General features: G+C 47.2%; 2 protein-coding genes across 2 annotated transcripts; one reads left to right on the top strand and one right to left on the bottom strand.

The window, feature by feature from the left end:
* The first annotated feature begins 8,317 nt into the window (after positions 1-8,317).
* Positions 8,318-21,054, top strand: Psmc1 (proteasome 26S subunit, ATPase 1). Its single transcript, XM_051196455.1, has 11 exons — positions 8,318-8,391; positions 10,006-10,059; positions 10,761-10,857; positions 12,072-12,196; positions 12,820-13,005; positions 13,183-13,311; positions 14,089-14,185; positions 16,443-16,632; positions 17,300-17,451; positions 18,305-18,459; positions 20,741-21,054. Exons 1-11 carry the CDS (start codon positions 8,389-8,391, stop codon positions 20,873-20,875), a joined length of 1,323 nt encoding a protein of 440 aa, XP_051052412.1. The 5' UTR covers positions 8,318-8,388; the 3' UTR covers positions 20,876-21,054.
* Positions 21,055-22,834: 1,780 nt separating this feature from the next.
* Positions 22,835-54,941, bottom strand: Nrde2 (NRDE-2, necessary for RNA interference, domain containing). The gene is made up of 14 exons (XM_051196456.1): positions 54,727-54,941; positions 49,843-49,951; positions 48,673-48,906; positions 44,707-44,850; positions 40,162-40,612; positions 38,240-38,645; positions 36,333-36,466; positions 35,596-35,716; positions 33,428-33,603; positions 31,005-31,391; positions 29,227-30,152; positions 28,222-28,360; positions 23,572-23,643; positions 22,835-23,147 (listed from the first exon to the last, which is right to left on the bottom strand). The coding sequence occupies exons 1-14, from the start codon at positions 54,788-54,790 to the stop codon at positions 23,022-23,024; spliced, it is 3,489 nt and encodes a 1,162-aa protein (XP_051052413.1). The 5' UTR covers positions 54,791-54,941; the 3' UTR covers positions 22,835-23,021.
* Between the last annotated feature and the right edge of the window lie 16,396 nt (positions 54,942-71,337).

The raw sequence follows: 71,337 nt of genomic DNA on the forward strand, positions 1-71,337 counted from the left end.
TGGAATAACTAGGACCAAGGGTGTGTTCCCAGGAGCTCTGCCACTCAGCACTGTGCCCAGAGGCTGGCCGAAGTAGACGCTCAATGAACACTGAGGGGTGGGCGAGTGGACGCAGGGGTGGGCGAGTGGACGCTGAGGGGTGGGCGAGTGGACGCAGGGGTGGGAGTGGACGCAGGGGTGGATGAGTGGACGCAGGGGTGGGAGTGGACGCAGGGGTGGGCGAGTGAACGCAGGGGTGGGCGAGTGGACGCAGGGGTGGGAGTGGACGCAGGGGTGGGCGAGTGGACGCAGGGGTGGGAGTGGACGCAGGGGTGGGCGAGTGGACACCAGCTCAGTACAGTTCAGGGAGAGCTCTAACCTGACATGGCTTTGCACTCCAGCCTCAGCTTTTCTACACACACACACACACACACACACACACACACACACACCCACCCACCCTTGAGCCACATCCTTTCCCATCCAGCATTTCCGGCCATCTCCAGTATTCAGAATGGTCAAATGTTTTGGAGACTCTTTAAGAAGTCCATTCTACTACAAAATACCTCCCCAGTCAGGCCGGAGCCCTGGCTCTAGACCCCAGTGTGAGGAGATGGAACCTCCCCTCCCACCTGCCCCGCCCCTGCAGCTGCCCCGCCCCTGCAGCTGCCCCGCCCCTGCAGCTGCCCCGCCCCTGCAGCTGCCCCGCCCCTGCAGCTGCCCCGCCCCTGCAGCTGCCCCGCCCCTGCAGCTTCTGATACCCCAATGTCTGAGTGGAGCCGCAGATACAGGAGGGTGTCAGGAGAGAGGCAGAGGACCTTTGAACACCTGCGTGCTGTTCTGGGAGGGTCACCCATGACTGTCTTGAGAACAAGACCAGCCCTCCTGCTGACCACACTCCAGAGAGGAGACATTTCCTTAGGAACAAAGTCTTGGGGGGGGGGAATGTCCCCTTATTATCTTGGCTGATTTCAGTGGCCAAAGCGCCTGCTTCCCACAGAATTACATTAGGTTCTGTGTGTAGAGTCCACTGGGGATGTCCACATGGCCCATCTCTGACGTTATGATATGTGAGTGACCTTTCATGACCCCTACCAGTCCCTCCCCCTGCCTCTCAGCCCTCTCCCTGCCAGGGTTACAACAAAGTCTCTTGGTTGGGATCCATTGAAATCTCCAGCAGCTGCTTTGGGGGGTTTCCATTTGTGCATGACGAGTGACAGGTGCGCAGGAAGGCAGCAGCTGCCATCTCCCCCCACTGTCACCATGAGCTGTCACAGATGGTCAGGACAGTGAGAGCCAGGGAGCAGGCTCCCTGTCCCTGTGAGTGCCTAACGTGAGTTCCCACCAGCACCTCTCATGAACTGTCCTGTGGCGCCCACCGGTCTGTAATATGAATCTGTATCAGGGAACATGGCACCAGCCCCTTTCTTAAGGGAACCCCAATATCTAAGGGTGAGTCTCTTTGAGTCTCACTCATGGAACAACAGATAGGGCAAGGAATCCAGAACTTCCTATTCTGTGTGTGCCCTCCTCTTTCCATGCGTGCGTGCGTGCGTGCGTGCGTGCGTGCGAGATGTATGGCATATGAGCACATGTGTAAGGGTGTGCACACCTGTGTGTATGTGGACAAAGGTGGGGAGAACATTAGGCATCCTACCATTCTCCACCTCATTCCTTTGAGGCAGGGTCTCTCACTGCACCTGGAGCTAGACCAGTACCCAGCAAGCCCCAGTCACCCTCCTGTCTCCACCCAGCACCCACAGATTCCTCTCGGCTGTGAATGTTCCACAATATTAAATAAACACAGGCTTGATGCCTTAGGCCCCACCCCAACCAGCAGAGCATCACTTTGTGGAGTGTTTCTTTACTGATGGGAGGTCACCTGAGAGGTGGTGACATTGTTTGATTCTCCCGTGCCTACAGCAGTGCCTGGCATGGAGGAGGCTTCCAACACACGCTCATTAAATGCCCATCTTTTTAAAAGTCCAAGAGAGAGCCTCAAAAGAATGCTGATGCATTGGGGGTACCCAAGCATCGCAACGGAATGCGTACCCAAGCATCACAACGGAAGGCGCATGCCAGAATAAGCCCTGTGCCTGCCTGGGTTGACAGGTGTTGGCGGCTGCCCATGTATGAGTATTGCTTGAATGTGGCTGCATGCATAGAATTCCTCCATGCAGGCTTGTGGCTCTGACAGAGTTCCTTGCCATGGTGACTATCTGTCAGGACACAAATGCCCCTCTATTTACCTTCCTTTTGCTAAAGGTGACACAAAGATTCAGTTTAGGTTTTGACAACTTTTCATACAATGAGACACTACTGTCAAGAAATTGTTTTCAAAATATAGCCAATAACAAAGAGGAACTATTTATCATTTGATACTTCAGTCAGAAGCAGAAGTCGGCTGGGGAGATGGCTCAGTGGGTAAAGTGCTTGCCGCACAAGCTTGAGGACCTGAGTTTGAACTCTGGCATCCATGTGAAAAGTCCGGACATGGCAGTGACACCTGTAATCCCAGTGCTGGGGGTTCGGGAACAGGAGGATCCCTGTGGCTTCCTAAGCAGCCGGTCCAGCTCAGCCAGTGGGCTAGTTCCAAGGCCAGGGAACCCTGTCTCCAAAACACAAGGTAGAAAGCAACTGAGAAAAACACAAAACATGTTGGCCCCTGACCTACCAAACACACCAGAGAGAGAGATGGGTGTGTTAGTGTATGCCTGCGCTTCTACACTGAGGCAGCTAGATTGTGAGTGTAAGGCTACCCTGGACTGTATAAGGTGGTCTGTGTCAAAACAGAAAAACAGAGGGAGGGTTGTGCTACTATATAGTGTGGCTGCAATAATTGTTTAGTATACAGCTAAAAGGAGAATACGTAAAGGAACACACCAAACCAACACGGGTGATTGCAGGGTGGTACAATGGCTTACATTCCCTCATTTACACATTTAAATTTTCTTTAGTGGACCTGTGTAGCCGCCGGTGTAAAAACAAAAGTTTGGGGTTTGTTTGTTTGTTTGTTTTGGCAAGCAGAGTGGAGAGAATAGAAGTCTACTGTCTCTTCTAAGGGGTCTCCTACCTTATTAGAGTCCATGGGGATCGTTGAACTTTCTACATGGAGCAAGACACACCATCTACAAAGAGCAAAAAAAGGCCACACCACATGCCTGAGTTGGGGATTCCAGAGACAATGAGAATAAGGAGATAGAATTGGGGTAGTTTGACCTGTCCAGCATTAGTCGTCCCAGCCAGGAAGAGCCTGGACCAGGACTGAAGGGGGAGGAAGGGGAAGGAAAGGGGCAGATTCCAGAAGCAGAGTCCAAACACAGGGTCTGAGCATGAGAGAGGGCAAATACCAGGTGTCCTAGTTAGGGTTTCTATTGCTGTGAAGAGATACCATGACCACAATAACTTACAAAGGAAAACATTTAATTCAGGCTGGCTTACAGTTTCAGAGGTTTAGTCCATTATCGTCGTGGCAAGAAGCATGGCAGCGTGCAGGCAGACATGGTGCTGGAGAAGGAGCTGAGAGGTCTACATCTCTATCTGCAGGCATTAGGAAGTGAACTGTGTGCCACACTGGGAGTAGCTTGAGCATATAAGACCTCAAAGCTAGCCTTCACAGAGACACATCTCTAAAAGGCCACACCTATTCTAACAAGACCACACCTCCTAATAGTGTCACGTCCTATAGGCTAAGCACTCAAACACAGGAGTCAATGGGGCCATTCCTATTCACATCACCTCAAGAGGCCTCTGGACTAAAGGGCTTGGAGCCACAGGGAGAAAGAGCTGCTCCTAGGAGGCCTGACAGCCTGACAGCAGAGAAGACTCCAGAAACTCCCCTTCCCTTTTTTTGACAGGATTTTCTTTGTGGAGGTCCTGGCTGTCCTCCAACTAACTAAACCTGAAACTAGTAGACTTGGCTAGCCTCAAACTCAGAGATCCACTGTCTCCCTCCCAAGAGCTGGGATTAAGAGCTGGAATCAAAAGCATTACAAAGCTGAGATAGTATTTGGTTGCAGCGCGCCCTCTGCTGATACGTATCTGAACTGCAGGCAACTGTCAGACACCAGGAAAATGAATTCTTCCCTCACAGAACATGTATGGACAACAGTATATAGCCATGGCTCTGAAGCTGGAGTTTACTTAGAATACCAGATTAACATCTCAGGCAATTTCATCCAAAATACATCTAAATGAGTGCCTATAATAAAAATAGCAAAATGCTTCAGTTCCAAACATATAAAGTGAATACTAAAATTGTCCCAGACCCCTTTCCAATACTGTGTCTCATGTCTGCGATCCCAGCCCTCTTATTGCGAGATAGGAGGTTTAAGCAGAAGAGCCCTCCGTAAGCATGCAGGCTTCCTGGGCTGGAGTGTGCTATGCTGCGGCAGGAAACAAGAGACGCTGCCTCGACAAGGTGGAAAGAAAGAACCAAGTCCCAAAAAGCAGTCCTCGGACCTCCACGGGCGTGCTGTGGCATGTGCACACCTGCAGACACACAGCGACACAAACTTTAAATTGTTAAATCAAGGGCCATACAGTATATGATGTTAAAGTACATGTGTACAGTGTGTGACGTTTAAAGGCATGCATGAGCATCTGTTTCCTTCACTGTTAGCTATTTCTATGTGGTTAATGGTTGAGACCCTTTCGACTAGCTTTCTGAAATACACGGTGAGGTAGGATGCTTTCATTTCCTGTATGAGACTCTGGGGTTGAGACGCAAATGAAGGAAAAGTAAAACATTGCAGTGGTTTCCTGTTAGTTCAAGTCAGAGCCCCCCCCCCCCCGCCATGGCTGCACACTCTTCATCCTGTTTGATTTTCCCTGTTGCATTTATTAGCATATGGCATGCTGTATATTTTGTTTGTTTGCATCTTATAAAACCCATTAGGGAAAATATTTTTTTCTTCCTGCTCATCACAGTATTCCCACACCAGCCCCCAGGGAAGCCCGGAGCATGGAGAGTGTCCGCAAAGTAGCTATTGCATGGGTACCATGGTGAGACTAGGAGATCTGAGCTATGACATTCACAGAAGAGATAGTACACTGGCTGGGGGGCAGAGGGAAAGCCACACATGACCACTGAGGTGCCCAGACACGGGGAGGGGCTTGGTTTCAGAGTGGTTACATTAGTTACAGAGTGGTTACATTCTCATCGGAACCACCACATGCAACTATTCATAACCCCCACTCTCTCCCCTTCCCCCCTCCCCCACCCTCTCCCCTAACTTCTAAAGCTTGCAGCTTCCCCTTGCCTAGATCAGTACCCACACCACCTCTCTTAAGAGGATCCAAGAAATAGGGGGGAAAAATAGAACAGAAAACCCCACAAAGGTTACGTTTACTACATAACAAATAAACAAAATCAAGCGCGTCAGCAAAGTCTTGCTTGTTTTTCAAGGCTTTCTCTGTACAGCCTTGGCTGTGCTGGAACTCTCTGTGGAGACCAGGCTTGACCTGGAACTCACAGAGATCCACTTGCCTCTGCCTCTCAAGTGCTGGGATTCAAGGCGTGCACCACCACCATCCAGCTAACAAAGCCCTTAATGCTTAGGGAGGCTGGAAGTTGTGAGTTGGAAAGATGGGGAACTGCAGAGATGACTGTGTGGAGACGGGGAAGAGGCAAGCAGAGAGCTGTGTGACTGAGCCATTTCTGCCTGTGGATGTCCTGCAGAAGGCAAGTCGGTGACCTGCCTATCCTTTGAGTGTGCTGGCTTCTTAGGACCCCTCCTGTCCTTTCGGTTAGGTTAGGGTTACATTCCTGGGTAATCTAGGCAGTGCTTTGCCCCAGTGTTGCTCAGTCTTGCTGTACACATTTAATACAGACCAGAGCTCCTTAACCCTTTCCACTTGTAGCCTTTTTATCCCTCTAAGACAGGGCCTATGTAGCCCCAGCTAGCCTGGAACTTACTATGTAGACCAGCCTGGCCTCCAACTCACAGAGATCTGTCTGCCTAGTTTTAAAAGTTCTAGTTTATTTATTCATTTTTCCCCCCAGTGGGGTTCAGACTGGCGTCCGACTCACAATCCTCTGGCCTCTATCATTCAAGTGCTTTGATTATAGTTGCATGCCGTCACCCCTGGCTGTTAACTCACATAACAACTTTAGTCATCAAAGTGAGGGGGTGCAAGGGGGGGACTCCACATTCCTTTCCTGTGGACATCATTGTTTTCTAAATGCAACCAACAAGATTATGTATGTGATGCATGCATGCATGCATACATACATACCTACATATTTGTGGGGTAATCTGGCTTAGGTCCCTTTGTTCTACCTGGATAGAAATCATACATAGATAAGGAGAAACACTTTGCTTGCTGGCTTCTGGCAGCTCTTTCTTCCCTTGGTCCTCCGCAGTGGACAGCAGCCCAGCAGATATGTGGTGGCAGCGGCAGATGCTGCCCTCTAGTGTTCTGGTGCTGCTACAGTCTTGGATAGTGGGACCCTTGGCTCTACCAGTCACAGATGGCTCTTGTGTCCTAGGGCATCAGGAACACCTTTGGGTGCAGCTAGCATGGCAACTTCCAGGTGAGCCTCCGTACTGGGATGCCTCAGCAGCTGGAAGCATCCCTTGGTAGTATAGCTCCATTGTAGACCCCAGAAGTCAGGGTCCCTCAGTGCTTAGGACAGCCACTCTTTAGCCTGGGGTATCTGAGACCCTTGGCCCTGAACAACTGACAGCTGTCTGGGAGTCTCTAGCAGCCAGTTCCTGTAGCATCTCTCCACTGTCCCTGCAAGCCTTTTCCAGCCTCAGCTCTGCACTCCTTGCCAGCTCTTGCTCATATCACATGCTCTCCGGTCTCTGGCTGCTGACAAACTATTCGGCTGCCACCTACCAATTGCTCAGCTATCGATGACACGATCTAAGCTGTTGCCATCACCACAGCTCTCCTTTTCTCTGCTGCTCTGTTCTTTGTGTTACCAGTTCATGCCTCCAGTCCCTCATTTAACTTCCTGCCTTTAGCACTAAAACAGTCAAGGAAAGACCACGCAAGGGAAGACTTTGGTTAAGCCTAATGTTACAACATCCGGTGGGCAGCGCAGAGGAGTGTCTACGAGTCAACTTGATGAGCAGGCTTGGCACATAGAAGCTGGCAGCGAAGGAGATTAGGCTAATCAGAGTACACCCCGTGTGCTGAAGGCTTGTGTTTACACTTAGCCTCTTTAACGTCCCTCAGCTAGACCATGGGGGGGGGGAATGAGCCCCCTCTGGCCTAGACAGAAATGATTGCAGGGTCATGTGGAGTTCACTGAGATAAAAGCCAAAAAAAAAAAAAAAAAAAGCCCAGTACAAAGTGTCTGAAACAACCAAGGCAACCGGCTGTGGTGTGGTTTTCTCAGGGTGTCTGCGGAGTATTCAAAATACTCAGTGATGCTGGCTGCTGAGGGAGTAACAGCCCAGGGCACCCAGGCGGAGTCCAATAGCTGCCAGCCAGATTTCCTCTCCCCCAGCTCTCTCTTCATTTAGCAAAAAGAACACAAGGGGTATGCACACTGAGAACGTGAAGAACTTTTCACTCATTGTTACTAACGATAATAAAACACTAGTTAACGATAATGTTTAGCACCTGGCCAGGATCCCGAGGCTTGGGTGACCCTCCTCAGTCTCACTTGGACTCTGTCCATTTTCAGCATCCCCTCTGTCTTTTTAAAATTTCTAATTATTTTATTTATGTGTGCATGTGTGTGTTTACATCCCACGTACTTGCAGGGGCCCTCGGTGCCTGAAGATGGTGAGGGATCCCCTGGAATTGGAGTTACAGGAAGCTGTGAGCCACCCCATTATGAGTGTTGGGACTGAACTTGTAAGAACAGCGGTTTTCTTTCTGTTTTTCCTTCCCCCTCTTAGTTTTTGTTTGTTTGTTTTTGTTTTATTTTTTGAGTCGGGGTTTCTGTGTATAACGGTCCTGGCTGTCTTGGAACTCACTTTGTAGACCAGGCTGGACTCCAACTCACTGACATCCTCCTGCCTTTACCTCCCAAGTGCTGGGATTAAAGGCATGTGCCCGGCCTCCACATCAACTTTTCAGTCCCAAGTACCATTCCAATTCTTGGTGCAAATACTTCTTTCCGGTTATCATTTTTGCATAATTTAATTTTTTTTAATTTTCAAAATTGCCCTAGTTTTTGACAACCAAGACCATCGTCTTAAGTTCCTAACAACATCCAGACGGCAGCTATTTAGAATTCCGTCGAGTAAACTATTTTTTAAGTTCAGCGCACGAGTGCTTAACCAATCCCTGGGCAAAACAACTGGGAGGAACCCTTCGCGCTCAACTTCGCCTGGGCGGGAATTGGGCCTCGCAGGCTCCCTTAGCTTTTCCTTAGTCACTTCCGCTCCTGACGGGGTCGTTTTTGGTGGATGCACTTCCGGCGGTGGCTGCGCGAACGAGTAGGGGAAGATGGTGAGTGAGTGACTAAGGGTTTCGGCCGGTGGGCGCGGGCGCGGGAGGCAGGAGGACGAGGCGACGCGGCCCGGGCCTGGGCTCCTCGGCGGACGCAGGGGCGGGGACGCGGGGAGGAGCGGGCCGTGCTGCTCGGCGGGCGGGCGGGACGGAAGGCGGAGCGCGGGGACGGACGCGCTGTGAGCCGGTCGAGTAGAGGCTGAAGGGGCAGAGCCGAGCAGGGCAGCCCGGCCGAGCCACGGACTCGGGCCGCCGGTGGCTCGGGGCGCCCCCGTTTGCTTTGTCCGGCCGGAGTCCGCTCTAGGCGCCGAGGGGGACGGGGCGGGCAGGGCCGGGCCAGCCATCGTTCTGTGGCTGTGTGGTAAGAAAGTGGGTGTTTTTGTTAGGGTGTCAGCTAGGGAGCCCCGAGCGTGCGAAACCTGAGTGGTGGCCTAAATTGAGTTAAGGGAGGAGGAGTAATCCGTGCTCATAAGTGAGGGAAGCAGGGGCCGGTCAGAGGGATCAGAAAATGCAAAGGACCTGAGCCAGCCCCGAGGTCAGCCTGAGCTGCAAGGCCAGTGCGTCTGAGTGGATGAGGGCCAGAACCCGCAAAGGTCCTGGAAAGTTTTCCGAACGTGCGCCGGACATTTCTTCATAGTTGTCCTTATTTCTTAAGGACAGGCCCGAAGATGATTATTAATGTCCCCGTTTGGGTGAGGAGACTGAAAGGCTTTAAATGGCCATTTGGTGGGACACAGATCCTTCCTTTTCTAGAGCAGGGTTTGCAAAAGAGAAAACCGGAGTGTGAATTCTGCCTTTGTGTGTAACAAGCTTTGACACTAAGCAAAGCCACTAAACCTCTCTGGACCTTGGTCTCCTTATATGTAAATGGGGGGGGGGAGGATCAAATGGCTCCAAGGTTAAGAGTAATTGGTGCACTTCCAGAGGACCCCAGCACCCTGTCAGGAAGCTCTCAACAGCCAGTAGTAAGTAACAACAGCTCCAGGAAGTCTAACACCCTTCTGGTATCCTGGGGCTCCGCTTCCCCCACGCCCACCCCACACACATACTTTCAAGAAAATAAATCTCTTTTTAAAATCAAATGAGGTAACATTCCAAGAATGCTTCATACACTGTTCAACATATTTTAAGAGCTTTATAAAAGGTGTAGGACTGTCCAGAGCAGCTAAGGGGTGGGGGACTGACGGCTCAGCTGATTGTTTTAGGGGGTTATAGCTCTCTTGGGAGGCTGAGGGCCAAATGAGAAGGCATGGACTAGAAGAGACCTGGGAGTTGGGGGGGGGGCAGGTGTGTGAAGAATACAATGAGATTGGATTTGGACCAACACAGTGAAGCCGCAGGGACTGTTACAATCCTGACCCAGTAGTCTATCGTAGGACTTACTCCATAGAAGTGCTAAGGGTGTATTCGCTGTATTCATTTCCAGCAATAGCTGGGAAGGCGCTGGAATCATCCACTTAAGGACACCAGAGCTCAGTGGAGGAGCCTGACTTCCCACAGTCAAGTGGTCTATGGTGGTGGGACCAGAATTCAGATTCCACAGGCCACGTCCTCAGGCTTGTCAACAATGGCTGTGTTCTAAATCGATGTCTTTTCTTTTTTCTTTTTCAACAGGGTCAAAGTCAGAGTGGTGGCCATGGTCCTGGGGGTGGCAAGAAGGATGACAAGGTATGTACATGATCTGACCAGGCTGTGGAAACCACCGTTAGGGCTCAGTGAGTTCTTTGTGGAGCCACAAGCTTTACAAAGTGATGTGGTAGTAATTTCCGAAAGCCGGGTAACAGGGGGATCACCTCTTGGCTGTTTTTGAGAAGCGTACTGGCCTGATTAATGATTTTGAAAGTGTGCGCTGTGGAAGTTTTAGGGTAAATTGCCCGAGTGTGCATCTCACTGAGGTGTGAGAAGGAAGTGCCCACCGTACTCAGACTTTTGGCAAGGAGCTCAGTTCCGACCTCTGTCTACTCCCTGAAAGGGTCTGAATCATGGAGCTCAGTTCCGACCTCTGTCTACTTCCTGAAAGAGTCTGAATCATGGCCATTTCTCTAAAGAGATTACGTTTACTCGATGCAGTTAAATCTTAGAGTGCAGGGATGTGTGATCTGTTTCTAAAAGACAGTTCCTTTACAGACTCAACAGGTTGTATTTATATAGGTAACGGTAATCAAAAAGAGGCCATGAGTGTAAGGTAGGGGGGAAATTATGTACTATATTTTAATTTTTTAAATTGATTTTAAAAAGACAGTTATTTTAAATATCCTGAAAGATGACATTTGTACCCCCTAGAACTAGATGTCGTCAATACAAAAATAAATGTGCATTTTTGTGATTTCCATGTGACTTCTTTTTCCTACTCTTCTTGAAAACTCAAGGACAAGAAAAAGAAATACGAACCTCCTGTCCCAACTAGAGTGGGGAAAAAGAAGAAGAAAACAAAGGGACCAGACGCTGCCAGCAAACTGCCCCTGGGTAATGCGCCTGCTCCTCAGCTGTCTTCCTCGCGCCCAGGAAACCACTCTGCATGTAGCATAGCCTGTAAAAGGGAGGCAGGGTACCCGGGAGGCTGAAACCTCAGCGCCCATTCTACTCAGCCCCTGCCGAGCCTTCCCTGGGTTCATGTAGAAGTTATATTTTATCTCAGAGTGCAGTATTACATGAGTGTGTCTCATGCTAAGAGATCCCATCCACAGCACACTGTGGTGCATGCCTTAACCCCAGCACTCAGGAGGCAGAGATCACTGAGTTCCAGACCCACCGGGGCTACATACAGAAACCTTTTCTAAAAGAGAAAAAAAAACAAAAAACAAAAAAAAACAAATCTCATTCATTGTCTTTAAATAGTCACTTATTGCTTCGTAAATGTTTTATCATTTTACAGGGTGCACACACACATGTTGCAGTGTGCATGTAAAGGTCGGAGGAAACCTTTGGGGAGTTGGTTCTCTCCTGTCACTTTTCTGGGGATGGAACTTCGGTCATTGGGCTTGCACAGCAGGTGCCTTTACCTATAGCGCCTTTGTCCTGATGGCCCTGTATGTTGTGAGATGTGCTGTCCTTGGGTTCATGGCCCTCTTGCCTTAGCTTCCCAAGTGCTGGGATTAAGTGTGCCCCATAATGGCAGTGCAGTTTAAACTGTAAACTGAAGTGTTACTGTATTAAAATGTGGGTTGTGTGAACTTGTTTCCTTTTTATTAGGTTGGGGTTTTTTTTTTTGTTTGTTTGTTTTTTTGGTTTGTTTTTTGTTTTCTTTTTTTATGAGTTAGTTTATGTGTATGAGTGTTTTGCCTGCCTGTATATGTGTGCACCACCTGTGTGCCAAGCACATTTTTGAGCTGCCGTGTGGGCACTAAGAACTGAGCCCAGGTTCTCTGCTCACTGCTGAGCCATCTCCTCAGCTCCTTTATCACAGTGTGTGTGCACGTGTGTGCTTGCATGCACACCCAGATGAGTTGTGACCATGTGGAGGTCAAAGCACTGCTTACAGGACTCAGTTCTGTCTTTCCACCGTGTGGGTCTGAGGGATAGAACTAAGGTCTTCAGGCTTGGCAGCAAGCCCTTTAACCACTGAGCCGTGTTGCCAGCTCCGAACTTAGTTTCTTGGTGGCTTTCTGATGAGTAGAAAGTAAAACTTTATAGTAAATTTCTAGGTTCCAAGTATAGCATGCCTTATCTTTTCATTGCAGTGACACCTCACACTCAGTGCCGCCTGAAGTTACTAAAGTTAGAGAGGATAAAAGACTATCTTCTCATGGAGGAAGAGTTCATTAGAAACCAGGAGCAGATGAAACCGTTGGAAGAAAAGCAAGAGGTGAGTGCAGAACCTTCTGCAGCTGCCTTCTTTACTAAGAGAATGTGCAGTAGAGCTAAAACTGTCAGCAGGTGGGGGTCGAGTGCTGAATCTGTGCAGCCCTCTTACTGACTAGCACACCTGTGACCTATCGTGGCTAAATAAGAATCCGGGAAAACGAATAGACTGTTGGATGTTTACTCAGGGAGAAATCACTTACACCAGAGACAGATGACTGTCAGCAGGTTCCCATCCCGAGGATGCCTCCGGATGCTCTCTGACTGGCCAGCAAGAGAAGAGAGTGCTGGGGTCCAGGACCCCAGACCTAGTTCCCCTAGGTCACACCCACACCTGTCACCACGCCCCAAAAGGCGTGGTGGTCAGTGCAGCAGGTGCCGGTGGGCTGGATATCTCACTGCAGTAACCCCTGACAGCAAGACAGGAGGCAGAGACTAGAGAGCCACCGGAAGCCCTCTGGGCAGCCATGTGCACACAAGGCAGGTCCCCTGGTCTCTGCATGCTCAGATGCGCACAGGGAAAACGAATGGATGAAAAAGGAAGCATTCACTGCTTTCTAATTGGCAGATAGACGCATCATCTGCCTTCAAGGCTAATGTGCTTTTCTTACCTGACTTATTATTTAGGAGGAAAGATCGAAAGTGGATGATCTCAGGGGGACCCCCATGTCTGTAGGAACCTTGGAAGAGATCATTGATGATAATCACGCCATTGTGTCCACATCTGTGGGCTCAGAACACTACGTCAGCATCCTTTCATTTGTGGACAAGGATCTTCTGGAGCCAGGCTGTTCCGTCCTGCTCAACCACAAGGTGAGTTGCTGGTCTTTAAGGAAACCCTCGGGAATACCTCCTTAGACCTGGCTGTTTGTCCCAGAAGTGAATCACCAAAGCACTCACAGGGCTGGGGAAAGAGATACTGTAATTGGTACTTCGTGTCGTAAACAGTGAAGGGACCTCACAGTCATGTTAAGGCTTGATCCTTTATAGGTGCATGCGGTGATCGGGGTGCTAATGGATGACACAGACCCCCTGGTCACAGTGATGAAGGTGGAGAAGGCCCCCCAGGAGACCTATGCGGATATTGGGGGACTGGACAACCAAATCCAGGAAATTAAGGTATGGAAGGGACCAGCTATGGGTTCCAGACTTGGTTTCTTGTTGCTGTCCTGTTTAGGATGCTTTGGAGTTATTTTGCAAATTTGTTTTTCATTATTGATTAATTCCAGTTGTGGTCCTTTATGTGTTCTTCACTGTTAGGAACCGGAAGTGACTGTTAACTGTGTGATAGTTCTGCAACAGTTTAACACTGTGTGTACTTAAACTTGAGTGAGTTTTATGTGAGGACATGATTGATGTTTTAGCTGTGCTTACTCGAGCTGCTGTATGGAGGTGTCTGTGTCCTTACACAGGCTCACACAAGTGCTGGGGAGAGGTAGTTATTCACTGACTATGGGCCAGATCTCGGCTTGCTTTCCCATAGAGAAGTCAGTCAGGGATACCACAGATCTCCACTGTTGACCTCTCTCTCAGACAGCTGGACTAGGCACATTGTAATACCCTGTGCTGTCAAGGTGTCTTCCTGGGTTCTGGATGTAGTGTAATCAAAAAGGGTGAGTCTTAACTCTCTTGAGTCTTACTTTGCTCCAGAATGTCTTAAAGGCTGACTTCTGGAAAAGAAAAGGGAAAGAGCACAGCTTAGAAAGGGAGGCCATAGGACTCCAGTGAGACGTGTGTCCTCCTGAGCATGCGCTGGTCTGCGTGGAAGCTCAGTGTATCTCCTTTAGGAGAGTGTGGGTTCTATTTATTTTTGTGGAAAGCAGGATATTTTCATGTCAAATAATGCTAATAACTTCAGTTAGACTTTCATTTTTACCGAATGCTGCTTCTCTGTAGGAATCTGTGGAGCTTCCTCTTACCCATCCTGAGTATTATGAAGAGATGGGGATAAAGCCCCCTAAGGGGGTCATTCTCTATGGTCCACCAGGAACAGGTATGCCATGTGGGACACTGTAGACACACTATTCTATCTCTGCTGCACTGGAGATAGAAGACACCACAGTTCTTAGCTTAACTCTGGGGCTGGGTGGGAGGAAGAAGTGAAACACATTGCTTAGCATGCACAAAAGCCACGGGGTTCAGTAGGCAAATCATACCCCCACTCACACACAGCCTTGGTTAACCGTGTTGGTCCCAGCCTCAAAGGCATGCACACATTCATCTGGAACATGGCCAAGCACCAGACCTGTAGTGGAGGTAGCATTCAAAGTTATTCCCAGGTGTTTGGATCAGCTCTGTTTACTGGTGTAGTAGTACTAACTAAACATTTGCTGGATGATGATAAAAATACATACACATTTAATTCATTACCAGTCGCTGCCCTGAGCTATAGAGACCAATAGTTAGCAGTTTAGAGCAAGAGTGGTCATTTGTTGAGGGAACTGGTATTGCGTTCTAACTGACCTGTGTTGAGAGCTACCACAGGACTGAGATTTACTTTCCCCCAGAAGCCTGAAGCTGCAGAGCATTGAGCTGGTGCGGGGCTGGAGCTGCAGCCCTGATTCCCCAGCATGTAATGAATGAGATGTGGACACTGCAGTGCTGGGTGGGGTGGCAGGGCTTGTGCAGTGATTTTGGTGTAGTGATCCCTGTAACACGGCAGCTTTCCTTGGCTGCTCCTGGACAGTAAGATCTCATCCTGTTAAAGGGCCCAGTCTGTCTTACCCACTTGGTCTCCCAGGAGTAGTCTTGCCTCCTAAGGTTTCTCACCTTCCGTTCTTCCCATGACCAAGGAGAGCATCATTACCACATGTTGTCACAAAGCGTGGCCCTGGGTCCTTTTCCAGCTGCCTGAAGGTACCAGTTCTGCCTCTGCATCCTGACCTGACACCCAGCCCTCCTCACTCATTTTCAAAGGGGCCACGGTCTTAACAACTCAAAGTCTTGAGTTGAGCACTTTGGTGATTGGTCTATGGAGCTGGGACCAGCATCTGTATTGCTTAGAACTCCCAAAGTGAATCCAGTTTACACAGTCAACCAAGGTTGAAAACTTGTTTATGGGGTGTGTGTGTGTGTGTGTGAGTGTGTGTGTGTGTTGGAAGAAAACTACTAGGAACTCGAGTGACATTGTGACATTAGAAACACTATTTGAGATCCATGAGAGGACCTGCCTCCCCTTAGGAAGGACATACCACAGACTTGAGAAGTCTCGTGAGCTTCCCCAGCTCTCATCTGGGGGTTCCATCTACTGGTCCTGCATCCAGTATTTTGGCCACTCCAAGCCCACCCAGTACCGCCTTGCTGGGGCCCTGTGGCCTATGCTGGAGGCTGCTTTGTACCCTGGGTCAGGACTAGGATTCCCAGACAGTGTTTTATCACTGGTGGTTCCATTGGAGTTTATTTGGTCTTCTAATCCTGGGTTGGATGGTCAAGATTGTTTACTCATTCATGAGTTTTGACATAGGGCCTCATTAAGGCCAAGCTGGCTTTGAATTCACTGTATAGCTCAGGATGACCTTCAACTTCTAATCCTCTCGCCTCTACCTTCCATATGCCAGATTCTGTACACACCACCGTGTCTGGTTACATTACATTTGTATGTAACTTAGAAAGGACCCAGGAAAAGGCTCCGTTTCAGGAAAAAAACAACAAAACCAGATAGTTGTATTGCTAGTACAGAGCAGTTCTTTCTATAATTATTGTAATTATTTGGAGCAGTGGCTCTCAACCTTCCAAATGCTGCAACCCTTTAATACAGTTCCTCATGTCATGGCAACCCCCAACCATAAAATTATTTCTTTCCTACTTCATATCTGTAATTTTGCTACTGTTGTAAATTATAATGGAAACATTGATATGCAGGATATCCGGTGTGTGTGACCTGTCTCAACCTACAGGCTGAGAACCAGGCACAGAAAATGGCTGAGTGATAAAGGTACCTGCTTCACCAGCCTGGCAGCCTGAGTTTGCTGGTCAGAACCCATGTGAAGGTGGAAGGGAAGCAAGGGTCTCTGGGAAGTCGTCCCTCTCCTCTACATGTGCTCCATGGTACACGCCCCATGTACACACACAACAGTTTTTATTAATGAGGAAAGGGTATTTGCTGACATTGCTATAACTTCAGGAAGAATTCAAAGCAGTCAAAGTTAACACCAGACAGCTGCTGGGCTGGTATATGTCCATCCATTAGGGTGGAGCTTCTTAACGACGTTACATGGTTTCCTTTGTCTTGCTCTTTTTACCCAAAATAGGTAAAACGTTATTGGCCAAAGCAGTAGCAAACCAAACTTCAGCCACTTTCTTGAGAGTGGTTGGCTCAGAGCTTATTCAGAAGTACCTAGGTGACGGACCCAAACTCGTTCGGGAGCTGTTCCGAGTTGCTGAAGAACACGCTCCATCCATTGTGTTTATTGATGAAATTGATGCCATTGGGACCAAAAGGTAGGCTTGTCCTGAACTGTTGTGTGAGATAAACGATGGTAGGCTCTCCCTGTGTAGCAAGTCCTTGCTTTCTGACCTCCATGGGCCTTAAACACCCACCCAGGTGATGTCTGAACACCATCTGTATCATAGCACTCGCATGGAACCAGTATCATCCGGACTCCAGAGACTCGTTGCAATGATGATAGTCTCTGCCCTCCAGTTAGTACGTTAGGCCAGCAGGCACCAAACAGGGAGACAGGAAAAATGATGGAGCTTGAGGCACAGAGATACGTGATCTGTAATCTTTGAAAAATATTCTCTCACAGTTGGGTGGTTTTAAAAGGCAAAAGCTTGATTTCCCTGTTCTGGAGCCATGGCGTCTTAAGATCAGGGCACTGGCATCAGGGTTGCTTCTGACCAGGGTCTTGCTTGTTCTCAGTCCTACACCCAGCAGAACAGAGAAAGGGAGCCTGTGCCAGCTCCCACCCGCCAGCCCTTTTAGAAGGCATTAATCACTCATCCATCACAGTGGCCATTGTTAGATGGAAACTTTGGGAGACACTGTTTTGCCAGAGTGATAGGGAGTGGCCTTCGGGACAAGAAAAGAACGTTGAGTTCCATGCTGCATGTTTGCTGTACCTGTCCTTCTAACAGAATAGCTGCGTCATTTCTTCTTTTTCCAAAGATATGATTCAAACTCTGGAGGTGAGAGAGAAATTCAGCGGACAATGTTGGAACTGTTGAACCAGTTGGATGGATTTGATTCGAGGGGAGATGTAAAAGTTATCATGGCCACAAACCGAATAGAAACTTTGGATCCAGCACTTATCAGACCAGGTCAAATTTGCTTGTTTCCTTGTGGAAAATTAATGGGTTTCTGATTGAAATGTGCTTTGGGGAGGTGTTATACAATGGTACAGAATGTCAAATACTGTTGTGCAGCATAATTTACCAAAAACACATCTCATTGATTGGAGAGATGGCCTAGTCAGAAAAGTGCCTGTCTGTCAGCAGGAGGGCCTGAATTGGGTCTGCGGAACCCACATATAAAAGGTGGGTGTGATGGTGTGCAGCTGTGATCCCCGCACTGCGGAGGTAGAGACAGATAGTAGGGTGCACTGGCTGGCCGGCCTGCCTAGTAAGCTGTCCTTGGCAAGCTCCAGGTCAGTGAAACACTGGACTGGTCTCAGAAAACAAGGTGGTAGGTGCCTGTAGTTGACCTCACCACATGTACAAGCATGACTTCAAGTCTGTCTCCTTGAGATCTGGCTAAGAGAGTGAGGCTCTGCAGCTTGGCCCTTGGCATTCTTGGTTTGCACTGCGATCCTTTCCTCCGCATACTCAGAATTTCTAGCCTTGAGCACTTGAGAGTCACAGGCCATGATTCGTCTTTTACATTCAGGTAGCACTGGAAGCCATAATTTGCTGCTGCCTTCTGTCATGTTTCTAACGTAGGTCACTGATGCCATCCAAGATGTCCCTGCGTTTATTCCTGAAGTTATCAAATCGGGGGCTTTAAGGGAGTGGAATCAGATGTAGATGTTCACAAAGCACAGAAGTGAATGTTCACTTTTTAGGGTTTGGGTGTCATTCCTGCATTCTTGTTTGACACCTGTGGGGGTGGGCTAAGGCTCTAAATCGGAGCCAAGTCTGAGTCTGGATGGAAGTGACGGAAGCTTTGTCCCTGCAGGCCGCATTGACAGAAAGATTGAGTTCCCCCTGCCTGATGAAAAGACCAAGAAGCGTATCTTCCAGATTCACACAAGCAGGATGACCCTGGCTGACGACGTGACCTTGGATGACTTGATCATGGCCAAGGACGACCTCTCTGGGGCTGACATCAAGGTGAGTAACTGGGGGCTTGTCTCTGGGAATCTGGCCTGTTAGGAAAGACTTCAAACTCTAGAGGTGGCGTCCATACACTTGGCCTTTGTGGATTTAATATTACATCCAAATAGAAGGTTTGCTTTTTTCTAAAGCATTTAATACATCGATCTGTTAAGTAAATGACCCTACCCCTGTGACCATACAAGGATCAGTCACTAACATTAAGTTTATCCATCCACTGTACCAGGCCTGAGTGCCCTGCTCAGGGAAGAGTCTGCTAGGAGGGTCCCTCACACTGCAGTCTGCGGGGAGAGGCCACCCCAGAGCTGCGGAGGGTCCCCCACACTGCAGTCTGGGGAGAGGTCACCCCAGAGCTGCGGAGGGTCCCCCACACTGCAGTCTGCGGGGAGAGGTCACCCCAGAGCTGCGGAGGGTCCCCCACACTGCAGCCTGTGGGGAGAGGTCACCCCAGAGCTGCGGAGGGTCCCCCACACTGCAGTCTGCGGGGAGAGGTCACCCCAGAGCTGCGGAGGGCCCCCCACACTGCAGTCTGCGGGGAGAGGTCACCCCAGAGCTGCGGAGGGTCCCCCACACTGCAGTCTGCGGGGAGAGGTCACCCCAGAGCTGCGGAGGGTCCCCCACACTGCAGTCTGCGGGGAGAGGCCACCCCAGAGCTGCGGAGGGTCCCCCACACTGCAGTCTGCGGGGAGAGGCCACCCCAGAGCTGCGGAGGGTCCCCCACACTGCAGTCTGCGGGGAGAGGCCACCCCAGAGCTGCGGAGGGTCCCCCACACTGCAGTCTGCGGGGAGAGGCCACCCCAGAGCTGCGGAGGGTCCCCCACACTGCAGTCTGCGGGGAGAGGCCACCCCAGAGCTGCGGAGGGGCCCCCACACTGTACTTTTATTCCTGCCTTGTGTTGATGGGCTACTTGATTTTACCTGTTGGTTTTATAGGATACATTTTTCCTCAGCTGCCCAGTCTTTATTTCAAGGCCTGTGAGCAGTGAATGTGGGGCAGGCTCCTTCGTCCAAGGAGCGGGATCTTCCTCAGTGTGTGCCTTGGTTAGCTAGAAGCGACACACAGGGTGCTTTTCTGGGCCAATGCCTGCACTGAGGTCATTAGCATCAGTTCTGCAGAACTAGGTTAAATGGCTTAGTTTAGGGTTTTAGGGCTTTTTTTGTTTTTTAATTTTCATTGCAAATTTTAATTGTACTACATGAACTTTTAGAATTTTTCAAGCATTCGGAAAAGTTCAATACCAGCATATGTATACCCATGTGCCCATCACCTTTTCCTGTCCTCATGCACACCTACTTACTGGTTGAACCATTTAAAGTAAATAATTGCTGGTCATTTCCACAACTATTTTCACTTTGTTATTTTGTTGGTTCTTTTTGTTTTTCGAGACAGAGTTTCTCTGTATTGCTTTGGAGTCTGTCCTGGAACTAGCTCTGTAGACCAGGCTGGACTCAACACTGACAGATTCACCTGCCTCTGCCTCTCGTGTTGGGATTAAAGCCGTGTGCCACCAATGCCCAGCTTTTTAGTTTGTTTTTTGTTTTTTTAAGATTTAATTTTTAATTACATGTGTCTGTGTGGGAATGTGCATGAGAGTATAGCCCAGACAGTTGTGAGCCCAAAGTAGGTGCCAGGAACCAAACTCAGTCCTCTGCGAGAGCAGCATGCACTCATAACTCCTGAGCCATCCCCCAGTGCCTGGGATTGTACTAATGCATGTGTCACAAGGGTTCTCATTTCACTTTTGGCAAGAACTACTGAGAAAATATATTAGAATAATTACTGTGTGCCAACATATCTGATGGGAATATGTGCTCTGGCTGTAAGTAAATTCCCTGCCTTTGGCATATCACTTTCTCCATCTCCTAGAAATATCTATAAGGATAGGGAAGCTACGAGAAAGTAATGACTGGGCAAACCACACAGTCTGAGCTCCCAGCCATAGCTCAGAACCCCAGACCCCTGGGCCACTCGACTCCCTTAAAGTCTTCCCATTTTATACATTTATGATATATAAGTCATTTAGAAAATAACCTCTTCCCAAATGAGCAGCTTGTGTTGTCTGTCTTACACTTTATTTCAGAAATTTGTGAGTTCTGTAAGATAAAAATAAGTGTTTCGAGATGAACATACACTGTTCTGGTTTTTTTGGGTTTTTTTTTTTTTTTTTTTTTTTTTTTTTTTTTTTGAGAGAGAGAGGGTTTCTCTAACCCTGGCTGTCCTACAACTCAGTTTATAATAGGCTGGCCTGCCTCATACTTTTTTTTTTTTTTTTTTAAGGCAATCTGTACAGAAGCTGGCTTGATGGCCTTGCGGGAACGCAGAATGAAAGTTACAAATGAAGACTTCAAAAAATCTAAAGAGAACGTTCTTTATAAAAAACAAGAAGGCACCCCTGAGGGGCTCTATCTCTAGTGACCCACAGTGGCCTTCAGGGAAGTTAATGAATTTCCCCTGCCTGGAAGGATGGGAAGCTGCCCCAAGGAATCCATTTTCCAGTGAGTTTTGTTAGTAAAGAACCTATCTTGAAGGATGCTGTGTAGGGTTGGTCATTGTGCTGCTCTCTGCTCCCAATAAAGGGTTGTCTGATTTGCTTTCTATTGCTGTAATGGAAGCCATGACTAAAACCAACTCTGGGGTCGGAGCAAGAGTTTATGTCGTCTGATAGTCTATTGCGATGGGAAGTCAGGACAGGAACCTAGAGGAACTGAAGCAGAAATCCTGGAAGAATGCTACTTCCTGGCTTGCTTAGTTTGCTTTCTGCCTAGCGGTGGCACCACTCACATAAGTCGTTACTAAGAAAATGCCCAACAGACCTGCCTGCAGTGCAGTCTGACAAGGGAGAGACATTGCCTCAGCTGAAGTTCTATCTTCCCAATGCCTCTAGCATCTGTCAAGTTGACAGAAGCAGTCAGCTTAAGCAACACTTCCACAGCTGCTCTGGCCACACCCACAGCTCCCTGCAGCAGACTGGAAGATCCTGCATGGGTTGCTTGCTGGCACTTTCCACTCTTCCGCTCTCCAATCACGTGACCAGACTGGGCCTACCCACATGAGGCAGGGCAGCCTTCCCACTTTCTTTGTTCTGCATGTGTGCCTGCCAGCCAGAAGAGGGCACCAGATCTCATTACAGATGGTTGTGAGCCACCATGTAGTTGCTGAAACTTGAACTCATGACCTCTGGGAGAGCAGCCAGTGCTCTTAACCTCTGAGCTATCTCTCCAGCCCCTTGTTTTTGAGACAGGATTTGTGTAGCCAGACCAGGCTACACAACCTCTGAGAGCCATCTGCCTCCTGAGTGCCAGGATTAAAGGTGTGCACTAAAATGCCCAGCCATTTGGAATTCTACTTTCGTTAAGACAACTTCATATGTAGCACAGGCTGGACCAGGGCTTGGGTAGGCCAGGTTGGCATTGTCAATCTTCCTCTCCCTCTGCTTGGACTGTAAGCATCTGACACCATCTCTGATTAACCCTTCATAGGTTATTCTAAGGTTCCAGGTTTAGGATGTGGCTATCATGGGGGTGAGGAAGAATTCTGTCTACACATGGGTAGCCTATGCAGACTGTGTACACTTTGTGTGGAGATGGGGTGTCCGTGAGAAGCTACACAACATCAAAATTCATCTCTGAGGATGCCACCTGGCTAGAGTGTTGAAAACTAAGGGTAAGAAATGTGTACTTGGAAGAGTGAAAAGCACCCACAGGACAGCAGAAGGTCCTATATCTAAATCCCGACATACACAGAAATAATTAGTATTAATAGAGGCAAAGGCAGGAGAAGTAAGAGATCAAGGCCAGCCTGGGTCTAGGAGACTTTCAAAAGGCCCGGAACAGGCTCTGCACACCCGCAGGCATCCCTGCCGTGAATATAGTATGCCATCCTCCCAGCCAGGCCAACAGCAGAAAGGCTGTGCTACAGAACTCCCCCACAGTGCAATCTCATCACTGTCACGATCAGAAAGAAGCCCTCTTCACCAGCCTCGGGCAGGTCTGCCGGGAACAGCTGTGGTCACGGTTCAGACTGCTCTAAGGTCACAGTAAGCTTCCTGTAGAGGGTCCTGGCGCCCTGCCCCAGGGTTTCCACGGTACTGAGTAATGAGCACCTGGGTTCCAGGGGAGGGAAGGCAGCTGTGAGCAGTGCCAGTCTGACCCAAAGGTCCTTGTGGAGGCTGCTGGTCCCCAGAGCAAGACAGGAAGCATTTCGATAACCATCTGCTGTGCTGGATGGAAGACAGAATGATGGGTCTCTGCTCATCAGCTCAGGGGAAGGGGGAGGAGGTCTCAATGGCACTCTGGAATCAGAGGCCTAGACCAGGACAGGCCAATGTTCACAGTGGGGGGTGAGCAGAAAGAATAAGAAGCTGCACACATCTCAACCACAAAAGGTTTATCACTGGCATGACTTCATCTGTACATATAATTGGTCACATATATAATATGTAAAACAGTAAGTCCAAACTCTACCCAGACAGTGGAGAAAACGCCCTTGCACGGCTGCCGCTTTCCTGGGCCCCCTTGTCCTCACTGTTCTGCAGACCAGCACAACCCCTGGTTTTACTCTAGTCCTCCAGGAGTAATTCTAGCTCCTCCAGGGGCAGACGTACACGAAGCTCCTTCTCAGTCATCACATCCAGGATCTCTTGCAGATCGTCTGGGAAGTACTCCATGGCATCCATGTACAGCACCTACCAGCAAAGAAAGCCCAACACTGGCAGTGAGCATGGAGAAAAATCGAGGGTCTGTCCCATGAGTCCCATCACTGTCCCTGCTGAGACTTGCCTGGCTCGGGCGTACGTGTCCAGGGGAAATGGTGAACAGCAATAAATACATTACAGCCCTCACTCTGCTGTGGCCAGCAGGGTCAGCAGGCACTACAGTTCACCCTCAGTTTGGTTTCCCAACACCTCTTCATCTGGGTAGGTTGGGCATCTGACGAAGAGGAATGTTGGGAAAGCAGCTACCCCATGGAGCATCATGTCGGGACAGTGTCTTTAGTAAACGGCTTTGGAATACAGTACTGCCCCACAAAGCCACGCCCTGACACTGCTGGGCAGAGGCTGGCAGGAAGGTCCCTGGGGAGCTGAAGATAGCACCGTGTTTAAAGCTTACCTTTGCCCAAGGACAGCTCTGGAGTGCCTTGTAGAACACACCTTTGCTTCTTTCCTTGTTGCCTAAGGAAACCTGAGTCAGGAAGAGAGATCCTTTCAGATGGGTAATGGAGACAGGGAGGCTAAGGCTACAATGCCCAGTCTGTACTGGCCCTCTCAGACACCGAGGCTGACATCATCTTGACAACCCGTGGGATGTTCCCAGACGCCAGAGAATGGTCTGGTCACCCAACTGTGTTGGGTTGTTTGACACTGTTAGTTTCTGAAGGCTTGGGTCTCCTTTTTACCACTCCATGTCTGGGCATTAGTGACAGTGCTTTGGGATGAGACTTCCATGAGGTGAGGCCGATGTCTTCGTATGCATGGAAAAAGAGCTGCCATTCTGTGAAAATCACCCTCAGAGACCAAGTAACTGGGATCCCTGGGTGAGTTGCATCGTTTCTCTGGAAGGCCTTACAAGACGAGCATGAAGCACATCCACATGGGAGGCTGGGCCAGGAGAACAAACCCTAACCCGGCCTGGACTAAGATAAGACTGCCTAGAGTAGAACAGTGACAAATAAATTCAAAGGCCAGTTTGCCCATTCTTACTAAAGGGACAATTCTGTCAGAGCCTAGAAGTCATTTTGCCTTAGAACTAGCTGCTCCTGGAAGGGGGGGGGGGAGTAGTGTCTGTGAGTGTATCTTTGGATCTTCCGATGGATTTACAAGCAGATGAGAGCCACACTGCTGTGTGTGTTCTAGAAATGGAACCCAGGTCTTTCAGGAGAGCACCCTTAACCAGTGAGGCATTTTTGTAGCCTCTGTCACCCTTCATCTTTCCTTCAAACTTAACTCCCATGGTCACAGGAAGACTGACTCCCATGGTCACACGTGTGGCTCAGGAGACTCCTGCTGGGAGGATCCCCAAAGAGTTCATGTAAGTGCTCCCCTTCCTTCCCAAGTCAACACTCCAGTGTCCTCTCTAAGTATTGACTAAATGGAAGCCTTTGTTTTCTTTTTGAAAGAAGAAAACTGCCCTTTCTCAGCCATGTCCAGCTAACCCTGGAACCCAAGAAGCCCAGGCACAAGGAGGCTAGCCTCATGTAAGAACTGCCCTCTGCCATTTCCTCCCAAAGTCTCCACAGAAGTAGCCTTCCTCTATCAGGTGTGGCTGCTTTCCCTCCATGGTGTCATGCTCTAAGGCCCGGCCTTTATAACCTGCCTCCTCAGAAGCCCCTCTTCGCTTCTCCTGGAAGCTACCTGCCTCATTCTGACCCTACCTTCTTCATGTTTACTGAGTCCTTGCACATTTCTGTCAGGGCTGAAACATGCCAGGGTCACTCCCTCCCTCCCAGAGTTCCCTGGGAAACCACATCTCAGGCAAACTAGGAACATTTCCACTAATGAAGGGAGCTGCTACAAAGCCAAGCCCTTGACGAGTGAACACAATCAGATGCTAGGCATTCGGAAAAGGGGGCTTTCAATCATAGGTATGGATGCTGTGCTGCTCAAAAACATCCTGAGGACGGGAGAGCCATTCTCAAATGCAGCCATCAAACGTTTAGTAAGAAACTTTGTCTCCAAGACTAGGAGTCAGGATGCTAGCTTTAATAATGGTCTGCCACCAAATGCAGCAGGCCTGTCTTGCCACACCAGCCATTTGTACTTCTCACTCCTAGCTACTTGCTTTCAGCTGGCTTTAAATCACCTTTCTGCAGTCCTGCAGCTGACTATGTGTTACTAGTCTCCTACTAACTACAGATAGCAGCTCTGATGCGTGTGTCGTAATACTAATGGTTGCCTAGGTTACCGTTTAGGGGCTCGAAGGTCATTTTTGATAAGGCCATAGCTCTTCGTGTGTCCCTTAATGTGACCTTGGACATGATAAGGTTGAAAACAGTCCAACCCTCAGGCCACACTTCCCCATTTTAAGAACAGTATCTCAGGGAAACTGATGCCTGACTGCACACATGCTGACAATGCATCGCCTTCCCCATGCAGCATGTCCCCATGGTTCTTCACCCCTGAATATCCTGAGTCCCCATCCTAGGGAGGCTGGTTTGAGATGTGTGTCTCCCATTTCTTTGCTCAGTCGGCTTGTCAGTGAGCAATTTCTTTTACCTGGTTTGGCACACTACCCCTGTCTCTTGAGTATCTGATTCCTTCGGGAACTGGAGGGAAGGAGATCTTACACAGAGGCTTGATCTTCTGGCCTAGGAACAAGGACCCGCAGGCACCATGTGATGCAGAAAGCGAGTCATCCTGAGCCAGGCACACATTCTTCTCTGCCCAGGTGCTAACTACCACCAGACCAGCAGGGCAATAGTAACAAGTGTCACTCTCAATTTCTAGAAGCTAACTAGGGGTTTAGCAAGCATCTCCAGGCCTTCCCAACTGATGTGTGTCACCTTCAGATGGGGGGACACATCCCTCAGAAAATTAAGAGGACAACGCCTCCATGCTTTTGCAAAACTTGGCTCTTATCCCAATCCACACACAGCTGACTACTGTCTGTTATGTTAGCTCATGTCGTTTTTTAAAGCAATTTACAAACACTGAAACCGCCTTCCCCAAACGTAAGATTCACCCCTCTCTATTGCTTCCCGTGTGACTTCCTGAGATGAGACTGAGGTTCAGGAAGGATTTGTTCTTCATGTTAGGAGGAAGGCTGAGCAGTCTTCCTCTCCCAGCAGCCCTGAAAATGAAGCCTTTCTTAATGGCCTCACATCTATAAGCAGACAAGAGATGAGCGAACCATGTGGGAGATAAAGAAAATCTAGAGGGGGGGGCAACCCAGAAATGCCACTGCTCCTTTGTACACAGTGAGACTCCCTGCACCGTGCACAACTGCTCACAACAGCTGACAGCTTATCTACATAGATGTCCTTCACTACCGTGAGGGAACACGACCAGAGTCTTGGAGGAAACTCACTTTCTCAACAAGCCACCAGCTTGGCTCAAAGTGCTGATGTACACACAGTAACAACTGGAATGGCCCCTCAAACTGAGGCTGCCATCTGCCAAAGTGCAACCCTAAGTAGGAAAACCTAGCTGCTATTTGTCTGATTCCTTTTCTTCCTATAGCCAACCAACAGTTGAGTTTTAACATCCTCGGTACTTCTGCAGGGAAAAGTAAGCATGCCTGCATACAATCCAAAGTCCCCAGTATACAAGCAAGCAAGCCACCCTCGATGGCTTTCACAGTGTCCCTCCCATCCGCTTGACACTTGCCGACCACACCTTATAATTGAGCTTTTTTTTTCTCTCTGCTGTAGTTAATTAACAAAGTCTTAAGAGCCCACCCAGCTGCCTCAGAAACCATCAGGCAGAGTCACTGCTCTAATTAATCCTTGGTTTTTAACACAACCTCATCAAAGATACAAATTCCTTAAGGGCCAGTCCTTTCTTTTCCAGTCAACAGCAGTTTTTTGTATACAACCCACGCAAACCTGGCTCACTGCAGCCTCAGTAAAAACTCTGTCACCTGACCTTTCCCGGTTTATCTCAACACTCGGATGGGAAACTGCAAATGCACAAGTGTCCCCTGTCCACTCTAAAGCTTCTTCCTTTGCTCGGAATGACTGAGGGAGACAGGCAAGCTACACCAGGCTGCCAGGCAGTCAATGAGGACACACCACAAACACCATCGCTGCACTCAGCCCTCTGTTCCACACGGAATGCAGCCCCAAACCTGGGCTTCTGGCTCTGAAGAAGTATGGTATGTGTTGGTGGACACAGTTTAGCTGGTAAAGTGCTTGTCCCAGGAGCACAATGATTCCTAGAACATTATGTAAAAAGACAAACAAAATGAGTGGCACCGACTTGTGAAACACTGGGGAGGCAGAGACAGGAGGATCTGGGCCTCAGGCCAGACTAGCCTATTTGGCAAGTTCTAAGCCATGTGAAAGACCGATTTCATTTTTTAAAAAAGGGAGGGGGTGAATAGTACCTGAGGAATGGTGCCCAAGGTTAACATTTGGCCTCCACAATCAACACATATATACACACATGAGCACATAAACACACACACCATGGAAACACATCTAGACTTCATGAAGAGGAAGGCACAGGCCCTGGCGATGACAACTGACAACCCCACCCCTGAGAATATGCCTGATGTCTCTGAATGCACCGAGCCGTCCTGGGTAACACGTCCTCTGGGTACCTCAGGCCTGCAGTCCAGGGCTGATGCAGAGGTCAGGAAAAGCACCCATGTGACTCCTAAGAGCCAGGCCAGGTCATCTTCCTCTCTAGCGGTGCTGGAGACAGAACCAGGGCCTGTGCGTGTCCCACTCAAAACTTCACATTCTTGCCTGAACTTTAACACCATGTTGATAAAGACCTGGAAATTCTGTCACAGAATGGGAGAATGCCGGCTCCTTTGAAATGAAAGGGCCTGGATATTTTCCAAGCTACAATTTTAAAGTCAATTCAGAGAAAGCAATAGCCCAATAATTACTCTTGAATTCCATCCTTCCAAATATCTTGAAGAGGACACTATTCAATCAGATTCACATAAAGATTAGCTAATGCCAAAGTGAGGGTTGTATAAATAAGGCTCTCCATCCCAGGCAGTAGCTACAGACAACTGCAGCTTTTTTCTACTTATAAATTTAGACACAGGGCTTTGACAAAACAAAAAACTGAGAGTCAAAAAATATTTTCTTACCAAAAACTTCAAATACATCCTCCACAGTAGGGGGCACTGGCTGCCCTTGTCACTCCGAATTGCATTTTCAAACAAGGCCCTGATCCGGTGCGTGAGGCCTGTCTCCGGGATGGTGGCGTGAACATCTTTACCACCTATCCTGCAAGGAAAGGACTCCAGTCATTCTAGACACATTCTGTCCCGAACATCACAGTAGGAAGACAGACTTCAGCAATGACAAAGGTCAGCAGCAGCTATCTCCTCAGTTCTTCAGGGAAGCGCAGTCCCCGTCCCCGTCCCCGTCCCCTCCCAGTGTGACTGCAGCAAAGGCACTGACCAGGGCTGTTTCCACACTATGCTGAGCCTGCCCAGGAATCGTACACAAACCCACCCTGCAGTCCTCCCTCCGGAGGGAAAGGGCCTTCCGATTTAAAATAGACAAGACTCAGGTGCAGTGAATAAACTATCACTGGGAGAGACAAAACCAGAGAAACAAAAACTAAGCAAAGCAAGGCATCACTAAAACCAATCCTCGTGTATGTGACAGACGTGATCATTTAGCTATGTCAAAGATGGCACGCGGAGCATGATGCCGTGCTCAGCGAATGCTGCCAGACTCTCACAGATAGCTACTGTGTTCCCTCTTGAGCTAAGCACTTGCTACACTGGACCTATAGGAAACCCATGATTCCATGGTTCCCATTTGACAGAAGAGGACACTGTCCAAGAGATGAAGTGATTGATTACCCAGTCACCCGAGTGACAAGAGGCAGAGCGGGTACTTGAGTCAGAGCTAGCCTCTCATTACATCTCTCAGATACCAGAAACAGAGGTCAAAGGTCAGGTCCAAACCTGGTGCAGGAAGACACTTTTCAGTCTGTTAGTGGAAACATCTAGAGCAGTGCAGTAGGTGTGGTAGGGCCTGTGCCATACCCACTTCTACACGCCTGAGACCTGGCAAGGGGCTGGGAACACAGTAGCCATCCCATAAGGGTGCGGCCCTCGCATGAGACTGCCAGTAACTACCTCTGAACAGACTCCACCAGCCTCTTCCTCATCTTCTCAGCTTCGATTGCAAACAGCCAAGGCTCCAGGGGTTTGGCAGCCCTGGTGACTGCATCCAAGAACCTCCTGGTCTTGTTGGCACTGTGGGTCTTATTCTGAATCTGTACGTATGCCCTCCAGAGAACCTGATTGCCTGGATACAGCTTTAGGGCCTCTGCGAGCGTCTCTCGGAGGGGAGCCAGAGGGTACACACTAGTGTTCATATGGAATCGCAGCAGACTTGTATGCATAAGGGTGACAGCTTCGAGAACACTGCTCAAATTCTGGGAGCTGGCGCTGTCCTCTGGCCCAGGGCCTTCTGGGAGAACAGAGCCCTTCAGCTTGGCAAACACCTGTCCATATATGCACACAGCAGCATCTATCCCTACAGTCAAATACTGGAAAAGCATGAAGCATCTGACCAAGCTAGCCAGGCAGTCCAAGGACTCAGCAGCAGCTGGGTCAGAAACACAGGTCTGTCCCAGACAGGCCTGCAGCGCGTGTTCATAAGCCTTTCGAGCCTTCAGAACCTGAGTGGCCATGACCTGCCCAGTGTAGGGACCGTAGGGACTGCTCTCAGTCAGTCGAGTTAACACGTGGACAGCTCGGCCTGTAGTGGCACCTCTCGAGTCGGGCGACAGTTCCATCTCCAGCTCGGCATAAAGCAGACTGAGTTCACAGAGCTCTCGGTCCTTCAGCTCACTGCTGCCTGCCATGCTAAGTGCTGTATCGAACACTTTTCTGGCATCCTCTATGTTGCCAAGCAACCACTCCAGGTGTGCATACTGCTTCCAGAGGCAAAAATTATTGCGGTTTTCTGGCTCTTTGAGTAGATTCTTGGCTAATTTTTTGCAGTTCTTTCCTTGAGACTTTAATCGCTTCTTTTTAGTGTGTAGACACCAAATGACCTATATGGAAAAGAAAAGAACAATGCTGGGTCCCCGGGCACTTCCTTCATCCTGTCAGGCTGAGGGGACAATGGCAAGGCAACATTCCCACACCTCCTCTGTCAAATCTGGCTAACACCGGCTGCCTGAGCTGGCAATGCAGTCGGGGTTTACCATGGCCACAGGTGTCACCACGAACACCACCAGATTCTCACTTGAATTCCCAACAAGCAGACCTGACCCTCTCCAAACGCTCATCTTCCAAAGAGATGGGCCACGTTTCTCTTTTGCCCATAGGCAAGAGCTCAATGAGGGTGGAATGTGAGGAAATATACTGTGACCCCAAATTTTCATACAACCTGGTATATGTAAATTGCAAATAGTTAGAACGTACATATTAAAAACAAGAAGACATGAAGTGGGGGTGGGGATTCCACCAAGAGTTGGGAGGGGAAGCAGTAGATACGATCTAAATACATTGTATTCGTGCACAAAATTACCAAAGGATGTTTGTTTTTTTAATACTGGCCAGCAGAGGGCAGAGCAGAGTCTGGGACCTCACCCCGCTACGACAGCTATAGAGCACAGGGTAAGCAGCTTATTTTCCTGTCCTAAGCCCCAGATCCTCTAACCCTGCTTAGGCTGACGCTGGTTCTTAGCACTAAGTGCCTGGATAATCGCAGACAGTAGAAGCTCTGGCCACCAAGCCCTGGACTGTCTCCTGCCTGCCTGAAGTCCCTTCACATCTGAGATGACTGCAGGAGCCACTGAAGGAGGAAGTTCTGTGATGAGGGCGCTCGAGGACATCTGGAGCCCCTGCGATCCCAAGGGGAGACACTAACATGAAATGAGGGAGGAGGCAGCTGCAGTTACCTTGGCAACCTCATACCGCAACCAGGTGAGGCAGAGCTGAGACTTCTGCTTGCCTGAGAACAGAGGCAGGACAAGGTGGAACACGTTGCGGACAAACTCCTCGCCCTCTCGGCTGTGACCTTTGGTCCAGCGAGGACAGCCCAACTGCTCCATGTAGCCAACGCAGCTAATGCCCAAAAAAGACGGGTTGAAGTAAGTCAAGGGCTTTTCGTCATAAAGTCCACTGTCAAAGATGCTGCTCTCGTCCATGGCCAAGTAAAGGCAAGAGGCTGGAGGGAGGAAGCCAGAAGGCACGCCCAAGAACTGCAGAAAGGCATCGATGAGCTGGAACTGAAGACCCGGGCTGGAAAGTCTGATCAGAGACTGTCCAATATCATCAAACAGCACCTGCAAGCACAAGATGCAGCCAATGAGACACAGGAGTTGTCACAGGCTGCACAGCTCCTCACACGGGAGGTACCAGTTAAGTGTTAGTCAAAGTAAAGTAAGTTTTAAATGAACAGCTGCTAGGTTTTTTCTGCAAAACAAAAACAAAAAACAAACAAACAAAAAAAAAAAATCAAGATGCTCCCCAGGCAACTCCAGCAGCTGGAGAACAGCGAGCCGCAGCCTGGAGGCGCCATGAGAACTTGCACTCATCCAGGGAGCACTGGGGAGAGGGAAGGGCCAACAGGCTAAAGCCACCAGCTCTCAAAGCAACCTGCCAGACTCACAGACAACCTGGACCCACATTCACTTCAGAAGCAAACAACTCCGCCTCCACGCTGACAGATAACACTTACAGACACCTATGACTTTGTGGGGAGGGGGATGTGGGAAACTTATTATTTGTAGTTTCTAGAAATTTGCTTCAGAAAATGAAAACTGCTCCAGACAGATGAACAGGTACATGGTGAGGAGGAGACAGCAGAAGCAATGGGCTGTGTAAAGAGCAACTGAGAGCCTGATGCTAGCTGTAAGTGTTCACAGGCGACTCCACACGCCACTGTGAAACCCAGTCAAGGGCACTACCCTGTCTCAGGTGCTTTCACACTGACTGGCTTCTTGGCCACTCAGTAGATGAAATCAGGTACAAGAACAATAAAACTGAACTCCCCAGGATTCCACAAACTGACCATCAACTAATCAGAAAGCTTTTCTGCCTTGGACTTTGATTAGAGAAGATGCAAAAATTCAGGAAGTTGCTCAGTCTGCTCTAGAAATCAGCTTGACTGTGAACTCTGAAATCCTCAAACACCAAAACAATGATCCTCCCTTGACAGGCTCAGTAGCTTCAAGCAGCAAAAGGGCCCGGGACTCCCAGGCGTTCTGCTCCCTACAACAGGCCTGCTGAGGTTGCCTCCTCTGGCCCACCCCTATTCCTTGTGTCCTAAGAGTCTGGCTACTCCTCCCACCACCACCTCCAATGCTGCCAGCACCGAGGCCTGCATGCTCCGGCATCAGACGGCTCTTCAGCATCCACTGGCTCTCATGACCTGAGCACTAGCTTAGGACAGCCTGTAGGCACACGTGACAAGCAGTGAGGAGAGCAGCCCACCCTCTCAAGGCACCTCACCTGCGGGGGGGGGGGGGGGTCACAAGGGCCTCACACACATCACATCACAAGCCAAACAAGGAGCTGGCATCTTGTAAAACTGAAGGCATCAAAACAGCTCTTCTGGGGGCTGGAGAGATGGCTCAGTGGTTGAGAGCACTAGCTGCTCTTTTGGGATTCAATTCCCAGCACCCACATGGCAGCTCGCAACTGTCAGTGACTCCAGTTCCAGGGGATCTGCCCAGTGGACGTAAAATTTAAAAAAAAAAAAAAAGAGCACTTCTTAGGCGAGTGTGGTGGCACACCCTGTAATCCCAGCTAAAGGAGCCTAAAGGTAGAAGGACAGACCAGCTTGGACTATTCACTCTAAACAGAACAAAACAAACAAAATAGCACATCTTCCTTTATTTTAGAATCTCCAGAGATGCCAGCCACTACACAGAGCAGCAAGAACCAAATCATTTAAAGATGTAAGTGAAGTATCTGCACTAGCTTCTTTTCCATCCATTAAAGTAAAGTACATGTCCTGGGGGCTGAAGATGGCTCAGTGGTTCAAAACCATGAGACCAGAGTTCAGGTCTCTCAACATCTACTTAACAAGACAGGAGGCTTGCGCACACCTATAACCTATAACCCCAGATCCCAGAAGGACGGAGACATAATGGTCACTTGGGTTTGATGGCTTCCAGCCTAGCCTACGAATTCTGAGAACCCTGGGTTCAGGGAGAGACCCTGCCTCAAAGGAATAGGTGGAAAATAGGGGGAGGGGCACCTGATGCCCTCTCCTAGCTACTGCCATGTACAAATGGAGGGAGAGACAGACAGACAGACAGACAGACAGACAGACAGACAGACAGACAGAGACTCTGCTGTAGTGAAGGGAACATGCCTGTCTCTCGGGGTCCTCACAGTCCTCCTCCGTTTGCTTCTTGGTCTTATCTGGGCGCCAGGGCCGCCAGTGCCTCTGGTCTCGAGAACGTTCAACAGCAAGCCAGATCTGCCACCTGGGCAGAGTCTTATCTTTTATCTCCTGGTCATCCTCTTCTGGTTCCTCCTCATCCTCATCTAGATAAGAAGGAAACACCCAGTTCACTGGAGCAGAAAATACACCCGCCATCAGCCACCACCGCCCCGTCTGTCTTCTGGGCCAGCTATACTGGACATGTGGCATGCCGCACACAGACAGACCAACCATGCTGCCTCCCTGGCTCAAGGACTCGCATAAAGCAGGGAGGGGCTCAGGGGGAAAAAGTAGATGCTTTCGTGGAAAAAAAACAAAACCGGGAATAAAATTCTAGACTATCACTGCCCAAAAGAACTTCCTGAGATGACAAAAACACTACTTGTGCTAATGTTCCCACCACCTACATGTGACTCACTCAATTCTTAATTCATTTAATTTTAATTCACTTTAAGAATAGCTACCCAGAGGTAATTATTTTGAACAAATGGAATTTAATGACTGCACTGGTTAACCCACATGATTCTTAGCTAATGGCCTTATACTATTTATTATGACTTTTCACTATAGTTTGATGTAAAAACTGTAAGTTTAGGGTATCCAACAATGTGTTTCACTTTGTTTCCTAAGTCTGAACACGGAGTATTAAAGAAGCCTCAGCTGCCTGTAAAGCTCAATCCTTTTAGGGCTTAGGAAAATGGAGTGACCACATCCAGAAAGAGCTTGGCTGCATCTTGTAACTAACAGACTCCCACCACAATTGCAGAATGGTGAGAACCGAGGTCCACAGGCAGGCACGCACGCACGCGTGTGCGCACACAAACCAGGCCTCAGACTCTGAGCTCAGGGCAGTCCTACTCAACACAGACAAAAACAGAACAGCCTTGATTTCTTAGGGGAAGAAGGCCCAAACTGCGGCTTACCTATAGCACAGATTAATGCTCAACATAAAATGAATAAACCCCAGGGACTTGAGCTAAGTAAAGAAGCTTACAGAGAAAACAAGTGAGTCTGAGGGTACGAAGGAACTGGACCTGGCAGTAGGAACCTAATTTAAAATGGTGCTAGCAGCTGTAAGAACAGCTGACATCTCAGAATTTTACAAACTGCCACATGGCTGGGCCATTCTACTTCTGAATGTATACCTTAAAGGACTGGAAGTGGGCTCAGTCGTGACACACGCATGTCACAGCAGCATCACTAAGAACCGCCAAAGATGCAGAGCCCAAGCGTCCATCCGGGGAAGAATGGAGATGCAAAGTATGGTGCATACAAAGGAAATTATAAAAACTTAAAGTGAAAGGAAATTCTGGGCCTCATTTAGTGTAGACCACCAGCACTTGGTATGACAGTGCGTACCTGTTATCAGTGGGGTCAAGGAAGAGGGGAAGAGACAGACCCTAGGGTTTGATGGCCAGCAAGTCTAGAAAAAGTGGGGTGCCTTAGATTCAGTGACAAACTGTTAAAACAAGGGGGAAGCAACAGAGGACCTCCACACATGTGCATGCCTAAGCAAACACCACACACCTACACACACACATACCCATTACACACATACCCATTACACACATACAAACCCATTACATACACACACACCTGTGACACACACACACACACACACACACACACACACACACACACAATGATTCCACTTATAATCTATATCAGAACAGATCCATGTGTTCAGTCGCTGTGGGTAAGGACAATGTGGCTAAAAATCAGTGGCATGGTAAACGAAGCCTTGAAGTGCTCTATGTCATGACTGTGAGGGAGGCTGCAGAAAGCTAACCAAGTAACAAACTGCCTGGGATGTACACACGTAAGCACACACTTACACACAGATGTACACGGAGATACACACACACACACACACACACACACACACACACACACACACACACACACACGGCACACACAGGAACACAGCTGCCTGCTGGAAATGGGAGCTGTGGTCTGCTTAAGTCCTCCTGACATTCTGATGCTTGTACAGTGCCCTTACGCCACCCCAGTTAAGCAGCGTCTACAGAGAACAATCATGAAGGGGACATCTAACCCCAGGAGGGAAGGCATGCCCCTAACATCCTGGAAGTTCTTACCCGGGTTGACAAGCACCCAGCCGCCACGCTCCTGCTGATGCATCCATGCCCGCCAGCCTCGGGCTCCCTTCTCCCCAACACGGGGCTCTCCGCTGTCCCAGAAGGGTTCAAAGAATTCCACCTGTTCAATTTTAAATAACAAAAGTTAGGACACCCTCAAGCAAAACTCCCGAGTCTTCAGGCCTAGTAAGTGCAGGTTGCTATCTGGGAGCACAGGATCCCTAAACACCATACAACCAATGTGTACAGTCAGTCCAGGATGGCGCACAGCAAAACAGGAAAAGGAATTATTTTGTCAGACAGCCTGCAAGGTGGGCCACTCAGTCCAGCCTTGGTATACGGCTCTGAAGTGTAGGCTTACTCGTTGAGTTTTAAGACTGGGTTATGAAAGGCTGGTCAAGGTCTGGTGACAAGGGTCTGCAGCTGAGTAGAAAAGCTTCCCAGTTCTGACCCTGCTGGTGCAGTCTGCCCTCTGCCAGCTCCTCTCGCCCTTACTCCTAACATCTGGCTCAGCAGGAACTCAATACACGCAGGGAAGTGTGGAGGGAGGTCCCTGTGGGACAAGCCATCTGCTTTCGAAGGCCAGGGCCTTGCTGTGATCTGGGCATGAGAAGGCTGCATTCAAACAGGGCTGGGAGGAAGGGGGTCCCCATTTATCTACCCAGCACACCCCACTGCTGTCACGAGGGGTTCTCCTTGGGCTCTGGGGTATTTCTGAGAGACAGAATGCGCCGTACCTGTACTTTGGTAGGCAGATCTTTCACACTGTCAGGCTTGAAGAAGGTGAAGTCAACCATGGCCTGGAACAAAGCGATGGCCTTCTCCGAGTGGCCGGCCTGCCGCAGAAAGTGGCAATGCTGAAGAAGGAGCGCTGCAAAGGGACAGGCGGGAGGGCCTTTGTGACGCCACAAGCACAGAGTGTAATGGCTCAACACCTACAAACACCTACAAGTGGCTGCTGTGCCTTCAGTGCCCTGATTTAAATGCACTAACAGGCTGGAGGGACCGCTCAACACTAAGAGCGCTTGCTGCTCTTCCAGAGGACCCGAGTTCAGTTCCCAGCACCCATGTTAGGTGACTTACACAACCACAATAAATAAAGGCACTTCCAGGGGATCGAGCACCCTATGCCGGCTTCCCCAGTGCCTGCACACAGTGCATATATACACAGACACATACACGTAAAAATAAACGTGGAAATTGTATCTTCTTATTTTTTGGTTTTTGAGACAGATGTCCTGGAACTCACTCCATAGACCATGCTGGCCCCAAGCTCAAGAGGCCTCCCTAGTACTGGGACTAACAGTGGGTGCTACTATGCCCAGCTTAAATGTTTTTAAATAAACAAAAGGACTAATAACAGTACTATAATCAAAGTATAGTTTTTCTATTCTTGTACAAAACTATAAAAAACACAAATGTTAACAATAAAACCATATGTATATAGTATATAAAATAAGCTACATGGTTGGCCTGAATGTCAGCTATCCAATACTCAAAGCTCACTATTACAAGAGAAATGGTAGGAAATGAACGGCATCCATTTTTGTCAGAAAGCAAAGAGTTGACTCAGTCCATCACTAGATGGCATTATTCACCATTCCCTTACCATATGTTCAGACAAGAGGAACAGACCATAGTTCCACATTTGAAACAGCTCGTCTTAGTGGTAAAATTCCATTTACTAAGTAACACTAAGCATATCATGAATAACATCAAATGAGACACTTTTCAAAAGAAAATTCCATGTCATTTATTTAATCTTGGTATTAGGGATTAAACCTAGGGTATCATGTATGCATGGAAGTGTACCTTCTAACCCCAAATAAAAGACTCTCTGTCAATGTGGGAGATGCTTATTTCTAGAGCAATGCATCTGTGTCTCTAGATGCTAATGAATTCTTAATAACAGGGTAACCAGTGAAATAATGCTTGTCACATGCTGGTTATGTCATACATTACCTCACTTCACATTCACAATGGTTTTGTAAAGCAAGTGTTATCCTACTGTTCCTGATAAGGGACAAGCTCAGACAGGTTCAGAAATGTGCACACTGTCCCACATCAGAATCTGCACACTGTCCCAATAAGGGATAAATCCAGAACCGAGGCTGAAGAGTGGCATTCTCCACCTACTACCTAAGATGCTGCCTGCTGTACCTCACCACTGCCCAGATCCCTGAGGGGCACACCAAGAACATTAACATTTAACTCCAGTCACTTGTATGTACCTCATTGCCAGACACCTTATAACTGGGGGTCTCAATAGGTAAGGCCACTGGCAGCCAAAGCAACTAAGACTGGAATAAGTTCACTCAGTGAATAAGTAGAAAAGGCGTCCAGTCATCTTCTAACTCTGCTAGTTCTAACATGCTACCCACCCACCCTGTGAGCTGAACAGGTTTTGCACCCTATCTAAGCAGGCACAGAGTGAACTGGATGGACTCTAGCACCCTATCTACCCACCCACCCTGTGAGCTAGATGGGCTCTATTACACTAGCTACCCACCCTGTTATAATTAGCCAGAGTGGTAATGCTTGACATAAAAAAAAAAAAATCTGCTGTGATAATTTAGACCTTTCTAAAATAAGCAAAGCAACAACAAAAAATCCTCCCACACAACCACTTTGTTTCTCTCCTTACCGAACATGGCCTCCTCCGTGCCCGGCAGCACAGGGTGGGATAAGATGCTGCCGTCCTTAACTGCAGACAGGGTACTCAAGCACTTGCCATACAGACTGTGGAGTTTGGACACAGAAAAGGTGCCAAACTGACTCTGGCAAAAGGAGAGGTAGCGCTGCCACAGGTCCGTGTTGTTGGGGTGCAGGAAGAGGAGCTTCTGCCACTCCTTGGCCAGCGCACTGGGCTCCCAGAACTCGGCGCACAGCTGCAGCTTGGCGAGCTTCAGGTCCACGCTGCTCGGGTTGCTCTCGATGGCCCGCTCCAGCACGGCCAGTTTCTTCTCCAGGAGGAGCTTCAGGGACTTCCTGTGCTTCTCCTGCTCTCCTTCCCCAAGGGTATACAGGCCAGGACTCCTCATGACCTCGTCCTAAACAACAAGAATACAGCTTACTAATGCAAACTACACACGTGCTCCTCAGTTCAATGGTGCTCAGCATGCATGACTACCAGTGGGTTTCCAGTTTTTGAATGGAGCTACTCGTACGATTTTGTTGCTAAATCACTTACTTAAGACAATTCCCTTTAGTAAACAGTTTCTGGGTGCCTGTGACACCTGGTGTATTCTACCTTTGTATCTCTGGATACAACTGTCTACCCTTGTCATTCTGGGTTTTAAGACTCATTTATTACTCTTTATTTGTGCATGTGTGTTCCTCTGTTGAGCATGTAGGCACATGTGCCCGTGTATCCTTGTTGACCAGAAAAGGACATCAACTGTCCTCCTCTATCACTCTGCCTTATCAGGTTCTCTCCAATAAGGCTCTTTCCTCTGAACACAGACAGACAGACACGCACACACCCCTTAGAGATGAGTTCCAGTTATACAAAGATGCTTGCTTGCTACATGGGTACCTGGATCTGATTTCTGGTCCTCATGATTATGCAGCAAGTGCTCTTAAGCACTGCGCGATCTGTGTGTGGATCTTAACCTGGATTTATATGTCAATAGCTAGCACACAATGCACTCAACGGGGCAGAGCCAATCTCAGCAATAAGCAGCCATCATTTACTACTCAAAAGCTACACAAATGACTAAGAAACTGTGAGTGCTGTGTCAGGAGCACGCGGGACCCTGAGCAGCCCTGTCCTTCCAGTCTGTGCCCTCACTTGTGTACTCTGCACTTAGGGATGCCTTGTCCTCAGAGTGAATGCCACTTCTCTCAAAACTGCATTCCTAGGCTGAGATCCCAAGCAGTGATAAGAGTGTTTATCTAGCTTGTGAGGCCCTGGATTCCATCCCAGCACCTACCCTACAGCCACTCACCCCTACATGCACCCACAACCCCTCCAACCATACCCCCACACCCCACCCATACTTAACAAAAAAGAAACATGCTATTCATTTTTATCCATCCCCATACCACACGCTGTTCCTACTCTGTTGCATGTGTATCTCAGAGGGCTGGGCTTCCTCTCTGGACTTCGAGCAAGCACAGGTCAAAGGCTACAACTAACAAGAAGCCAGGCCCAGGCTTTTTCAGAGCAGTTCAAAAAGTGCTTCAGGACAGGATCAAGTGTAGTGGTGCACACCTATAATCCCAACTATTTTGGAGAAAGAGGAAGGAGAATGGCAAGTTCAAAGCCAGACTGGGCAACTTAGATCTTGGCTCAAAATAAAGCAAAAAAAAAAAAAAAAAAAAAAAAAAGAAAGAGCTTTGGGGAGAAGTCAGTGGTAGAATACTTGCATATGCAAGATGCTGGGTTCAATGCCCAGTACCACCAGATGGACGGGTGGATGGGTGGATGGGTGGAGGCATTGATGGATAGACGACAGATGGGCAGACGAGGTGGACAGACAGACAAATGGACGCTACAGAGTAAGTGGATCAGCTCCAAATCAGCATTGCTGTTTCACAGTAGAGAACCAGGACAATGACACTCACCTGGAACGCTACGAAGGCCATCCACAGCTGAGTGTCCCGAGGGTTCTCCCGCACCTTTCTGTTGAACTCCTCCACCCTGGCTTTGAGAGCAGCGCTCTCCCTGTCCTGCTGTGAGTCTGGCTGCTTTGATTCTTGCTCTGGTGGACCCTGTCCTTGTAACCACTGTGTAGTGGACTGATCATAAATCCCCAGAGGATTCAGCCACGTTGCAACAGGAGTAGCCGCATCAGCAGAGTCCTTCACTGGGATAAATGTGACTGGCTCGGAGGAGGGAGGCTCAGTGCTAGCGCACACGGCAATCCCCTCAGTGCGCATTAGCCCCACGTTCTTCTTGGTAAAATAGCGCTCCAGGTGCTTGTGTGAATGCTTCTTAGCCGCAGGAGCCCCTTCCCAAGATATACACTGTTTCTTAGGGTTGATGCCCAGGCAGGAGTTCCCTTTCCTCTTGTACCTGATTAGAGAAAGAAAACAAGCAGCCGAGATAAGATGGGCGTCCCATTCCCTGGGTACAACCGAACATCCCAAGTCCTAATGTGTGAAGTTACACGTTCACCTCCAACAGACTGAACAGCTCCAAGAGATAGATTGGCCATCAGCCTTACTCTGCCTGGCTTGACTTCCCCTGTTCTTAAATCCCCTGCTAACTAACGCCTCTATGGATTTAAGGCTGTGCCTTCCAGATCTTAGGACTATGTATTTCTCTGAAGCTTTCTAAGGGTCTGTGATAACAGACATTATAAATTTGTTTACCACAGCCTTATGTGATAAGTAAGGCAGAGAATGTCATCCCTTTTCAGGCCATTCTCAAATGAGCATCCTTGCCAGGCGTTGGTGGTGCATGCCTTTAATCCAAGCCCTTGAAAGGCAGAGGCAGGAGGATCTCTGAGTTCAAAGCCAGCCTGGTCTACAGAGTGAGTTCCAGGACAGCCAGGACTGCTTCACAGAGAAACCCTGTCTCCAAAAAAAAAAAAAAAAAAAAAAAAAAAAACAAAATAAGAGTGCCCTAACAACAGGAAGGCAGTGCACTTGTTAGTGTCAGGCCAATAGGTCCCCTCACTTTCCCAATGATATACCCTGCTGCTTCAGAGGGCAGCATGAGGCTAAGCGTCATTCTTTTTAAGTGAGTCAAAGGAAACTGTATCTGAATACTTCTACACTAAAGGAAAACAGGTTGCTCGGCTCTAAAGGGCTTTTACAGAGCATGCAGGCAGAGACTGAAGAGAACTGTACAGCTGCCAGTAAATGACCCAACTAAAAACAGGGCAAGACCGTAAACCAACATCCCACACCAGGAGACACAGAGCCAAAACGTGCATAAAATATTCCCTATCACTAGCCTCCAGGAGGTGCCCAAACCCGGGGCACAGCATATATCCCAGGTAACCGAAACTTCCAAGATGGACAGCACCAAGGGCTATGAGCACAACCCTCAGCTCCTGCTGCTGGAAATGGAAAGTGGTAAGTGCTCGTGTTGGGGAGAGTGTGGCAGTGCTCCAAGGCAGCCAGGCAAGCCCGGGCTCCCCCACCTCCTGGCTTTCCCCACCGTCAACAGCTGCCTTCTGTTTGCCTCACCCTCCTGCACTGCGAATCCCAATTCAGGGAAATATTTTCTCAAACACAGTCTCCTAAATCCTGCCAGGGTCTGAATACTGTGATAGCAAATCTTGAGCATTCATGTGATTGCACTGAAAAACCCAGTGTTACAATGTATAAAAGAAAATGTTTGGAAGCTGGGGGGGGTGGTGCTCACCTATAATCCCACCACTGGGTAGGCAGAGGCAGGTGGAGCTCTGTGAGTTCGAGGCCAGCCTGCTATACAATGAGTTCCGGGACAGCCAAAGCTGGTACACAGAGAAACTTTGTCTGGGAAGAAAGAAAGGAAAGAAGGAAAGAAGGGAGGAAGGGAAGGAGGGAAGGAAGGAACGGAGGAAGGGAGGGAGGAAGGAAGGAAAAGAAAAGGTTTGTAGAAAGAAAGAATTACCACAAATGGCATGCAGAGCAACTTTATTAGCAGAGCTAGAAGTACAGGGCAAAGGCAGCCACGATGAGGCCCTCAAGTGGGAGAGCAATTAGGAGATAATGAAGATCATGGCTACAGACAGCCATGGTAGGTCCTTGAAGGGACGGACTCTTCAGCTCCATGGGACAAATTAATAGGGGAAGCAGGTAGTGCTGGAGAGCACTAGCTGCTCTTTCAGAGGACCTGAATTTGATTCCCAACACCCACATGGTAGCTCACAATCATCTGTAACTCCAGTCCCAGAGGATCTGATGCCCTCTTCTGGCCTCCAAGGGCAATGCACACACGGTACACAGACACACGCAGGCGCAGGCAAAATGCCCACACACATGAAACAAAAAATAACTAGCAAGGGCATTTGCTATAGCAAAGTAAACGACAACGTGAAGGAAAATCAAGTCCTACTATTTACAGATACCTGCTTCTGGATACAGTTGTATGTACACATCCTTTTGATAGCCATCATATAGCTCTGAACCTTCCCCACCGCTTCTACACACGTCTAAACACAATTACTCTTAAAGAGTTTTCTTTTCTTTTCTTTTCTTTTTTCTTTCATGGATGCTGGGAATTGAACCTGAGTCCTCTGGAAGAGCAGCCAGCACTCTTAACCACTGAGCCATCTCTCCAGCTCCTTAAAGAATATAATTTTTAAATAACATTTATGTATGTGTTATATGAATGACTACTGTCTGCATGTACATCTGTACACCAGAAGAAGCATTGGATTCCCTTACAGATGGTTGTGAGCCACCATGTGGCTGCTGGGAATTGAACTCAGGACCTCTAGAAGAGCAGAACAGCCAGTGCTCTTAACCACTGAGCCATCTCTCCAGTCCCTAATTACATTTGGACAGGGAGGAGGGGGGAATACACGCCACAGTGCAGAGGTCTGTGGACAACTTATGCAAAGCCGTTTTCTCCTCCCACCACGTGGGTCCTGGGCCTCTAACTCAGGTTGTCAGACTTGATGGCAAGGACCTTTACCTGCTTAGCCATCCACCAGCCCCAGGAATATAGTTTGTGCTGCCTTCAAACTATTCTACTGTATGGAGGAGGAATAATCTAACTTTTTCACACTGTTCGATATTAGAATGTATCCCATTCATCACTTGTTCATGAATCTTGAGTTGGAGCCAGGTGGTGGTGGCACACAACCTTTAATCCCAGAACTAGGAGGCAGAGACAGGTGGATCTCTGCAAGTTTGAGGCCAGCTAATTCCAGGACAGTTAGGGCTGTTACACAGAGAAACTCTATTTTGGGGAAAAAAAAACAAAAAACAAAAAAAAACCTCTTGAGTTGAGTAGAACGTGCAATGTAATTAAGGCAACATCCCCCCATGAAGATGCATTTCCTATAAGATCCTGATCAAGCCACCCACTGCCTCTCCTTGGCCCCAGAAGTAGAAAGCCACACACAAGCTTAGGAAATTCAATGAATAACATTATAGGTACATTTAATCCAAATGAATTCAGTTCAAATGAATTGCTAGGTGGGGAGGGTGTAGAAGAAGAGGTAAATACAGCCTCACATTTTGGAATGAAGGACGCTGTGGTTGGGACTGTTTATATGGGGCAGCTCCAGAAGATGAGTGCTTAAGTACACAGGAGGTACAGTCACACAAGGGATGCTGAAATTTACCCAGCAGGTGCTACACAGTGAGTGTGAAGCCAGCCTGGGCTACAGAGGGAGCTCAAAACAGACACCAAACAAACAAAAAACGGAAACTGATCTCCAAAGTCTCAGAGCTTAAATCCCATGGGTAATACCTTCAGTTTTCAAGACCTGAGAATTGGGAGCAGAGGTCACGCCTTCGTTCTTTCCATCCCAAGTCCTAACTGTCTACGGGGAGTCAGTAAACACTCAAATTTTGTTCATTATTGTTGTTTCCAGGCAGGAGTCTCTCCAAGTTGCCTAGACATCCCTCGGATTAGCAATCATGCCTGAGCCTCACAATTAGCTGGGCACCACCCTGAACATGTTTTTCAAACACATTTGACAGATCACAAGAAAGAGTTCTAATTCATCACTGAAGCAAATGCCACCCCCTACTTTTATGACTCTCTGCTGGTGTCTGCTAGAAATAATGTGGCAAAAGCATTACCATCAAATGTCATTTGTTAAGTGGCATATGTGTGGGGCTGAATAAATAAAATAGCTCTTGCCACTTTTTCAAATGGCACACAAATCAGACCAAATAGTTCCTGGATACCCTACCAAAGTTAATTATTACAAGGTATTTTTAGATTCATTCCTGAACAAACATTTATTGAACACCCACTCAGCCAGGCACTATGCTATGTTCCAGGGATAAAATTAACCCAAATGACCTTCCAGCCAAAGCGCTCATTTTAGAATATAGGAGAGGCATGTGCCTTTATAACTCAACAATGAAAAAACATTAACAGAATCCAGAAGAGAAAGACAGGCAGACAGTGCTGAGAGAGCCAAAGGAGAGAGATGGTACCTCTAATAGAGGAAAAACGAGAGAGACCAACCAAACCAGGGCTACAACAATGCTTACCTTGCTATGTCCCCTCGGTAGAGAGATTTATACTCCCAGTTGGCAGGATCTGGTTTCTTATCTGTCCTGAAGACTTCTGCCAGAGTCTGAATGTCTTCCAGCCAAATGGATTGGTGTCCAGCAGCAACAGCATTACTTCCTTGACTATCAGACAAAAAAAAAAGAGAGAGAGAGAGAGAGAGGAGCTTTAAAACTGAGGAAGCATGGCATACTCAAAAGCTAACCCTGTCAAACCCTCATGACATCAATCACACCCAGGTACACAGAACCACACAGGCAATGAAGGGAAGCAGACTTTCACCATGGGAACAGTTTGAAATTGAAGCCAAAATTGCAACCACAAAATGACACTTTACCAAGAAGAGAAGCCATCTCAGTAAGCACCCTGAAGGGCACAGGCATCCCTTTTCACTATTTTATCTCAGCCAGTCCTGGCAACACAGGCCTATACAATCCCAGCTACTCAGGATCTAAGCCACAGGCCTGCCTGGGCAACTTAGTAAGATGCTGTCTTAAAAAAATTCAAACGGAGGAAGATTTAGTTTAGTGGTCCTCTGCAGGAAGCAACAAGCAAACATATGCAAATATTTAAATGCCTACAACTATTGCCTTAGTTATTTTTCTATTGTTTGAAGAGACACCATGACCAGGACAACTTATAGCAGAGTTTATTGGGGGCTTGCTTACAGTTCCAGAAGGCTAGAGTCCATGACCACCATGGCAGGGAGCAATACATTGGGGCAGTAGCTGAGACTTCACATCTTAAGAAACCGCCATGAAGCGGAGAGAGCCATGGAGAGCTAACGGTGGGCATCTTGTGGGCTTCTGAAACTCAAAGCCCACCCGCACAGTGACACGTGTCCTCCAACACAGCCACAGCTTCTAATCCTTCCCAAACAATTTCATCAGCTGGGGACCCACAACAACGCATTTCCTAAACGAGGTTGTTCAGGAAAACATTCCTGCTCTAAGACATCTTAGAGCACTTGGCAAGAGACACAACCACATGGCCAAGGTGACAAGCCTTTACATTAAAGTGTACTGCCCTTACCTCACCCAACTTATTTTAAAAGTCTCCTAACATTTCATTATAAGTACGTTAAAAAAAAAAGAAATTATCCCATGGTGGTTTGAATAGGCGTGGCCCCCACAGACACGTGTGTTTGAATGCTTGGCCCATAGGGAATGACACTATTAGGAAGTGTGGCCTTTTAGAGGAAGTGTGTCGTAGTGGAGTGGGCTTTGGGGTCTCATATATTATCAAGTCATGCCCAGTGTCTCAGCTCACTTCCTGTTGCCTGCAAATCCAGATGTGGAACTCTCAGCTCCTTCTCCAGCACCATGTCTGCCTGCATGCAGACATGTCCCACCATGATGACAATGCACTAGACCTCTGAACTGTAAGCTAACCCAAACTGTTTTCCTTTATAAAAGTTGTCATGGTCATGGTGTCTCTTCACAGCACTAGAAACCCTAAGACACGCCATGACTCTGACTTGCTGCATCTCCAGTGTCACTCTGGCATGGTCTCATTCTTCATCAGGGCTCTATGCACATCTGGGCCTCCTACAGAAAGCACAGGATGGTGCGAGTTCCTAGTTAAGAGAGGACCCTGACTTGTGTCTTGGAGCCAATCTGTGGACTGGCAGGAGTTCAACCCAGACACAAACAAATGCAACCACCACCTTGGGCTTGAAGGGCAGAAAGGAAGGTTTTTCTGGCCTCTACCATCTTTTTTCCTCTGAAGAAATGAGTGCTTTCTTTTGTAGCTCTGTCCAGAGACAGTTAAAGATTCTGGAGACTTTTAGATCCTTCTTGGCAGGAAATATAAGAGAATGGTATTGAAATGACACAAAACAGCTCCTCACTAAATAACTGTTGAATGGCAAGCCTTGGGTTAAAACACACAGTGAAGGAAATTACAGCTGTGGGTTTCTCTACAAAACCCTAAGGGGCAAAAAAGGAGAGCAAGCCTGTTGGAAAGGCGTACCACAAAGGAAGGACAGGCAACCCCAGGGGACACACAGAGGGTGGTAGCAGCCACCTCTGGGGAAGAAATGAGCAATCATCTGTCCCTAGGCCCGCATTGGGAAGCTGGATGAGGGGTGTGGTCTCAGCTGTGCACAAGGTGCTACCCAATGTTGTGTTGAAGAGCTAAGCCCGGGAAACAAAGGTTAATTAGTGGCTGTCACCTCTGGGGAATCTGTCCCTCGATCCCCTGACGTAGAGTCCCACATGGTGCGCTACCCTCGTGAACCCACTTTCCTGACATCATGGAAAGCCATTCACAGCTCACTAATATCTTGGTCCTTACTGTATAGAAACAAACCCTTCTTCCAGCTCAGCTTCCCCAGGACCAGACTAAAGGAGTTGACAAGAAAACAAGAGAGAAAGATTACAACTACTTTTATCTTACTAAAATTATTCAATAAAATGACTTTTTTAAAAAAATCTATCTGGGAAATGGGTAGATAGGCCAGTGAGTAAAATGCTTGCTGCAAATGCATACAGCCGGGCTGGCGGGTCCCCAACTCACACATAAAACCCTGTGCACAGGTGTACACTCCTAACCCCAGAGCTGGGAGACAGACGGGAGGGCCCCCGGAGCTCACTGGTCAGACAGTCTAGCTGGTTCGTGAGCTCCAGGTTCTAAGAGAGACTGATCTCTAAGGATGAAGAGGACAGTGACAGAGGAGATACCCAACATGGACAACTCACAAACAATACCAGCAGCAATGTTATCAGGGTCTGAAGCTCGATGTGTGCACACCTTCGAGATCTACACTTGGCAGAGATGGGAGCAAGAGTTCCAGCTAGCCTGGGCCACACAAGAACAAGTCTCAAAACAAACAAACAAACCAGCTACAACAATGCTGTAAAGACTTTCTCAGACATGGTCAATCAAAGGCTGAAATTAACTTTTCAAGTCCTCATGGGGGGGGGGGGTGGATTGGAGAGCTGGCTCAGTGGTTAAGAGCACTGGCTGTTCTTCCAAAGGACTCAGGTTTAACTCCCAGCACCCACATGGCAGCTCACAGCTGTCTTTAACTCCAGATCCAGGGATCTTGACGACCATGGCAAAACACCAATGCATATTAAAATAAAAAAAGTTCTCATGGTAGTTGCATGGTCTTAGGAAAGCCAGTAAAATCGTTTTACTCTAGCTCTAGGAAAGAGAAATGCAAGTATTCAGAATCTACAACACAGCCTGTTTTGGAAACATTAGAGTTTAAACTCTTAAAACTTGGGCTGGATAGATGGCTCAGTGGTTAAGAGCACTGGCTGCTCTTGCAGAGTTTGTTTCCCAGCACCCATATGGCAGCTCACAAACATCTGTAACTCAAGTTCCAAGGGATCTAATGCCCTCTTCTGACTTCTACAGGTATGATGCATGCACGCGGTGCAAATACACAAATGCAGGCAAAACACATAAAATTCAAAGAAAGAAATCTTTAAAACCAAGTATGATGAGTACTATTAAACAAACAAATCAGCCAGCAACAAGGAATGGACAGTGTCTGACCTCTGACCTCCACACACGTACACACATGTACTCACACAGGCATACATAAAAAGTAAAAGATAACTACACTCAACCATCCGTACAGCAAAAACGCCCAGTACCGGGCCCTATGTCAAGGGATGAGGGAGAGAAACACAGCAGTCAGCAAGGCAGCCATGACTCCTGCCCTCCTAAACTCAGTGCATTCTGAACCTTTTTGCTAGAAGCCTTCGTTCCTCCCTCCTACAGCAAGCATGGGTGGGAGACCAGCCCCTAAGCGAGTCTGTTAGGCAAGTCAGCTCTCCTGAGCCCTCGGTCACCGCCACTGCCTGCTCGTCTCTCCTCCACAGCAGGCCTCTCTTTTGATCAGATGATTACAGAGTCATTCAAATGTCCAACTGTGGCAACAACCAAGAAAGAACCATTGCACCAAAAACACCAGTGTACCTGAAAGCAGCACTCACCTGGGTTTCTCAGAAGCCTTCTGACTGTCGCTGATGCTTCTGGAAGGCCTGTCCTTGCCAGAATCAGTGTCTGACTCAGACTCGCCGCTGCTCGACTGCTCGTGTCTCCTCTTAGTTTTCTTGCGGTGCTGATGTTTCCTTTTCTTCCTTTTCTCTTTCTTCTTTCTTCTGCTTACCTGTGTGAGTGTCTTGCTAGTGGCACTCTCGTCGGAGAGCTCTGACTTCAGAGGACTCCTGCCGTCAAAGGAGAAGCAGGGGGAAATCACACAGACAAATAATGTACCGAGAAGCATGGATGCTGACACACGCTCACTAGCCCATACACGACGTGGCACCCTCCTGGATTAAAGTCACCTTGGAGACTTTAGGATTGAACCCAAAGTGAGAACAGGTGAGCACACTCTCCCGACACTCTCTGCACCAGCGCTTTCCTGTGCACACAGCCATAATCTACCAAACTGGCAAACTGTGTGGCAACATCACGAGAGGGCGGTTTTTATCCCAGTGGACACCCTGGAGGAGAAACGGTTTAACTGTAGTTGTGGTCCTTCTTTGTAAAGGTGACAATGCTCTTCTTCCTCAGAACTGTACCAGTTACAAATGCCCTCCTGGTCATGGCCTCTACCATTTCCAGAGGCTTCCGTGGATGTGGAGTGTGAGGTTTTCACCATGTTAATGAGGCCATCTAGTCTATATTTGTGAACGTTCATTTCTCAGTCCAATGGTCTACAAAACTTCCTTCACAGCCAGGGAAGATGTGTGTCACCCAGCTCCCAGATGAGCTTAGGAGATTTTAGCCTCTGTTATCTTATATTGGCTATTTTTATCTAAGTGTTGAAAATGAAACTAAAGAAATATCCAAATTAACAATATTCTAAAGGTCACTAATGAGGTCGATGAAGTTACTGCAGAGTTACAATGATGCAATCTCCCTCATGGCCTAATTGTAGGCATTAACTGTGTCATGTACTTTTGCCACTGCTGTATATACAAAGAGTCTGGGGGACGCAGAGTCCACAGAAGTTAGGTGAGGGAAGATGTCACAGGTCGCCAGGTCACTGAGCAAAAAGACAAACTCTATATTCATTCCTTTCATCTCAGAGTTTTCTAGGGAGCATCAGTGAAGCTATGAGCAGTACACAAGGCTAACTCCACCTGTCAAACAAGTACCTTGTCAGTGGTGACCCTCCAGAAGCAAGGGCTGTGACCTCTTCAGCCTGCTGGCTCAGAGCCGTTAGACTTCCAACACAAAAGCTTGGGTTGCTCAGCCAATCTAATTCTGCACATGCAAGAGAGAGAAAAGATGGATGCCATCAGTGCCACAGGCTTTCTAGACCGGTAAACCACCCATCCTACCGGCTATCATCCAATACAACCATTATCAACCAGTATCTTGGGCAGTCCACAGAAACTGAGTGGGATCCATAACATTTTTATTTCACAGGGCATAGTGCTTTAACACATTTAAAATATTTAAGATTGAAACTTCTTGTAATATTGGACTTGAACAAAAGCCACATACCCAATGTGGCCCAAAAGATAACAAGATCTCATGCATTCTACCTACTGTCTAATGTGTCTGACCCTATCAATGCAATTGGTCTTAAAAAAAAAAAAAATCAGTTCTCTCCACCACATGGGTCCCAGGATCAAACTCAGGCCAAGTCAGGCTGGGCAGCAAGCACCTTCACCTACTACGGTGACACTTCACCAGTCCTCAGAGTCCATTTAGAAACTCCCAAAACTTACAAAGTCAGTCATCCACAGCAGAATATGTCTGTAACCCCAGCACATGGGAGGCAGAGACAACAATGCCTTCACTAGCCTAGCCATCTCTCTGTCCCTCTAACTTCTTAACAATGAACTGTTTCTACACTCTTAATTTACAACTCTACAGGGTCCTTTCTAACTTTCTAAGTCTTAACTGTGAACTGGAAGGAAAAAGGACATGGGATGGCATATGGAAGAGTCCCCAGAGAGATCTGTGTTGTGTTCTGTTCCTTCATATGCAGAGAATGCAAAAGGCCTGCACACTCAGTAGAGGAAGTCTCAGCTGAGACTTGGAGGGTTACTGACATAGAGTTGGTTTGGGATATATTAAGAGGGTGCCGCCACCTCTAACTGTACATTTTCACCATCCTTTAACAAACAGCCCTGACTTCACGTCACTGCTCCCCATCCATGCCCCTTGTCTCTCTCCTCAGCCTTATATAATCACTGGTCTACCTTCTCTCAATGGACCTGCCTGTTTGGTACAGCTCATATACTATGTGGCATTTTGTAACTGGTTCATTCATTCAGGCTATGGTCCTGTAGCATTATATTGTTCTTTTTACTGCCAAATATATGGCCCTTGGTGATGTCCCTCATTCAATGTGTCTATTCATCAGCCAGCAAGCACGAGTTATTTATTTTCTGTGGCTATTACAATGCTTCTGAGGAACTGCCAGACTATGTATTTTACCAAATAGTTGCATCATCCAAGCCCCATCAACAGCACACAAGGATTCCGTTTCTCTGCATCTAAACAACACTTGTGGCTGTTTTTCCAATTATCATCATCCTAGCAGGTGGAAATATTATTTCATTGTGTCTCTATTTCCATTTTCCTATTTCAACATCTTTTTACTTACATACTGGCCATTCATGGGACATCTCTGAAGAAATAGCTATTCAAATCCCTTACCCATTTTTAAATAGGAGTCTCTTATTACTGAGCTCCACAAGTTCTTTATAGATTCTGGAATCTAGTCCTGCATGGTAACTACATGTTAATGAAGAGACAGACAGCATGCAAGCTCCCTGAAGACTGGTGCTTCGCCTAACCCACTGCCTATTTCCAGCAGCTAAGGCAATGCTTGGCATACAGCAGGCTCGAAGATAGTAAGGTCCTATCTAGTAAATGCTAACCAACTGCTCATGCAATCTTTCTCCTCCTGTTTCCATGTTCCTTCTGAGACTGGTTCCTTTCCCTTGGGCCTCATTCCTGGCAAGAGCTAAGCGAAAATAGTCCTTGTTGCTCACTGGGATCAGAATATTTCCACAGCAATCATATTCCATCATAAACAAAGGAAAAGGGAAAAGATGAAACAAACAGAGATGCTCTCGGAGCATCCCAAAGATCTTCACACCACCAACACTCTCAACAGTGACGGCAGGTGAAGAAATGTAAAGAAACACAAGCCCCAACACAATGCAAAGCACAGAACTCTCCAAAGGCCTTCAGAGAGCATCCTCCAGTCAGGCTTCCTGGGGACAAGGCGGGGAGGGTCTGTCACATGCAACCATTGAGAAGAAGTCCTTTCTAAAGAACTGAAACTCTCGGGTTATGAATTCAGCTCACCAGAGGCACTCAGTGTGACCTTCATCTCAAAGGCAAAAGATGTTTTCCTCTGACAGGCTGTGAATTTACTGAATGCACAAGAAATATTAGAAATGGCAATACTAAAAGCCCTGGGGAGATGCTTCCGTCACGCAGTCCACAGATTTTGAACTCATGCCTCCTGCCTATCTACTCCTGGAACCCCCAACACCTACACCTTCAGGAAAATCAGACATGAACTAAGGTAATGGGCCATCGCCAAGGGCTCAGCCCTGAAGTGCCTCTGTGGTGAGTTTACTATGGCACTGTACTTCTCCTTCATGTCTGTTCAGGTCCACCATGAGCAGAAGAGCACGCCGTCATGAATAAGCTTAAACTTTAAAAACAGGTCTTCAACTGTGACTGGATAACATATCCAAGTTCAACATCCATTCCTGCAACTTGTCCTAACAAAGTATCACTGGCTTCTAGTCTGTTTAAGAGAACTCAGAGGTGAGTGGCCACCACTCCAGGGTGACCTTTCAAATGGTTATTTCCAGGGCAGATAATACAAAAAAAAAAAAAAAAAAAAAAAAAAAAAAAAAAAAACAAAAAAACTAGCAAGGGTATTAATGAAGACGCTTGTTCTTTTTAATAAGCCAAGCCCTTCATTTAGATCAGAGCCCCCACTGGCAAAGCTGGGGTGCAAACTCCCTTATACAAAAAGCAGCAGCAAACAGAGCTGAGGACAGCATTCAAGATGGTAACAGCAGACGCTTCCCTAGGAGCTGACCTACCCTATGGAGCATCCCAGGAACCACAAAGATAATGTTTAGATCACAAGACCTCCAACACTGTAATAAAAAAATAAATAAATAAATAATTTATAATCCAAGTTCTAGAGTCAGAAGGACCTATGCTCTTTGAATCTCTTTTGTTCATGCAAGAAGATTACAAGTTGGAGGCTAGTCTGGATCCCACAGTGAGAACCTATCACAGGCAAATAAAAAACATCACCACCACCACAAAATCATTGGCTAAAAGTGTGATGGAGGGGCTGGAGAGATGACTCTGTGGTTAAGAACACTGACTACTCTTCAGAGGACCCAGGTTTGACTTCCAACACCTCCATGGAGACTCACAACCATCTCAGTCCCAGGGGATCTGATGCCTCATCTGGCCTCAGAGAGCACCTGGGCATGAACATGCAGGCAAATAAAAAATTAAAAAAAAAAAAAAAAAACAAACAAACTAAAGTTTGATTGCTGGGCAACTTCCTAAGAGATAAACGTTGGAAACATAAATTTACTGACCAGTCTTAATTATCACTGAAATCAAATGGTTTACTATCATTCATGCAGCACTCCAAACATGCTGTCTTCAACAACCAAAAAATTACCCCTGAATTAGAACTAATCATCAGTTTACAGGAAACAATGGGTTAAAGGAGCATGTTGCATGAAGATTTGCTGGGAAACATCTGCAGGACAAATAACCAGTCCTCTCAACAAATAAATCACCTGGGAAAATATGAGAACAGGAGACACTTTTATAATGAAAGAAAACTACGGGGTGCATGTGGGAAGTGCAATGTGCCTGGACATGGTGGCACTTGCTTTTAATCCCAACACTAGGGAGGCAGATCTCCATGAGTTCCAGGCCAGCCAGGGCTACATAGTGAGGCCCTGTCTAGAAAAGAAAAACACAGTAAGAATTCTGTCTTCTCCTGGATCCTGACAAGCAAAACCAATTGTAAAAGTTTGAGGCACCTTGAGAAGCTGCACAGACTCTTAGCTATATGATATATTTAAATATATATATATAGGCAGGTCTCTCTATGTAGCCCAAGCTGGCCTGGAACTCTCTATATAAACTAATCAGGCCTAGAACTCAAAGAGATCCACCTGTCTCTGCCTCCCAAATGCTGAGATTAAAGATTAAAGGTGTGTGCCACCTAGGCCAGCTCTTCAAACTGGATCTCACCCTTTCAGTATTAAATGTATCTTATGTGCTTATCCACCAGTTAACTTCATTACGAATGGTAGTTTTATTTACATTTATCTAAACAAGTCTAGTGCCTCTCTTCCATGGACCTTTGAAGGTCTGTCCCTGAATGCTCTTATCCTACCCTCCTGAAGACCATTCCAAAGTTAACTCCTACAAAACCTTGGAACGTCCCATTTTACGATGTAGTTAATTGTGGCTCATCTGGGACACTTGTTGCATTCCACATTATACTGTTTGTTTTTAGTTTCATTCATGCGACGTGCTGCATTATCCGTCCACACGTTCCAGACACATTTATCGAACACTTCTATATCTTGGACCTGTGCTGACCACTAAGTGTGCTACAATGAACAGACAGCCTCGTACTTTCTTAAGGGTTGCGGCTTAGTAAAGAAAAACCAGAATTACACTAACCACAATTACAAGTGTTTGCAAACGGTTTCTCTATGCAATGGAGTTGTATGAATGCAGCTTCTAGGAGAATGAGGTCCAAAACTATGGTAACTGTTAGCCCCAAACTCAACGCCTCACCCTAGCCTTTGTTCAGCCTCGCCTCACTTGACCACCTTAGTGCCTGGAAGCCCTTAGACCCACACTTCAGACAAGACCCAGAAGGCTTTGCAGCGCCGCGGAGAACTCTGGGATACAAATGGATAAACAAATCCGAGTCAAAGGCCAAGACCCGGGCCCGAAAAACTGCCATTAACGTCATCGATTGTCTCTTTCGACTCTTCTTCGGTGCTTACCTTTCCTGGGTGCCGCACCACCGGAGGCCTCACTTATGCCGGCAAAGGCCGGGAACAGCGCCATGTTCAAGGGCCGCACCGCCACTCCCTCTACAGAAATGGCGCCGTATGGAGAGCTCTGGTTGGAGGACTCTGCCTCGCGATGCAGTCTGGGAAATGTGGTTCTTCCCGCACTCCGATGGGATTTAACCCCTGGGCAAGGCGGGGCGGAGACCTGCCGGTCGAGAGGGGAGGAGGGGAAAAGGTGAGGCAGGGATGGACGGTTTCCTGGTAGTTAATGCCCCAGTCTTCAGAGAAAGCTGCAAGAGCAGGAACCGGAAGAGGAAGTTCCGAGCCAAAAAAGAAAAAAAAGAAAAAAAAAAAAGAAAGATATGGAAACGAATTCCAACTCAGAATGCCACTTGTAAACTGGATTTTGAGGCCAGCCTGATCTATATATTGAACCTGTCTCCAAGAGGTGGGGCAGGGGGAGGAGAGGGGAGATGTAATAAGCTCCTTGGCAAAATCTGAGCGATTCGAATTAAGTTGCTATTTTAAATACCCTAAGAATTCTGGGGCTGGGCAGTGGTGGTGCATACTTTTAATCTTGGGAAGCAAGCAAATCTCTCTGTGAGTTCGAGGCCATCCTGCTCTACATAAGCGAGTTCCAGGGTAGCTTGGGCTGTTACCCTGAGAAACAATGCCTTGAAAAAACCAAAACCAAAAAGTATTACTAATAATATAAATAAATAAATGCTCTATCTTCTTACCTCTCCCTCAAACTGAATGGGCTGATCCTGTCTCCACGAGCTCTCACCAAGCCTCAGACTGTAACCTCTCCTCAGTGTGGCTGGAGATCGACTGCCTCCTGCTGAAGATTGAAGACACTGCTTCTATCTTTTATAAGACCCTCTAGTGCTGGGATTAAAGGTGTGTGATCTGTTACTCTTTTAGACTGATTCAATCTTGTGTAGATCTGGGTGGCCTTGAACTCAGAGAGCTCTGTCTATCTCTTAGTCCTGAGTCCTAGGGTTAAAGGTGTACACCACGGGCTAGCTGCTGGCTGCTAGGAGTAAAAGTGTGTCTGTGGCTGCCTTGGCTTTCTGAATCCTCTGGCGAGCTTTAACAAATCATAAATGATACATCACCACAGATGGATTGAATGGTGATCATTGTTTCATGTGCATGAATGTTTTGCCTGCATATGCATGTGTACCATGTGCTTACTCACAGTTGTCAGCCAACATATGAGTACTGGGAACCTAACCTGGGTCCTCTGTAAGTAAAGCAAATGCTCCAGGAGGTGGTGGCGCTGCTCACCTTTAATCCCAGCGCTCAGGAGGCAGAGGCAGGAGGATCTCTGAGTTTGAAGCCAGCCTGGTCTATAATGTGAGTTCTAGGACAGCCAGGAATACAGAGAAACCCTATATCAAAAAAAAAAAAAAAAAAAAAAAAACAAAAAAATAAACAGAAACACAAAGTGAAACAAAGAATGACAAGTACCCTTAACCACTGAGCCTTCCCTCCAGCCCCGCTTGAATGTTGATCACTTAACCCAAAGGTCAGCACACTTTTTGGGGAAAGGATCACATGGAAACACTGGAGACCAAGCAGGATTTCCAGTCTCTGTTGCAACTACACTGACAGTTAATTTTGTACATTTTCAGATGTACTGGGCATGGTAATTTATGCCTTTAATCCCAGCACTCTGGAGGCAGAAACAGGTGGATTGCTGTGAGTGTGAGGCCAACTTTATCTACATAGAGAGTTCCAGGATAGCCAGGGAGTCATAGAAGTGTTCCGTTTCTTGATTATGGTGATACTTTCATAAGTGTGTAATTTTAAAAAATGAGCCAGATCTAGTTGCTCATAGAGTCCCTATCTCAAAACTTTTTTCAAATGCTATAAAATATTAATATTTCTCTTTTTTTTCAACATTTGTAAGGGTGGGAGCTATGTGTGCTACACAAATTGGCAGTGGACTAATTCGCCATGGCTGTGTCTGCTAGACCTTCCCAAAATTTACTATCATGTTAAACTAAAAGTGAAGTTTTGAGCTGCCTGTGGTGGCACACATCTTTAAACTCAGCACTCAGGAGGCAGAGGCAGGCAGATCTCTGAGTTCCAGGACAGCCAGGGCTACAGAGAAACCCTGTCTCAAAAAAAAAAAAAATTAAGGGGAATTTTAAATATTTTTTAAATATTGGTGCATTGGTGTTTTACCTGCATGTATGTATGTGTAAGAATACCAAGTACCCTGGAAATGGAATTACAGACAGTTGTGAGCTGTCATTTGAGTGCTGGGAATTGAACCCAGATCCTCTGGAAAAGCAGTCAGTGCTCTTAACTGCTGAGCCATCTCTCCAGCCCCTAAATATTCTTTTCTGCATACAAAAACCACCACAAAGGGTGTAAGAATAAACCACTTATGATTACTCCAGTTTCCATCAGTAAACTCTGGGTATTTCCAGAGCATGTGACAGGGATTTCTCAACATAAAGTGGTTTTGAATCACCACTTGGCATTGTGGGCAGCGTGGCTAAAGGCAGAGGGTGCGCTGTTCGGCCACTTAAGCATCTCTGTGGTGTGAGGCAGGGAAAGAAAACTCACACTAACCTGGCACACTTCTGTCCTGGCATGTGTCTCATTCTCTAGCCTCTTCTCAATTGCTGGTGATTGTCTGGCTACCTCTGACCATCTCTGAAGCTGGAAAAACATAGGGGAAGGGGTAGGGGGAAGTGTGGGGGTGAATAGATGTTTCGGTTCATTGCAGAGGGGTTGAATGACAGATGGACAGGCAGGAATTTAGTGAAGGAGACGACCACAGTGCCCATGAGGAATGGGGAAGAAGTAGCAAGAGTACAATATAAAGTCATCAAAAGTAGCCTTTGGGGCCAATGAGATGGCTCAGTGGTTAAGGGTGCTTGCCACCAAGACAGCCTGATTCAGTCCCTGGAAACTATGTGGTGAAAGAAGAGAAACAAGGACCACACATTGTTCTCTGTCCTCCACACACACAAGCTCAGACATACACTCACAACTGATTAACTAATTGATCAATTAGTTAATAAGAAAAATTGTTTAAGTAATAAGAGAACAGGATATGAACAGGAAAGTCACCTAAGAGACAGAAACAAAATTATGGAGCTACTCAGTGCTTGTTTGTTGGTAAAATAATGCCTACATAATTCCTATTTTCTTTTAGAAGGAAATCTTACCATCAAGAAGCCCAAGTCAGTACAATATGGCCTCATTACCCCAACCTGTCACCTGCGATATCATAGTAAGTAGGTGACCCGAGGCAGCCAAGTCTTCATTTGATGGTGTCAGCCCCGCGCTGACTCAAGCCAGGCCAAGCAAAGGTCATTCCTTGTAATTTTCTTTATTTGTATTATTATTATTTTTGTAATGTTTTGCTTTCAGAGACAGGGTCTCACTCCATAACCAAAGCTGGCCTTCAGCTTAATACCCCCCTGTCTGGGCTTGGTATCTATCATGCCCAGCCTTTCCTAGGGATTTCAGAATCAGAACTTAACAAACCACAAGCTAGTCATTCATTATGCATCCAAACTGTAATAGCTCAGACGCCGAGAAACATCAGCCAAGCAGAGAAGAAAGCAAGGCCAGATGTGAGCTAGAGTCCCAGAAGTTTGGAAGAGTTGCTGCTTCTTGTCCCTGGACCCATTCACTTCTGTGCTTCCAACCAAGGAAAACAGCCAAATTCCTCCCCCCCCCCTCATATTTTTCCCATTTTGGTAATCAAATTCAAGTTCATTTGCTGTCAGGAACCCAAGGGTCTTAGATAATTCACAATGCATGGGTGAATTTCCACACTCAGAGTCATGATCCCAGAGCCTGGACCTGTTCCCAGTTAGCACGAAGGATGAGAGACTTCTAGACTGGTCTACCCAGAGTAGGTCAAAGTCAAATGCCCTTTCATCTCTCTGGAGAAGGAATCCACACTAACTCAGGGAAACTGGAGAAACGGGTCCATCAACCCACTCAATCTTTAGGAATCTTCTGTTAGTCCCTATGAAGTAAACTGACGTGTGCCCTTGGGAAACCAGAGTTAACAGCAAGGAAATAAATGAAGATCCAGATCTGCTTCACAGGCATGGAGATGGGGGAGGTGGGGATGGGGGAGGGGGAGGATGGGGGAGAGGTTGGGGGAGGGGGAGGATGGGGGAGAGGTTGGGAGTGGGGGAGGGGAAGGGGTCAGGATGGGAGTGGGGAACAGAGGATGAGAGGGGCTGAGGGTGGAGGTAGGGTGTGTGGGGGGGTCTTAGGTTGCAGTGAGGGGTCTTAGGTTGAAAAGTTATTCTTTGGTTTTACTTAGATTTTATTTTGTAACCCATGTGTGCAGTTTCCCTTGGAGGCCAGAAGAGGACATCAACCTGATCTAGATACTAGGAACTAAATCCAGATCTTCTATATAATCAGTGAGCACTCTAACCACGGAGTCCTCTTTCCATCACAGAAAAGGTTTTAGTGACCAGACACAATCCCAAGGACCATTCTTTGGTTAAACCAGCCTGTTTGTGTGTAATTTACAATCCACATAGTCTACAATCTGTCTAAAACACGAAAGGTTTTGAGAAACCCCACAGAAATACACAGAAGACCCCAATGTGGGTCCTCTGGAAGAGCAAGTGATCTCACCTGCTGAGCCATGTGTCCCATCCCAGGTGGATGGCTCTTAAACTTATACTCCTTCCCCAAATGATGGCTACTTTTAGCTTAGGATGCTGACTTGAACCCAGGCCTGCACACAAGTTAAGCATATGTTCTACACTGGGCTAACCCCACAGCTCCATGTTGGTTTTCTTGATCTTAAATAGATCAATGAAACAACATTCACCATTAAAGGTAATTTTCAAATAAGCAGATAGTTAAATCCTCACATTCTCTTTGACTAGGAAAGTGACATTTTAAAACTTTTTATTTGCTGGGTGGCGGTGGTGGTGGTGGCGGTGCCCGACTTTAATCCCAGCACTTGAGAGGCAGAGGCAGGTGCATCACTGAGTTCTAGGTCAGCACGGTCTACAGAGTGAGTTCCAGGGTAGCCAGAGCTGGACTTTTTATTTATTTTTATGTGGATGGGCGTTTTGTCTCCACGTGTGTCTGATACCACAGAGGCCCGAAAAGGAGGCCATCAGATCCCCTGAGTTTAATGTTACAGATGATGTGACAGTAACTGGGAATTGAACCCTGGGTCCTCTGGAAGAGCAGCCAGTGCTCTTTACTTAAGAGTTGTCTCCACAGTCCTACGAAAGTGACATTTTGAGAAGTGAGCTGGTCTAGGCTCCATTTAAAATCTCCTTCATCTGGCTGGTGTTTCTTTCTCCAGCAGTTCCCCTGGCTTATTGGTGCTTAACTGTCAAGTGTAGCAGTGTGAATTGATTATCCCTCCCCCCTTTCTGCCCATCTGCATTTCTCTTGTTACCTTCCCTCATTACCAAAAAGAGCAAAAAATGCATTTTCTTCCTGGGAAAAACAAAAACAAAAAACAAAAAACCTAAATTAAATCGGTTTCCTCCTTTTACCTACTTACTCAGGAACAAAGCAAAGGAATTAGTCTTTCTTGGTATTTGAAACATGATTCAAGAATTCAGCTGCAGGAAAGCTAATTCTTCTACTAATGCGAAGTGGTCCCAATGGGTTAGAGATCTTAAGTAGTAATTTGTCCACCCGTATTCAAAGAGAACATTTGTAATGACTAAATGACGGGCAGCTGCTATCCTGGTGCACAAGATACTAAAACGGACAGCCAAGGACTCTATGGTGACACTTCCTCAAAGACAAACACAACTTCAGTAAAGGCGAGGCTTTCAGTACACTTACTCAGTGAAGGTCCTGATTACCTCCCAGTAGCACACAGAAGCATGTCAGCAGGTAGTCCTGGCCTCTAGAGTGAAGTGCAGAGATCACCCATGTCCGAACACAAAATTGTGACAGGTTTCTATTTAAAAAAAAAAACTTTCTTGCAATTGTGGAACCAGGCAGCACCTTGCTTTATAAAACAGAGTGAGCATTCCAGTCTGCCACGAGAGGAGACTTGCAAACAGAAAAGGGAGGAGGGAAGCAGAAACGAAGACCAAGGAGCGTATTGATGATTTCAAAGTGACTTTCTTTAAAGGTGGAACAGGAGGACAGAACATCGTGAATGCCCAATACCAGCTTAGTGCAGATTGGTTTTTCCGTAAAGATCAAAGCAGAGGACGCTTCATTATCACAAGGATGGAGATGGAAATCTGAGATTTCTCCCTACCAGTGCTTCAGGAGGAAAGGGAAGCTTAGGTTTGGTGGTATAGAATTTTAGCACACGTGACTCCAGCCTGGTCTAGTCCTTTGGAGACTGCAGGAGGTTAGTCCAAAACAGTGGCATTCTGTACTATTTGTATGACATCTATAAGTAGACAGCAGATTACAAGAAGCATAGGAGAGGTATGCATGGGCCACCCCTCTGGAGGACTCTACAGAGGTAGAGCCATTTACTTGAGTCTTAAAATGTGAGGCATTTACTAAATAGGTATATGAGGAGACAGCCCCATACAGAGCAAATAGTGGTTGCAAAATGACAAGTGTGCTCAAGGGTCCTCAGTGCAGAGTGTGGCTGAGGTGACCTGAGGGGGCTGTCAGAGCCTGGAGGAATAGCCGGGAGGAGGCCTGAACACTCCTGGTCGTGTATAACAGAGATTTTAGGGGCTAGAGAGATGGCTCAGTGGTTAACAGTACTGCATGCTCTTCCAGAGGACAGGGGTTCAGTTCCCAGCACCACATGACAGCTGACAGCTGTAACTCCAGTTCCAGGGGCTCCAACTTCCTCTTCTTGTTTTCCTGGGCATGTAGGTACACTTGCATATATGCAGGCCAAACATTCATACACATAAAATAAAAACAGGTAGTGTGTATAGGGGATGAGAAAAGAATACCTTGAAGAAGGAGGAGGAGGAGAAGAAGAAGAAGCAGGGTGGTGGTGGCACAGATCTTTAATCCTGGCACTCACGAGGCAGAAGCAGGTGAGTCTCTGTGAGTTTCGGGCCAGCCTGGTCTACAGAGTGAGTTCCAAGACTGCCAGTGTTACACAGAGAAGAAGAGGAGGAGGATGGCGATAGTAAAAGACTCAAAGTTTATTTTATTTTTGTTCCTGGTTCTTCCTGGGAGGAAAACATTAAACCCTTGCAATTTCCCAAGCAATGTGATGGGAGAACAGGTAGGCTAGGTTTAAGCTAAAGCACCCTCTGGGGGAAGAAGGCCATGCCAGGAAGAGAGCTATGGGCTTGCACTGGAGAGGTGACTGGAAACTGAGTTCAGTCATGTCTCGGTAATGAATAAAACAAGAAAACTCCAGAATGCCACTGAATGAACTTCCTGGGTAGGAAGCAGAGTTCTGTGCCAGAAATGGCACATCTCGATTCCACAGGAAGAGGGCACACAAGCTCCATGTTTAGGACCCTGACAAAACCCATACGTCTTCTCATGTGGCTGATTCTGATGTCTAATTTATTATAAAACTGTAATAGTAAGTACAATCATGAATATGCATGAGAGATTGGTTCCAGATTTTCCATGGATACAAAAATCACTGGGTGCTCCGAAGTTCCTTTTATAAAATGATGTATATGCCATTTCCACACAATCTCCAAAGATCCTCTTGTATTCTTTGAATCCCCTCTAGAATCCTTAGAACACCTAGGACCTAGACAGCCAACTACAGAGCCTACTCTTGAGTCCTGCAAGTCTTGCTAGCAAATTATCGAATCCAAGGCAGTTGTGAGAATCCCCAAATTTGTAGCCAATTATATATACACAAGTATGTGTCTACATCTGTGTGGGGGAGTGTTTGAGTACAGGCGTCAGCAGAAGCCGGAGATATTAGAGCCCCTGGAGCAGAGTTACAGGTGGTCGCCAGCCACCTGATATGGACACTGGGAACTAAATTCAGGTACCCCACTCTTAACCTCTAAGCCATCTCTCCAAGCCTTGTCTTACAAATTCAGGAAGGAAGGAAGAGAATTCAAGTCAGGACTTTCAAAATTAAAGACCTCAGCAGTGAAAAGTCATATGGTAGTAACTGTGATTCCAACAGAAAAGCAACACTCAGCCCCATTAGTGATGCTGACATCATAGAACCTTCATCAAGCAGCTTGATTGGCCTGTGCCGGAAGAACCAGCTCTTTCCTTGGTGGGTTAAAAGGCAGCATGGAAGATGGAAGCTCATCCGTTGCTTGTTCACAAGCCTCAGATGTTTACCTAACTGATTCATCTGAGCAGGTCTTCAATGTCTCTCAAGAATGCCAAGCAGTTGATCTCAGCTTCTGCTGTTCCTGCGGCATATGTCTGCATAATCTGCGGGGGCTTCTACAGAAGACACTGATTATGGCTTCCTCCGTGACCTTCCAGCTAATTATCACTACTGAATCTTTAATACTTTAAACATATATACATAAAACTTATTTTGCTCCAAATCAGTGGCTTCATAAATGCCAACATACACATTAAATTATGCTAATCTGTAATATATTTGAGCAATCAAAAAGTATATTTAAAATCAAAGTAAAATTAATTTCCACCCTCTCATTCTTAAGCTGGTGGCTAATGTCATTTAAACTCATGTTACGATGTTCTGTGAGAACCTGGGCGCTCAGATGAACTGTGCTGGGCAGACTTGCTTTTGAATTGGATCATGCAACAATGACAAAATACTGAATCAGTATCTCTAATATGCCAGCTGTTGGGGGTCTGTGACAGTGGGCTTGTGGAACTTGCATAGTCGGAATGACTCCAGGGAAAACCTAGCCTCCTACCCTTTTAAGTAACTGAACACCTGGCACCATCGCCACATGGAACTGGAAAGAAAGACTCTAGGTAGGATGCCTGGCCAGAGGCAACTGGGATTTTGAAAGTTCTGCCTTATGTCTCCTTGCAATTTTTTTTAGGACTGTCAGAATGACTATAAGGTTCCACACCAAGACTGTGTGGCCTGGCAGTCACTGTTCTTGATTATTTAATGAAGTCTACAGGGCTCTTAGCACCAATCACGGTAGTCACGGTAGTCAGGAGTAACTGGAAGGAACAGCAAAGAGCGGGAGGAACGAAGTGCAAATGGACTGAGTGAGCTGTAGCACCCGCCGAGCTAGCAGACCTAGCCTGGGTAGGAAATACCTAAGCCACTGAGACTCCCACAGGTCTTTTCCAGGCAGCTCCAGCCATTTCACATGTGTTCCTGTATCTATCTCCTCACACTGGAAATGTTCTGCAGGAAAAGGAAGTGTTCCAAGGCAGTAGCTCAGTGATAGAGCACTTGCCTTGAATGCATAGGTTCAGTCTCCGTACTCAAAAAAAAAAAAAAAAGGGGGGGGGGTTTTACACCCAGATTAAGGCCAGAAGAAAAGACCTGTTACAGAAGCAGAAAGGTTGGGCCAAAGACCTCTTACACCATTGACTAAGAGCCTGGAGAGCCCTGTGGCTGCGCAGGCCAGGCCAATATGAGACCAGCCCACTGGTAATGCAAGGAAGGTGCTCACTGCTCACGGGTGCAGTCCATCACGGTGGGAAAGCCACAGCAGCTGCGGCTTGCATCCCACAGTCAGGAAGCAGAGAGATGAACTCTAAGGCTCACCTCATCTCGCTTCCTCCTTTCTTTTCAGCTCCGGATCTCCTAGTGAGTCTTTCACCTCAGCGGTCCTCATCCGGAACCGGAGTTCCAGGCAATGGTGCTGGAAACCAAACCAGGATCCTCTGCAAGAGCAGTACACACTCTTTTTTGGTTGTTTTGTGTTTTTGTTTTTCGAAACAGGATGTCTCTGTGGTTTTGGAGGCTGTCCTGGAACTAGTTCTTGTAGACCAGTCTGGTCTCAAACTCACAGAGATCCATCTGGCTCTGCTTCCCGAGTGCTGGGATTAAAGGTGAACGCCACCACCGCCTGGGTGAGTAGTATACACTCTTAAACCACAGCACCATCTCCATCTCTGCCATCTCTCAATTCTTACCCATCAATATATTTCTTTCCTGGCCCCTTGGACCTGATATTCAGGACTGCTTTCCTATCCCTGCTTTTTCTTTGGAAAACCCTCTAAGAATCCCTCACCCGCCGGGCTGGCCCTGGTTTCTCCTAGAAAGCAGACCAAGGCTTTGGGTAACTTGCTTTGGGGATCCAATAGGGAATTTTTTTCTTCTTCTTTTTCTTCACCTTCTATTACACACATCCTTTTAAAGCCTAGAGCACATATTGTCCGAATATCTCCGCTGATGACAGATGCTGTGTATCCCAGGCTCCTCGTGCAAATAGCTGTGGAAGGTGAGCAGGGCTGTGGATCGTCTACCACCAGCTTCATCAAAGAGAACCTGTGGTTCAAATCCTCAGCCTGGAATGACCTCTTGTCATTTGATACTTTATAACAAGAGACCAACACTATAAAAAAAATGCAGAGAGGATGGATTCTAATTGTTCATGGTCTGGGAGCCTCTTTAAGGACAGTAGCTATTATTATCCTAATACATCCCTGGCGATGTGGGGCAGCTGGGAAAACAGATAGCCTTAGGCCTCCAAAATGGCCTGTGATGGTTTGAGCCTGAAGTGACCCCACAGGCTCATGTGTTGAACTCGTTCTTTTGGAAACATGTAGGTAGATCTTTTAGGAGATAGAGGGCTGGTGGAGGAAGTAGTCCCTACTGTTCCATACCTGTCCTGTACCAAGGCCCTGGTTCCTGGTCTACTCCGCTTCCTGGACCATCACCGTAAGAATACATCTCTGTCACTTGCTCCAGTCACTGTGACTAAACTCTTTTCCCAGCACAGCCAACTGAAACCCTCTGAAACTGTGAGCCAAGCTAAATCCTTCTCTAAATTGATCATAAAGTACAAAAGTACTTAACACAGTTTTCCAGTATATGAGCCCCTTAGCCCAGAGCTACCCAGGTAACCAAAGGTATCTGCTTTCAGTCACCCAAGGAGCCCGCATAGGAAGACTATTGTAATCATAGTGAATAAAGGGTTTGATCTCTAACCCAGTCAGGACCCGTGCTCAGATCTAGGATGGATATGATATGGCAAATCACACAGGCCACACAGGCTGTCTCCCTGGCCTATCCAAAGACCACTAGACACAGGAAAATAGCAGCAGCCTGGAAGAGTGATGGGAGAAAGATTCAGGGATGGACCTGGCCTCAGAGTCTGAAACAATGTGTCTCTTTGGTTCCCACTTAGAACTGTTGATTCATCAAGCCCAAATGTCCCCGCAAAAATCTCTTGTGCAACTGAACAACAGTCCCCAGATGCTTGGGCAAGTAACCTATCATTTCTTATCTCCACTAGGAACAGTGTCCAAAGAACTGTCACTTGAGTGCAGATTATAGTGTCAAAAGAAACTAGCACCCCGGCTGCTACCTTGAAGTGACTGGGAGAGAGAACTTAGCCTGCAAAGTTCTTATGATGTGCTCTGCTTTCCCTGGAGATGCTGTGGAAATGCGGGTGAAAGTTTCCAGACTCAGTGTATATTGTTCATGTTTAGTTTATTCAAAGTAGAATCAATGTGACAGTTATACATTTAAATACTCGTGTGTGTGTGTGTGTGTGTGTGTGTGTGTGTGTGTGTGTGTATGTATACACCTGAACACACACATGTGGAAACCAACTTCGGGTATTTTCCTCTATCATTTGCCAACTTAGTTTGTGAGACAGGTTTCTCAGTTAACCTGGAGTTTGTAATTTGAGGTACAATGACTGGCAGCAGATCCCCAGCATCCCCCTGTCTCTGCCTCCACCCCCCAAGAGCTGAAACTATGGGTGCCTGCCACCATATCCAATCTTTTTTAGATGGGGGTCCGGACTTAGATCCTCATGCATACAAGGCGAGCACTTTACCCACTGAGCCATCTCCCCAGCCCTTGATCTTGACTCTTGTACAAGCTTAATGTTTAAGCTTTGTGATACATTAATGAAGAAACCCTATGAATGGATTTTAATCAAAGTGATCCTAAGTCCTAGGAATAGTATCTGCCTAAACATTCTCTCTGTCAACCACATGGAACAATACCTTATTGTTTTTCACTGCCATTGTTGTGGATTCCCGAGGTTCATTCATCCCCAAAATGAAAGCTCTCATGATCTAACACCAGGATTCATATCTTTCCCTCCAACTCTGCTGCCCAGAGCACAACCCCCTCACATCCTAGTGTAGGGAACTTGCCTTCACACTGCCGCTTCTTCCAAGCCACCCTACTGATTGCCACCAGCCTCACAGTGCAATCATTCCTTCTTTAGGGCACAGGATAACTAATCCGTCCATTTCTCTTTCCAGCAGGACCCCTAAACCTCCAAACTACACGTCATCCTTGGAACACACGCTGCTTCTTCCCTCTTCTAAGGGGAAGATCCATAACTCCGATTCTCTTCTCAGTGAAACCATTGCTGTCTTCTCCAAACAGACTGACTGTCATTTTGATCAATGTTGTCATCATGTTCTTGGACTAACCAGTCAGCATCCTGATTTGTCCCTCACCCCCAGTCTCCTCCAGAAGTCCATTCTGTACAGTGACGTCATCTTGCTGTTTCCATCCAGCAGTAAAAAAGGCTTGGCGGCTTCAGCATCATTCCACTCTGGCAGTCTACAAAGTCTCTTCACCTGTATGCTGCCAAATCATTCTTCCAAAGTCTCTTCACCTGTATGCTGCCAAATCATTCTTCCAGTTCTCCACTCAATGCTCTCTTACTTGGGGCAACTCTCTGGCCCTTCCTGATGTGGAACAATCTCTGTACACTATAAATATGTATTATTCCCATTGGTTAATAAAGAGCTGACTGGCCTATAGCTGGGCAGGAAGAGATTGGGTGGGAGAACCAGACTAGGAAGACACTGGCAAGAAGAAGGACAGAGTCTTAAAGCAGGACATGTAGAAAATGAGGTAACAAGCCATGAGCCATTTGGTAGAACTTAGATAGAAATGTGGGTTGATTTAAGTTGTAAAAGATAGTAACAAGCCTAAGCTACTGGCCAGCGTTTATAATTAATAGTAAGTCTCTGTGTGGTTATTTGGGAGCTGACTAGTGGTCCCAATGAGAGCTCCACCTACACCTTTCTCTATAACCAATACTTGACTAAGATCAAGACCAGTCCAGAGATGGTGGGGATTTTAATTTCAGAAAACCAAATAATTGAATGGGTAAGGAAGGTTTAAAAAGAAGATGTCCACTATGCCAGTGGAGGCACACACCTTTAATCTCAATACTTGATAGGCAAAGATAGGTGGATATCGAGTTGGAGGCCAGCCTTGTCTACAGAATGAGTTCTAGGACATCCAGGGATACACGGAAACCTTGTCTAGAAAAACCAATTAAAAAAAAATAAAATGACCAAGTGCATATGACTTAACACCTTAAAAAAAAAAAAAAAAAAAAAAAAAAAAAAAGAGCTCTCCAAGGTACCAGAGTAAGAACACTCCAAAATGAAAGAAAACAGAAACCTGTCAACCTTGGTTTCTATCCTTCCATATCCCACTAGCTTCAACAAAGGGTAGCACTTGACACAGAATGAGAGTAGAGGCCAGGTGATGGCGGCAAATATCTTTAGTCCCACTACTTGGAAGGGAAGAGGCAGATGGACCTCTAAGTCTGAGATCAGTCTGGTCTACAGAGCAAGTTCCAGGACAGCCAGGGTTACACAAAAAAACACTGTCTGGAAAAGCCAACCAACATACACAGAGAAACCCTGTCTCAAAAAGCCAACCAACCAACCAAACAAACAAAAGAGCAAATGAGAGTAGCTCATTAGAAGGCAAAGGGAGGGTGGCTTCATGAGGGCTTTTATTGCTGTGACGAGACACCATGACCACAGCAACTTTTATAGAGGAAAAACATTTAATGGTTACATTTCAGAGGTTTAGTCCATTATCATCATAGTGCAACACGGTGGCCTGCAGGCAGACATGGTGCTGGAGAAGTAGCCAAGTGTCCTACATCTTATCTCGAAAGCAACAGGAAGTGGTCTGAGGCACCAGACAGTCTCTTGAGCATATATGAGACCTCAAAGCCCACCTCCACAATGACACACTTCCTCCCATAAGACCATACTTACTCCAACAAAGCCGCACCTCCTAATAGTGCCGCTCCCTTTGGGGGTCATTTTCTTTCAAACCATCAGAGATGGCCCAACCAGAAAAGACAAACTGATTCAAACCCCATAACCCACATGAAGAGAGAAGGAGAGAAACAGCTCTACAGGTTATCTCTTAACTTCACACATGTGATGCTGTATGTGTGGACTCACTTTCACATCTTTCTCTCTCTTACACACACACACACACACACAAACACAGTAGTAATACAGTTTTTTTAAATACCATGAAAATAGAATACAACTAGAACCAAGCACAAGTCTGTCCCATGCCTGTAATGACAGCAATGGAGAAGGATCAGGCAGAAAAACTATGAGTTCACAGCCAGCGTGAGCCACAGAGCAAGACCCTGTCAGAAAAGGGAGTGGGGAGAAAACATACTTTTGAGGGGTAATTTGTTAAAAAAAAATATTGCCATATCCCTCACACCAATATAATGATTTGTAAACTATGGTTGACAAGAATTAATTATGTATACCAAAATAGCTGGTAAAAGGATTTTGAATGTTCCTAACATGAAGAAAAACTAATTATTTGAGGTCCTGAATTTGCCAGTTACTCTGGTGTGCATTACATACATATATTGAGATGTCACACAGTGTTCCATAAATAAGTGCATTTACTATGATAATTAAAAAATGTAAACTATCAGGGGTTGGAGAGATGGCTAATTGACTAAGAGCACTGGCTTTTCTTCCAGAGGTCCTGAGTTCAATTCCCAGCAGCCATATGGCAGCTCATGATCTGAGGCCCTCTCCTGTGTGCGGGCATACAGGCAGACAGACACTGTGAGGTGGTCTGAATAGGTATCGAGTGGGTGTGGCCTTGTTGTAGTGGGTGTGGCCTTGTTGGAGGAAGTGTGTCACTGTGGGGTGGGCTTTAGGTTCTCAGATGCTCAAGCCACTCCCAGTGTGGCTCTCTCTTCCTGCTGACTGCAGATCCAGATGCAGAATTCTCGGCTCCTTCTCCAGCACCACGTCTGCCTGCATGCCACCATGTTCCCTGCCATGGTGATAACAGACAAAACCTCAGAAACTGAAAGCAAGCCCCAGTTAAATGTTTTCCTTTATGAGTTGCCGTGGTCATGGTGTCTCTTCACAGCAATAAAACTGTATCTAACACACACACACACACACACACACACACACACACACACACACACTAAATGAATGTAAATTTTTAAAAAATACTCTAAAGTAAAAATTTTATATTGTTGTAGTATTTACTATTGCTGTGAAGAAACACCATGACTATGGCAACTCTTATAAAGAAAACATTTAGTTGGGGGTGGCTCACTTGCAGCTTCAGAGGTTTGGGCCATTATGATGATTAAGGGGAGCATGGCGGCCTGCAGGCCAGTGTTGTGCTGGAGCTGAAAGCGCTCTATCTTGACTCAGAGGAAACAGGAAGTCAACTGGTTGTCACACTGAGCAAAAGAGACCTCAAAGCCCACCCGCACAGTGACACACTTCCTCAACAAGGCCACACCTCCTCATAGTGCCACTCCCTTTGGGGACCATTTTCTTTCAATCCACCCCACATATGAACTGAATTTTTGACTGGGGAGATGACCCAGAGGTTAAGAGCATTGCTGTTCTTGCAGAGGACACAGGTTTGGTCTCCAGCACCCACATGGCAGCTCCCAACTCAAGGGGATCCAGCACCCTCTACTTACCTCTGCAGGCACAAAGCAGTCACATGGTACACACACAAACATGCAGGGAAAACATTCCCACACAGTAAATAAAAGACTTTTTTTAAAAAGTGTCTTCAGTGGTGGCACACACCTTTTCATCCGGGCACTCACTCAGGAGGCAGAGGCAGGAGGATCTTTGAGTTTGAGGCCAGTCTGGTCTACAGATGGAGTTCCAGGACAGCCAGGGATACACAGAGAAACCCTGTCTTGAAAACAAACAGAAGTATCAGTTGCCAAGGAGCTATAGGATCGCTTTTAGCATGCTCCCTTCCATTAACATCTTTCATACAATGAAAGAAAGTGAATCTAAAGTGGAAAGAAAACAGACTTTCAGTGAATACTCTGAAAACAATGATGTCTGGTACTTGCTAACGATCGTTACTCCTGCAACTAATCCCAGGAATAACCATTTTAAAAAGAACTCATCTTACTACCAAATCCTGAACCAACAGTATTGGTTTTTAGGTAGTAAATTTGGGTGTCAGTATGATGAATGATGTCCCAACATCCAGGCACACAGCTTCCTCCCAAATACTGGCCCAGCCATATCTCAAGATCCCCCGGGATTTAATGATGCCCTTGGCCCTGTGAACAAAAAGCCTTTACAAAGCATCACAGGTGGGGCTGAAGGGACAGTTCTGTGATTAAGAATGCTTGCAGGCTAAGCGCGAGGACCTGAGTTTAAACCTCCAGCACTCCAGGAAAGCCAGTATGGCCTTGTATACTCCTAACTACTAGGAAGTAGAGACAGGAAGCTGGCTAGGGCTTGCTGAGCAGTAGTCTAGCTACAGGTTCAGTGAGAGACTAGGCCTCAAAAAAA

The sequence above is a fragment of the Phodopus roborovskii genome, unplaced genomic scaffold (assembly GCF_943737965.1).
Source record: "Phodopus roborovskii unplaced genomic scaffold, PHOROB, whole genome shotgun sequence".
Taxonomy (NCBI): Eukaryota; Metazoa; Chordata; class Mammalia; order Rodentia; family Cricetidae; genus Phodopus; species Phodopus roborovskii.

What these genes read in the sequence shown, in the direction of transcription:
- Psmc1 (XM_051196455.1), top strand. An exon ending in TGCCAGCAAACTGCCCCTGG is followed by an intron (nt 10,858 to 12,071) that starts GTAATGCGCCTG and finishes TTTTCATTGCAG; the next exon opens with TGACACCTCACACTCAGTGC. An exon ending in CCGTCCTGCTCAACCACAAG is followed by an intron (nt 13,006 to 13,182) that starts GTGAGTTGCTGG and finishes GATCCTTTATAG; the next exon opens with GTGCATGCGGTGATCGGGGT.
- Nrde2 (XM_051196456.1), bottom strand. Translation starts at nt 54,790, where the DNA reads ATGGCGCTGTTCCCGGCCTTTGCCGGCATAAGTGAGGCCTCCGGTGGT. An exon ending in CACGGAGGAGGCCATGTTCG is followed by an intron (nt 36,467 to 38,239) that starts GTAAGGAGAGAA and finishes GTCCCTTTGCAG; the next exon opens with CGCTCCTTCTTCAGCATTGC. An exon ending in TGCGGTATGAGGTTGCCAAG is followed by an intron (nt 30,153 to 31,004) that starts GTAACTGCAGCT and finishes TTTTCCATATAG; the next exon opens with GTCATTTGGTGTCTACACAC.